The 72089-nt window shown below is 41.6% G+C and overlaps 2 protein-coding genes and 1 pseudogene across 2 annotated transcripts in view; all 3 read right to left on the reverse strand.

The window, feature by feature from the left end:
* Window positions 1-4654, reverse strand: part of LOC138637913 (serine/threonine-protein kinase SBK1-like) — a 5667-nt gene extending 1013 nt beyond the window's left edge. Inside the window, exons 1-2 of the mRNA XM_069726835.1 lie at window positions 4558-4654; window positions 809-1011 (exon numbers count right to left, since the gene is read on the reverse strand). Of these exons, the coding sequence (XP_069582936.1) occupies window positions 809-1011; window positions 4558-4654 (300 nt within the window). The remainder of the gene's footprint in view (window positions 1-808; window positions 1012-4557) is intronic.
* Window positions 4655-19480: 14826 nt separating this feature from the next.
* On the reverse strand, window positions 19481-31499 carry LOC138637914 (serine/threonine-protein kinase SBK1-like; annotated as a pseudogene).
* Window positions 31500-42159: 10660 nt separating this feature from the next.
* Window positions 42160-54072, reverse strand: LOC138637915 (serine/threonine-protein kinase SBK1-like). The gene is made up of 5 exons (XM_069726837.1): window positions 53976-54072; window positions 48531-48733; window positions 46005-46710; window positions 44269-44379; window positions 42160-42191 (listed from the first exon to the last, which is right to left on the reverse strand). The coding sequence occupies exons 1-5, from the start codon at window positions 54070-54072 to the stop codon at window positions 42160-42162; spliced, it is 1149 nt and encodes a 382-aa protein (XP_069582938.1).
* Between the last annotated feature and the right edge of the window lie 18017 nt (window positions 54073-72089).

Below are 72089 nucleotides of genomic sequence, written 5' to 3' on the forward strand. Positions count from 1 at the left end.
GAAATGTTTCTGGCACACAGACCAGGTAAAATCAAAGTTTATTTGAACATGGCATGACGAAATGTACAATTGGTGGAGAAAGGTGGCAGTTGATGGACCTAGGTCTTTATTCAACCTACTTAACTATGGCTAAAATAAAAACAACCTGACGCGTCTCTGGCACGACAGTTCACCCTTTGACATTTAATGCGTCAGGTTGTTGGATTTATTTTAGCCAAGCTCAACTAAAACTTTTGATTTTTACCTGTTCGATGTACCAGAAACTTCTTGACTTCCTTTATTGTATTTAATTGTTGGCCCTGTAATATAGTTTCTGGCACCACTGGTCCCTCACCTTTTCCATCTTGTGACTACAGATCTGTCCAATAGAGTTGGTGATCATTAGTAGAGTTAAGCGAATCTGTTATGGTCCCTGATTATTCAGCAAGCTATAGCGCTTACCCAATAAGCTGCAAAGGGAACCCGGATAGATGGAGCACGCCGGCAGTGCCGCATCTGCATGTCAGGGCTGTCATTGTCGCAACACAAGCATGGAGAGCTGAACAAACGGGTGATATAAAGAAAAACCTTAATGGGTACTTAAATCTAGGATACCAATTTCTAATCTGACTTTCTAGTCAACATAAAACCACTAAAACGAATGTGGGGGCGGCATTCATACCAGAGATGTAAATCATTCAGCTACTGCAATAAAAACTAAATCTCCGAGCACTAAAAAATACTGAGGACCCCCCGAGCGTGCTCGGGAAATCTCGAGTAGAGTAGATTCGCTCATAATATTAAACATTAGTGATTCTGAAATACTTACACCGGGTTCTATCAGTGAGTGAAGTGTTCCTGCAGGGGCCAAATCCTGGGTCAGGACGTAGAAGTTATCAGAGTCCACAAAGATGGGGTGGGTGGAGATGATTCCTTCGTGACTTGATAGCTGGATGGACACACACAGCTCATGGAGGAAATATTCATACTTTGTCTGTGCCTTCTTCATCAGCTTAAGGGCCACATTGTTTCCTTAATTAAAAGAGCAAAATTAATTAATATATCAAAGCAATTACTTTGTGGAAAATGAATATTACTCTAACGTTTAGTCTTTAACCCCTCAAGAGATCAGGTAATGTATTGCTCCATGATGGATGGATCGGATGTGAAAGATTGCAACTTATTTCTTTCCCTTTTGGCTCATTGTTACCCCTGCAGTATGATCACTTACTGATGGGTTGCTATTATAGATAATGAAATATGCAATCTAGAAAAGTGTAACCATTTTATTCCACACCACAAATGCTGCCAAAAATAATGCAAAAATTAAATGAAGTCCTCTTACGGCTCTATGGACTAATTGGATCTGGTTCTGAGAGCCAGAACAACAATATTTTTCTAAAAGGGATTATGTAGTCAATAATAAGTCTACTGTTGCCGTGTGACTGTAGACTGTGTGCTGCAAGAAATTGACTGTCCCCACTAAGAATGGCTGCCAAGTATGTGGTAATCATACTCCATGGCAGAATCAATGTAGTGGGCATGGCCTTGTGCGACACCACATCTACTGGACTGGTTCTGGCCAGGAATATGAAAATTTGACTGGAGACACTGGCAAATCTCGCAGCCTATAGTGTGTGCGTGTGTACTGGAAGCTGGCTCAGACTGGCCCATAGGAGAGCAGGGGAATCCCCCGGTGGGCCCCTGTGCAGATCTGGGCCCCCCAATCCCACTGTATGGGCAGTATGTACCATAATTCACATGATTCACTCTGCATAGAAAAAAAACTGCATCTCATCATTCATTAATCACACTGCCCTGTTTATTATATAGAGATGGAGTTGAATTTGTGGACAGTAATATTTGTATAGAGGTGAAAAGTGGGTCCCCTCAAAGTCAATATTACTGGTGGGCCCTTGGCACCATAGTCCTAGACTGACTGGAAGGTTTCATATGTCGCTGTCTGTGACTGGATACTTACCATTCTAGACCGGACAACCACTTTTAACCCCTTCATGACATTGACTGTACATGTGGGCACAGTGCAAGACATGAGACAGGGAGAGACACAACATGTGCAGTACAACTTAACTTGCACCATGTCAGCTGTTTTGGCGCTCAAAAAATAAGCCCTCACCCGGCCCCAAAACACGAAAAATGGAGACACTACGGCTATCGGAAAATGGCACAATGTAGGTTTTTAGATAAGCAAATAGACATGTTTGCTATCGAAGTGGAGAAAATAAAAAAAACCTCCAATTTTTTTTTTTTTTTTTTTAAATAAACATATTGTGCTATTTTCCGATCCCCCATAGCGCATCTATTTTAAGGGATTCCGGGATGGGTGAGGACCAATATTTTGCGTGCCAAGCTGATGCTTTTAATGGTACCATTTTGGTGCAGATTCCATCATTTGATGACCCGTTATTGTATATTAATGCAATGTTGTGGTGACCAAAATACAAACTCTCCGCCGTTTACCGATTGGATTAATTTTTATATATTAATAGACCAGGAGATTCTGAATGTGGCAATGACAATTGTACATTTTTTCATTGTATTAATTTGAATGTGGCAGGTGATTTGAACATTTATTTATTTTTTTTTTTTACTTTCAATTGCTTTAACCTCTAAATCCCCAGGGGTATTTTTTTACTCCCCTTGTTCCAAGAGCCATTACTTTTAGTTTTTGGTCAACATGGCCACGTCAAGGCTTGTTCAAAAGTACAACTTGTCAAGCTAAAAACACCATTGGTTTTAACATATTGTGTACTGAAGGAAATAATAAAAAAAAAATTCAAGTACAGTAGAGTTGCAAAAAAAGTGCAATCCCAGAGTTTGGTTTTTGTGTTTTTTTACCATGTTCACAAAATGCTAAAACAGACCTGCCATTGAATCTCCAGGTCATCACTAGTTCGTTGACACCAAACATGTCTAGTTTTTTTGTTTATGAACTCGTAATGACCTGGAGAATCATAACGGCAGGTCAGTTTGGGCTTTTTGCAAACATAAAAAAAAATGCTATTTATTTATTTTTTTTAAGTTACCAATTTCACCGCACATGGATTTTTTTTTTCCTGTTTTGAATGACACCGTTGGTTTTAACATATTGTGTACTGGAAAAAGTGCAACTCGTCACACAAACAAGCCCTCTCATGGTCATATTGACCAAAAAATAAAATTTATGGCTCTAGAAAGAAGGGGAGCATTCAAAATCGCGCAAAAATGAAAATGACTCCAGTGGTTAAGAGGTTAAAGCAAGTGAAAAGTGAGAATATTTTAAAAATAAAAGTTCAAATCACCCCCTACTCGCCCCATTCAAAATAAAACCATTTAAAAAAAATACACAATTGGTAATGTTGCATTCAGAATCACCCGACCTACATATTAAAAAATTAATACAATCAATAAACGGCGTAGCAAAAGAAGTTAGTTAGAATTTGTTTTTTTTTCGTCATCACAACATTGCATTAATATGCTTCAACAGATGATCAAAAGATCGTATCCACACCAAAATGGCATCATTACAAAAAATCAACTCGGCCCTCAAGCCCTCAACCAGCCTCAGATCATGGAAAAATAGATGCTAAAGGTCTCTGAAACTAAAGGCTGCGGTGTGAATGTGATAAGTGGCTTTCTTTTTCGTTGTGCTAAAGTAGTAAAATGTGAGAATTTATGTAATTTATAAAATGTTAAAAAATGGATCTTTTGTATCACTGGTTACATGATCCATACTATAAAAAACAAACCCATGCACTGTATGCAATGAAGGAAAACAAAATAATTAGATTTTGAATGGCAAAAGTAGAAACTAAGCTTTTGTCCTATAAATGGATTCCCCCACAAGCCACCCAAGGAAAGATGCTACAGGTGGATTCAGAATTGTCCTATATATAGTTTGTCTTGCTACTCGCAAAAATAAAGTTGAAGATGAAATGTACAAAAGAAACTAGTTAACCAAAAGATACACAACGTAATACTAAATCTACCCCATAGCAGTACAGCAATAATTATTTGTGCAATACATGAATAGCAGAAAATGTCAGTCTAGACAGTTTTTTTAAGAATTGGATGCTTTGCTGTGGAGGCTTGTGCACCTGCTATGTTAATTTACTTTTTCGCAAAACAAACTTTGGTAGTTATTATATGAACCCCGAAATGCAGCCAAGACCGATACAACTCATCCAGAAATAACCCAGCTTTCATACAGCTATATTGCCCAAATTTAACAATGACTCCTGAAATTACCATGAACGAAGAAACAAAAATAGCTTTGTCCTAAAGCCACCATTCTTAAGGGGTTGGAAGAGTCACAGGAGTTACGGTGCTACTGCATAGAATTATTTTTTTAACACTTTATCATGTTTTTTGTTTTTTACATAGGCAAACCTTTTTAAATGATCTGGTGATGTGAGGACATGAATTGGTGACGTCTGACACATCTAAGAGCACTAATTACAACTGATAACCGACCTTTAGACTACATGGCTCAGGGAAGACTTATGGTTTTCATGTTAACTAGTTTCAGAAATTAAAAATCCCATATGACTAATTCCCCCTTGTAATGTTAGGCCTTACCTGTCTTCTTCTCGGTAGCCATGACCACTTTGCCATAGGTTCCGCTGCCCAGTGTCTTCAAATACTGGTAGTCCTCCTCTTTGGTGTGGGTGACCATCGTAGATTATAACAAAATGACAATTCAGTTGATTTTCCTCAAGTAGATTTTGATCTGACGTAGGACGAGCTGCAATCTCACAATTTGAAGTTGCTTCTCTAGGAGTTGAGTGCAAAGACCTTGTAGTAAAGATCCACATCACAAATGACTGCAATGACCCATCAGTCTTATATGGACACCATGGCCATGAGATTGAGGTTCCTCCTCCTTCCATAGACAATGGGGTAAGTGACCGTCTAGTCATATGGAAATGAAGATCTCTCCTTAAACACAAGTCTATTGAGTGGAAAGATCAGCCCAGGTACAAAAGACTTCTGGGTGGAGGCCATGCTTGGTTTATCCAGTATCTGCCAATTGTTGACATAATCTAACAGGTTGCTTTCTTATGTCAAGTTACTGAAGTAAATGTGTGAAAATGGCCTAAATCCTCCAATACTCTATAGATGAAAAATCTTCATGCTGTACATAACAATGTACTTTTATGCCACCTATTCATTCCAAAAATCTGCATCCTGCATTTACAAACCATGATCAAAAAGTTTTGTTAACCCCAAAATGGCACCATTGAAAATATATTGATGACGCCATGGCTTTCTTTTCCCCCCAGAATTCAAAAGGACACATTATTGTTGGCACCCTTAGTATTAATGACCCATAAAAAGTAAAGTAATATTTAGAGGCACTTGGACACAAGAACTTGTAAAGTAATAATGAGGGGCACTTGGTGCAAAATCCTTGCTTTCATTTTACAAACTTTTTTTAAAGAGCAAATGTTTTCCTATTTTGTCTATTTTTACTGCTTTTAAAATGTTGCTCAACAACCCGTTCACCCGATCACAGCCAAAGATGTTAAAGTGAGAATTAATGATGGCGACTTTGTCTAGAGCAGTTGCTATACAACTCTACAGACTAATAAATTTAATTGCATATTACATATCTCACATTCTGGATTTATGACTGAACAAGACCATGGGTGCTGATCATTCGTTCCCCTGAACCCAGGGCTTTCTCATATACACAGGAGGACTTGCTTGGCCAGTGTGCTCTGTCAGATGAGATGACTACTGGCAGAGAGTCAGCTAATGTGTGTGGCCAGTCTTTGCCTTTTTATTTCCCAACAAATATGTTGATCAATCCAATTATGCCACCATAGTTTGCAAATATTTAGCGGTACCCAAATTGGTCCGATCTTAATGACCACATTGAACAATTAGTAAAAGCCCTAGTTTAGTTGTGAAAAGGCCCCAAATTTAAAGACCTTCTGGTGTGAAGCGATATTTTTCAGGGAAAATTTTATTACTCAGGTTGGCACAATTCCCTACTGTCCAACAGGGATGTACAAATGTATTCTCGTGTTCATGTTAAAATCAGGGAGTTCTTAAAGCCAAGAATCTCTCCCTTTTGGCATTTGTAGTTCTAAATTGTCCCTGTGATGTGATATATGTAGTAAAGAAAAGGCAAATCTTGGTCTCCAATTTTATAAAAGATTTGGATTCCACATAATTGCTTGGGTCAGCCAGCCATAAATACTTACCTGTCCCTGCTCCACCACCGTGACGTATTCCGCGTTTCCTGGGCCCATGAAAATCTTGAGCCAGCCCTACCCTCCCACAACTTTAGCCAAATGACCCCCTGCTTTCAATGCCTAACTATTATAAAGTAAATTAAGATTGACAAGCTTAGGAAATAAGAATTGATGTTTTTGGCATTAAAATGAGCACTGTAGGTCTTTTCTTGTCTGCCACTCACTGCCGACTTTGATTCCCCATTGACTTGCATTGGGTTTTGTGTTTCGGTCGGCCCCCGACTTGTCGCAATCGTCAGATTTCACCCGACCCGACTTTTGACTGTCGGGTTTCGCGAAACCCGACTCGGTCCTAAAAAGTATAAGTTGCTCAACTCTAATCATAACGACACCATGTGCCTCACAGAATTTTATACCATTGAGTGGTGAAAGTAAAACTAAAAACTTGTGGCTACATATTTTATTTTTACCACTAAAGCTTTGTTTTTCTAAGGGCAAATAGGAAATAATAAACCTCCATTTGTTGTAAAAAAGTTCCTGAGTGCGCCAATACCCTACATGTAATAAAGGAAATATTTTTCAGGCACAGTGCAAAGCTCAGAGGGCAAGGAGCATTAGATTTTACTGTTATGGTTTGCAGGTGCCATGACCCACTGCGAGAGCCCATAAAGTATTAGAACAGCAGAACCCCCCCCATAAGTGACCCTATTTTACAAACTACTCCTGAATTCATCTAGGAATGCAGTGATCATATTTACACCACGGGTGTCACAGGATTTTACACCATTGGGCAGTGAGGAAAACTGAACCTTTACCATAAATTTATTTTTAGCCCCAGGTTTTACATTTGTACATAAGTGGTAACGATTCTGCATTTCAGTGTAATTATGGCAATAACAGACTTGTAGAGTGGTGTGGGTTTTTTTTTTGTGGGGTGGGGGAGGGAGATAACGCCTACAAATCCTGTAAGAAAGTCTCCAGTTTGAGACCCATTTTTCCATGGTTGCTGAATGAGGGCTTGTTTACTGCATGCTGAGCTGACTCCCTTTCTACAATGAGTCCTCTCAGGAGCCATGAGGACTGCTGTAGACTCCTGGAATTTGCCTTGGGCCTATACTGTCTGCCCATCCTCACTTTCCATAATAGCATGCGCACAGTGTTTTGTATAAAAGATGTAAGAAAAGAATAATCTGACAGCAACAAATCATTAATGTTATGCAAGTGTCCACAAAACCCAGGTAATGAGCTGTATTTGCCCCATGGACGCTCGTTTGTATCAGGACATGATACTAAGGAGATGTTCTCAGCTAAGCACAAGGCTCCATCCTGGGGACTAAGGGGGTAGATAATACCTTCCTCATGAAAAGGGTTTCACTACTTTCCTTAGGGTACCGTCACACAGTGGCATTTTGATCGCTACGACTGCACGATTTGTGACGTTCCAGCGATATATCCGTGACGTTCCAGCGATCTCGCTGTGTCTGACACGCTCCTGCGATCAGGGACCCTGCTGAGAATCGTACGCTGTAGCAGATCGTTTGAAACTTTCTTTTGTCGTCTAATGTCCTGTGGTGGCATGATCGCATCGTGTAACAAAGGTGTGCACGATATTGTATACGATGTGCGCATAGTAACCAACAGCTTCTACATCGCACATACGTCATGAAATTATCGCTCCAGCCAGATTTTACTCAAGAAGTAATGTAAAAAAAACCTTCGTTTGTGCAATGTTGAGTTGTTTAAATAGCTAGCAACTTTTAGCATTTTCACACCAATTATTCCCAGCTCTGCCAATGTCTGGAGCTGGAGCAGGATGAGCCTCGTACCATAGCTCCTCCGATTCATGACAAGCTGTTGGGTTCCTTATCCCAGAAATATTACTCTTGTCCCCAACTCTGCACCTCGCCCCTAATCTCTCACTCTCTAGAGGCGCTGATCACTTGTCAGACATTGCTTGCGCCTCATATTGAATCAGGAGCGTTTGACTCAAATACGTCCCTTCATCAAGACTACATGCATTACGGCCTAAGTGCTCAAAAAGGAAAGACATTCAGTCCATTTTGGAACAGGGACATGGATCACACTGCCAGTTCAAATCAATGGATCTGTAAATAAAATGGACAACCCGCCATGCTATGTGGTGATTGCATGCTGGTGTCAGCTGTGCCCACAATTGCCGTCTTTTAACCCCTCTGATACCACTTTCAGTAATGACAGCAGAATAGAGAAGCATCGCGCAGGGAGGAGGCTCCCTGCGCACTTCCAGCAAGTCTACGTGATGCGATTGTGTTGGCCTGATAGTCTCCATGGAGACCTCTAGCACAAAGATTGCCGTGGGGTCCTTCTGGATGCTTCCTTCCCTGCCTGTCAGGTCCTCCTCTGATACTCTGCAGTGCAGAGTATCAGATCCTCGATATGACATTACATAGTGAGACATCATACTGTACTGGGACAATGTTAAAAGTGTATTTAGGGATTTTTTGTAAAAAATGTTTATAGCGAAAAAAAATAAAAATTTTCCCATAAACAAATTTGTGAATAAAAAAAGTACACATTTGGTATCATCGCGTCCATAACAACCCACTCTATAAATTCGTTCCACTAATTAACCCCTTCAATAAACACAAAATAAAACTAAAAAACAAGGCAAACCATGCTGTATCATACCGACGAACAAAGTGCGATAAAATAGACGGAAGTAAATAAAAATTGTACCGCTGAAAGTTCTTATCCTGCAAAAATCAAGCCACCATACAGCTCCATCAGCAGAAAAATAAGTTGTAGCTCTCAGAATAAAGCGATGCAAAAATTAGTTTTCTATAAGTTTGTGTAAAAGCGCCAAAACATAAGGTTTCACTATAATCGTACTGACCCAAAGAATAAAGCTGCCTTACCAATTTTACCACATGTGAAACGGTATAAAAAAAGGCAATTCCTGAATTGCTGGTTTGTTAATTTGGTCTCCCAAAAATCAAAATAGAAAGCGATAGTCATGTGCCTGAAAATGATACCAATAAAAACATCAGCTCGTCTCTCAAAAAACAAGCCATAACATGACTGTCGGCCGAAATATAAAAATATTAGAGCTCTCAATATGGTGGTGCAAAAACTAGTTTTTGCATTAAAAACCATCTTCGTGTGCCAGCAGCTTTACCTAAAAAACCGATAAATCTGGTATCTCTGTAATCGCACCGACCCGAAGAATAAAGTCGCCTAAACTTATACCGCACGATGAATGGCATAAAAAAATAATATTAACAGCAGTTAAAGAATTTGTTTTAATTTCATTGTGCCTCCCAAAGATCACAGTAAAGGTACCTTCACACATAACGATATTGTTAATGATATCGTTGCTATTTGTGACGTAGCAACGATATCGTTAATGAAATCGTTATGTGTGACAGCGACCAACGATCAGGCCCCTGCTGGGAGATCGTTGGTCGCTGAATAAAGTCCAGAACTTTATTTCGTCGCTGGACTCCCTGGAGACATCGCTGGATCGGCGTGTGTGACACCGATCCAGCGATGTCTTCAGTGGTAACCAGGGTAAACATCGGGTAACTAAGCGCAGGGCCGCGCTTAGTAACCCGATGTTTAACCTGGTTACCATGCTAAAAGTAAAAAAAACAAACACTAGATACTTACCTAACGCTGTCTGTCCTCCAGCGCTGTGCTCTGCACTCCTCCTGTACTGGCTGTGAGCCAGAAAGCAGAGCGGTGACGTCACCACTCTGCTTTCCGGCTCCTAGCCAGTACAGGAGGAGAGCAGAGAAGCAGAGCGCAGCGCTGGAGGACAGACAGCGGTAGGTAAGTATCTAGTGTTTGTTTTTTTTACTTTTAGGATGGTAACCAGGGTAAACATCGGGTTACTAAGCGCGGCCCTGCGCTTAGTTACCCGATGTTTACCCTGGTTACCGGCATCGTTGGTCGCTGGAGAGCGGTCTGTGTGACAGCTCTCCAGCGACCAAACAGCGACGCTGCAGCGATCCGGATCATTGTCGGTATCGCTGCAGCGTCGCTTAATGTGAAGGGGCCTTAAGGCTTGGCACACATTTATCCTGCCCTCTGCGCTGAGCACTTACACCAGGGTTTCATTGTAAATCTTTGAAATACGTGATACAGACAGAAACCCCGATGGAAAATTCCCTATAATAAGGCAGTCACTGTGGACACCATAGGACCCATGATCCGGCGGTGTCTGTCTTTTCAGGATTGCAGAGTTTTATACATTTGTGAAATGGACACGGCTGAACAGAGGCCAGATGGAGTCCAGAGTAAATCTGCTGCCTCATTATACTAAATGGATATCTTCGGGGTTTCATCTGTCACATCACTCGCAGATTTAGATGGAAACACCAAAGTAAGTGGTCGGCGTTGAGCGCTGGATAAATGTGATCCCAAACGTTATATAACATGTTCTGAATAAAAGCTTCAACTCAATCCACTGAAAAAGCAAGTCCTCACTCAGATCTGTCATCTGTTAACGGAAATATAGGCGACATCCACGTTACTGGTAACACAAAGGCTCTGGAAAAGCAAAATAGCTCCTCACCTGCCAAAAGAAATTGAGCAAATTCTCTGCTTCCAAATCCAAAAGCCCCCTCCCTTCTGAGCCCCAGTGTGCCTAAACAACTTTTAGCGCCGATATGTTTGGCATTATTGTAGTGATGAGAGCCTGCATAATTTACAGGTGCGTGTCTCCAGAAGCATGAGCTGGGCATAATGAACTGGTCGCTACAACGGTAGTTTGCTATTTTCACTCTTCCAGAAACAGCAGCAGTGGATGTTGCAAACATCCATGAAGTCAAAATAGTCACTACACCTGTAGATAAATTCCCAAAGGGGTATAATTTCCCAAATGTTGTCACTTATGTGCTTTTACCAGAGGAAACCCCACACAAGGGGGCTCTCCAAACGCGACATGGCATCCGCTAAATATTCCAGTAAATTTTACATTCAAAAAGTCAAATGGCGCTCCTTCCCTTCCAAGTGCCACCGTGTGCCGAAACGGTAGTATCCCCCACACAATGGATATCTGTGTACTTAGGTGAAATTGCTCCATCCAATTTGTTGTGCAATTTCTCCTGTTACCCTTATTAAAGTGCAAAACATGGAGCTAAAAATTTTTTTTACATTTTCAAAAATAAATCTAACTTCCATGGCTCTACTTTATAACTTTCTATGAAGCACCTGTGGGTTTAAGGTGCTGAATACACATCTAGATAAGTTCCCTAAGGGGTTTCCAAAATGGTTTCACTTGTGGGGGGGTGTTCCTTTGTTAAGGCACATCAGGGGCTTTCCAAACACGACATGGCAACTGCTAATTATTCCAACCTATCTTGCATTCAAAATATGAAATGGCGCTTCTTCCCTTCCAAGCCCTGCGCCTAAACAGTGGATTTTTTTTCAACATATGGGGTATCTGCATTCACAGGAGAAATTGTACTACAAAATGTATGATCCATTTTCTCCTGTTACCTTTGCAAAAGTAAAAAATACTGTAGGTCTATAGGAGAAAATTTTGTGAAAAAGTAAACGCTTTTTTTTTTTTTTTCATCTACACAGGAATTTTTGTATTGTGGAGGTGAAGTATCTGAAGGGTGTCTAACAAACAATGAAAAAGGGTGAACTTGCCAAATAAAAGTACATTTTTAAAAGGGTTTTTTTTCTCAGTTAGCTTTTGTAAGTATAAAATGTATACCCCACTGGTGTTGAAGGTGCACTTGTGCATAATAGCTATCTAAAATCCATATAACCCAAGGAGTAGATACGAATAACGAGAGATCATTCCAGGGGTAAATAGTGAGGATAGGGCATCATATTGATCAATACATATAGATAACAATAACAATAACTTCCTAATGGACTTAAATAAGGTCCTATCTATACTACTGCTCTGATATCTGCAGTTCCTCATAAGGCCATTTAGACCAGGTAAAATAACCTTAAAGATTATGTCTAAATGTATACACATCTATCGTGATACCTATAGTTGTTCAAATTTCTTTACTCCCAAAAACAGCGTTTAATAAGGGACAGCGCACTTAGCACATCTATCTGATGGTCTACCTACTAGCAGAGGTTGGCACCCTAAGATGACGTACAATTGCTTTCCCTAAGCTCCTATTCACACCCCGACAGACCACAATAGAAGAAAGAGCCAGATTGGCGTGTGTCCAAGTTTTCTGTTGGGATCTATGGGCAGCTTGGCAAATTAAGTTTACAGCTGAAATACACAGGGAATCGATCGCATTTCTAGATCTCACAATAGGCAAAGATGGGGATGGTTACATCACCAAAACATTCTGGAAACCAACATCAACAAACCGTCTTACACTGGGATAGCCATCACCCAGTCCTCAAACGGGTTATACCTAAAGGACAGTTTTTACGTATTAAAAGAAACTTTTAAGAAAATCGTGATTTTTGTGTGGCACAGGCACATGATCTCAGCCATAGGTTCTCAAAAAGGGGTTACCCAAGACAAGTAATTGATGAAGCATGAGATCATGCTGCTTGTCAGAACCGACGTCAATTACTACACCCAAGACAGTGATGACCTAATGGATATACCCAGAATAATTGGTACATTTGATAGCCAGTCCGGGGCTGTCTTTAATATCTTAAAGAAATACTGAGGAATCTTGGGAGCTGAACCAGAATTAAAAGAATACTTACCAGCCACCCCAAAATTAACCTATAGGAAGGGGAGATCCCTTAAGGACTGTTTGGTCCATAGCTTTTATCAAAGGCCTCTACAACAGGGGACATGGCTGGATCAAAAGCCCTGTGGCACATTCAAATGTGGAGATTGAACATGTGTATGCATGGGCAAAATTTACAAAGTTTGGATTGGCACTTTATTTATGGACGCACTATAAATTGGGGGTCTGTCACACTAAAGGAATCCACCCTCTCCATTCTATTACCACCCAGTATTTTTTTTTGTTAAAATGATATTAAATTATTTTATAGGACTATTTAATATAGATGTAAATGGGGTGTAATGTTAAATTATGGTATTGGCATCTACCCTTACCCTGGGGTACCGTACAGCAGGCACAAGCAGAAATCATGCAACCCTCTCGGACTAACATCCCTCACTATTGGTGTCCATAAACATAAAATGGGCACAAATACCTATCCATCACAATATATCCTGACAATATAGCTAGCCAACACAATAAGGGTGGTATGAATCTCCAAATTTTTTATTTATTGGCTTTTGGCTGACAATCTATGGCATGACAATAAACAATGGGAAAAATCATCAAACATTTTTAAAGATAAATTTTCAGTTTTCGGTCCTCCCGTGTAGCATTGTATTCTTCTGACGATGTATCTGAAAAAATAAACACAAAAATCATAATTAAAACTTATAAAATATCCTTAGGGATATCAAACCCCCATTTATACTAATACTCAGAATATGAGGAAAGAAAGATATACATACATTGACTTGTATAGCAGACTGCATTTTAAAACCTAAATTCAAACCCTTAGGTCTAAGGGTATTCAACTCCTAAATCCATTGTAATTCCCTACGTTTCAGTAGGTGGGTCCTGTCGCCTCCTCTCCTCTACTGTGGGGTCACATCAAACATACTGAGAAACAGCTCTGGTTTAGAATTATTGAATTCAGTGAAGTGTTTAGATCCCGGAATATCTAATCCTTTTTTCTAATGGTGTATCGGTGGCGATGTATCAAAGTTGTGAAGCCGAACGTCGTCTCACCAACATACCACAAATTGCATGGGTATTGAAGAAGATAGATGACATGATCAGGATTACGTGTCAGAAAATGCTTTTTCATATGATAAAAGGATCATCATTTTGCCATCCTCATACCCACAAAACATGAGACCAATTTCTACACTTTAGGCATGGAAAGCAAACTCTCCTCTCTGCCCCCGTCAGGGAGATTTGATGGGATTTTTAAAAATATCTGACTATTAGTCTCTAATATTTTTACTTTTTGTAAGAAAAAGTGGATGCCTTTCAAAAGTGGAGGAATTTAAAACCTCACCAGTTGGCATTCCCCAATGTTAATTCATTATATCCGCCACATTCCTACTCTCTTACAAGTCCCGTTAGTATCAACATATACAGAAGTATTTTTACTTTTTAGATTTGGTTCTTAAAAAGGTGGTTCTCTCATGCTTCAATATTTCTTTCTTTTGTTGATCTAATAGTGCATCATGATACCCTCTATGCTTAAACTTTTTTATCCATAGTATATTTATTTGAGACCATGGAAAAGTGTGCAAAAATTTTTTCCAGCAAACAAATTTTGACGTATATTTGACCGCAGCCCCCTTTGAATTTTTCATTCTGTAGAATATTGGCCCAATGTAGTAAGGTGCAATTGTAATGTTCTAATCCGTTTCAGTTCATTCTCATACTTGTGTATCAGATCTAGTACAGACGGTGTTTTCAAAAATGTTGCACCTCCTCTCTAGAATCAGTTTCTCGTCCTCAGTCTTAAAATGAAATGTCAGGTTCCATAATATTTTCATTCATGGTCTTTGGAAAATATTCCTATAGTTATTAAAAAAAAAAAAAAAAATTGTACAAAAAAATTCCTGATGTACATATAATAGAAAAAAGTAGAACATCACAAAATTCACATAAGCAGGTGCACAAGCCTTCCCAACAGTTCATCCAGTACTTGTCGAAGTCCATGAAAAAGAAAGGCAGCACACCATATAGTTCAGGTGAAAAGGTGGATTTTATTCAGACCCACATGGCGTGGTGACGTTTCGGCTCTCACTGAGCCTTTTTAAAGCAGTGACTTCACCTTTATAGGTGCATATATACAAATATAAATTATTATTATTATTATTATTATTATTATTATTATTATTATTATTATTATTATTATTTGTTATAGCGCCATTTATTCCATGACACTTTACATGTGAGGAGGGGTATACATACTAAAAACAAGTACAATAATCTTGAACAATACAAGTCACAACTGGTACAGGAGGAGAGAGGACCCTGCCCGCGAGGACTCACAATCTACAAGGGATGGGTGAGAATACAGTAAGGATAGAATCACTATCAATATCAATGATAAACATAAATAGTATAAAAGTGAAAAATAATCCATTCAATATTTTATCATTAATACATTCCGTATTCTCCTAGAAAGTGATAGTGCTTTGTGTACACATTAAGTAAAGCCTAATACACATCATTCACTCCCAATTCCATTATCGGTGCAGCTGCTTAAAAATTCATACAGGGTGAGTGAATTAAAGAATGTGCACATGGAGAACTCCAAAAAAAAACTTTAGTCAGCGTTCACTGTGCATCTCAGACTACCAGCCAATAGTAACGCCCGTGTGGCATATTGCGTGCGCCTGTGCACTTCCACACATCGGATCTGTAGATGCCATATTGGATGAGGCAGGCTGTCAAAACAAAACATCTACTGCACATATCTTGATGCTTATTAGATTAATATCTCTATCTGTTATGGCAGGATGGAGATGGTGTTGAGGAACGTTAGAGATGGATATTGTATAAATAGAAATGTCAGTGTGATATATAATCAGTATTTTGCGTGCTTATTTTTCTTTACTTGAAGTGATTGACTAAATTGGCGTGGGATACCAATTTTATTAACCAGCTGAGGTAAAGCAGACAGCTGGCAGCTGGTGTTCTGGTTAGGGGCTGATGTCCATAAAGGTTCCCAGCTTAATATCAGCTTGCATCTGTCTGCATAGCCTTTACTGTTCATTTTTTGGTAGTACACCCTATTTAATGAAGTGGTCACCCCTATTTTTTAATAACCAGCAAAGGCTAAATGGATAGCTGTGGAATGATCTTAATCGGTTGGGAAGGGGCCTATGGCCCCCCTTCCAGACTAACACCAGCCCTCAGCTGCCCCCAAAATGGTGCATTCATTAGATGCATGAATTCTGGCGCTTGGTCTCTACTTGCCACCGCACTAGGGCAAGCGAGAAAAGCAAAGTAATGGTTTATGGGGTTGATGTCTGCTGTGTAATGTCAGACTACGGTGTTACTGATGGAGAGGTATCAACAAAAAGCATGTGCACAGCTCTATGTAATGGTGCCCAGGTAGGTTCCAAAACCGTAGTGATCAATATAAGAAAACCTGGCACTCACCTTTATAAAGGTATTAATTTTATTCCAAGCGGAAGTGCAGTAACAGCAAAACGTTTCGGTCATAGACGCATGACCTTCAACAGTTACTGTAAATTACAAATTATGAAAATAATATATAAATTGGTGAAAAATAAAGTATATACAAAAATTAGTGGCACTACAATGATAAAACATGGTTCGGAGTAAAAATAGGTACATCATGAGTCACAAGGAGAGTCAGAAGAAATCAACGGGAATACATACCGTATGGTGATTATCAGAGCAAACACTTACTACCAAACTGTAATGCTTATTGCTGAAAAGATGAACAGGGCTGAATGTGTTCGAGAGTAGAAAATGGGGAACGTGACTGATGCAAAGTACCGGTGTGGAAAAAGAGGCTGCACACCCCTTTAAAGGAAGGCACTGATCAGTATACTGAAGTATGTGCGCAGCCTGTAGTGAGGGAAGGTTATCCGACTGTTTGCTCAACTGGAAATGGTCAGGGAGGTGAAAGGAAGATAAATGCAATGTCTTACCCTGCTGTGACGCTGCAGACACTGAGTCTACCGCATGTCTGGAGTGTGCCGACCGAGTGCTGCATGATATGTGCATAAAGGGGGAGTGGAGATGCCGTAGACCGGAAGTGGGTGGGAGTAAGTGAGCGCCGTTGTGTACTGGGAGCGGTTGTGACCTCACTAAGATGGAGGTGCGCTCCAGTGACATGCTGTATGCGTTCCACCGACGTTGTAAAGGTCCCAGTCTGAGGGTATAACATTACCAGCGGGCGCTGCTGGGTGTGAATGGCGTAACCAGAATGGGGATGTGCTCCAATGACGTGCTTTAAGCGTACCACCGGTATAATAAAGCCAAATCGCAGTCTGACTAATGTGTGAGTGTCACGTAGCCTAGATTTATTACAAGGGGGGGAGGAAAAGGAGAGCGTTGTTTAGTATTGCACGGAAATGGAGGCCACTATGTAGTGTGAAAGTAAACATAATGGAGGGATCGTATGGCATAGGAGAGCAAGAGAGCTGCTATATAATGTGAAATAAACAGTCATAGACTGTACGTATAGGAGTCATATACAAAAAACCAAACTATTCTTGATAAATAGAAGCGCTCCATTGTACTTGTGTACTCCTTCTACCTCTTCTGAGACACAATCTTACACATGGTGCGACAGGCAGTGAAGTGCTCGTGAGCCAAGGTGTCAGTAGATCAATAAAGGCGACTCTAGAGAGATAGGTTTATGCCATTATTAACTGCATTTTTTCTATCACAAAGCGTAATCTATATACCGGTAAATGCTAACAAGTCATAATCTCTATTTAACCCCTTAAAGGTGAGTGTCTCAAGCGTGTGTATCCAATACGCTTCATGATTTTTTTTTTTTTTTTAGGAGAGATATTCTATCACCTCCCTGTCGTGGTGGGGGGACAGAATCAAAAACCTGATGCTTCAATTGGGAGATGGAATGGCCCTGAGAGTGGAAGTGGTGTAGGATAGGTAGGAGTAAGTTTTTACAGCGAATTGTTGATTTATGTTTTGAGATGGTCTCGAACAGGTTGTGTGGTCTCACCAACATACAGTAGGCCAAAAGGGCACTTAATTAGATACACCACGTAGGATGTCTTGCATGTGTAGTATTGTCAATCTGAAAACTTCTACCATCCACAGTCCGGTAAAAGACACTGCCTTTCTGTACGTTACTGCACTGTGCACAGTGCAGGCTGGGGAATGTTCCCATTTTAGGTGAAGACAAGAATAGTGATTTCTTGGTTTGTGTGGGGCCTATGTCCGCCTTGACTAGGCTGTCCCTGAGATTGGGGGGTCATTTAAAGCATGGTAAAAAGGGACTCTATACTCCAGAATATTAGGATAGGCCGTAGACAACAGGGGCCAATGCTTCCTAATATTTTTAAGGAGAATGAATGAGAACAGATGTATCCATGTACAAATGGTATCCTTTTGTGTGGTCTGTATTACGAATCCGGGATGGAGGGTTTAATTGTTCATTTAGTACTGATGTGGGGTATCCTCTGTTACGGAACTTGGATGTCATGTAAACGTTGGCTGCGTGTTGCTTCGTCAGAGACAATGCGATTCACGCGCTGAAATTGTGACCTTGGTAAAGAGCGTTTGACTGAGGGTGGATGGAAGCTCTGATAATGTAGAATGCTGTTCCTATCCATGGGCTTTATGTGGAGATCTGTGATGAGGTGACCATCAGAGTCTTTAATGACAATTGTGTCCAGAAAACTGACTGAACGCCCATTGTGATCAGTTTGAGATCTGCAGACTATCATAGTTACAAACATTTCTCCTTATAAAACTGCTAATTTAATAAAGGGTAGAGACCACTCACATTACTTGGTTCAGGTTCATGTTCATCTAAAGACTTTTCCCTACAATTCAGTTTCTGTGCTGAGCTGTAAGATACTAAAACCTGCTCACATCTCCTCCATGGGCTTTTAAAACCAGGCAGTGCATATATACCCTTGGTAAAAAAAAAAAAAAAAAAACACCTGATATTTGCACTTTGGACAAGCTGTAATCTTTCAATTCAGAAGACAACACAAATTGATAGTAAGCAACATAAAAGATTGTGAGCTCTACACTTGGTGTTCTATAATACTGTATCCGAGTCACCGTGCTTGTAGGTCTGTTGCTATTTGACAGCCACAACACAAGCAGGTTAGTATTAGAGGATACCGAGGATACTTTGTCAGCACACAACTGCATTCTGTTAACGTTATCTGAGCACGCTCGCTCATCACTATTTGCCACATTATTACCTTGCAAGAGCTAAACTGTCTCCACTTCAGATTCCAAGTCGAGGTTGGTGTTTTCTGACCAAATCAGTAGTGTCTCACTGGACGTAGAAATTGCTTCCACTGATGCATCACCTATGATGATGCACTCGATGTCCCCTCGGTTCCCCACCACAATGTAGTGATCTTCTCCTTCAATGACTATTAATTCAGTCTCAAAATTATCCATTTCATCATTGTCCACAACAATCTCTTGAGAATGTTCAGGCATGTAGTCTTCTCCCCATGGAAAATGAAGGTAGTTGAGGACTACGTTTACTGGACTCCTGGTGGTGGGGTCTTCAGTGAACAGGACGTGAAATAATTGAGCACTGGCATAAAATTTGGTCCAGCATCCTGGGGGTGAAATGTAGCTTTAAAACCGTTGCCAGTGGATAAAGTCTTGGAAGAGAGGATCATCTTCTCTTGCTCTTTCCCATGGATAACATCCAGTAAAAGACGAAAAGCAGTACGCCAAAAGCCCAGGTGTCAATGGTGGGGCTTAGGACTAGAGCTTCATGGCATTGCAACTGACAAAGCTCTGGGGACATGAAGGGAATCAAGGGTGACATTGATGGTACGAGGGTACCGATGGCTCGTGTTAACCCAAAATCACTTAGCTTGACATGGAAGCAGTCTTTGTCCATGAGTAGCACATTGTCTGGTTTAATGTCTCTATGCACCAGTGCTTGATCGTGCATGTATTCCAATGCTTTGGTCAACTGTAGCGCATAACGCTTCACCATCGCTTCTGGAATTCCAACCTGGAAAAGTAAAGGAAACCATTCAATATCTGTTCACTTAAAATATGTCTGATCTTTAAAATTACCACTTATTTTATCTCCCATGTTTTCTTTTAATTTCACCACCATAAATGTTCACTGGGTGTAGTAAAATGCTTATAGGGGCAGTGAAGAGGAACAGGTAGTCTCAACACGAGCCTTTGATAACTTGTATAGAGCTGGTGGGTGCCGATCCTGCTGGAGCACACAGCAAATGGAGGAAGGAAATGTTTCTGGCACACAGACCAGGTCAAATCAAAGTTTATTTGAACATGGCATGATGAAATGTACAATTGGTGGAGAAAGGTGGCAGTTGATGGACCTAGGTCTTTATTCAACCTACTTAACTATGGCTAAAATAAAAACAACCTGATGCATCTCTGGCACGGCAGTTCACCCTTTGACATCAGGTTATGTTAGTTTTATTTTAGCAATGTTCAAATAAACCTTTTGATTTTTACCTGTTCGATGTACCAGAAACTTCTTGACTTCCTTTATTGTATTTAATTGTTGGCCCTGTAATAGTTTCTGGCACCACTGGTCCCTCACCTTTTCCATCTTGTGACTACTAATGATCACCAACTCTATTGGACAGATCTTTAGAGTGAAGCAAATTTATTTTCCCTGCTTATTCAGCAAGCTATAGCGCTTATCCAATAAGCTGCAGAGGGAACCTGGATACATGGAGCACGCCGGCAGTGCCGCATCTGCATGTCAGGGCTGTCATTGTCGCAACACAAGCATGGAGAGCTCAACAAACAGGTGATATCAAGAAAAACCTTAATGAGTACTTAAATCTAGGACACCAATTTCTAATCTGACTTTCTAGTCTACATAAAACCACTAAACCTAATGTGCCAAAAGGGGGCAAGTAAGGAGTTTTTACAGACCAGTGAGCCACAGGTTGGTAAACACTTTACTAGTGTACATCAGTTTTCAAAAATTTTAAATGTGGTCATTAAATATCCAGTGTTGTATCTACTGTATTTTTTCAGGCTATAAGAGGCACCTTTTTTTTCCCCAAAATATGTTGAAAATGGGGAGTGATGTCTTAGTCTGAATGAGGGATCGGTGGGTCACAGGAGGCAGGAGCTGGCTGCTGCACCAACTCCTGTACCCGCTGCTAGAGAGAAATTAATATTTACTGCTTTCCACACAGATGGGAGTGGAGAGCAGTAAATATTAAATTCTTTACTATCCACATCCACTGGCTTCCTGCAGCTGCTGGAGGACCATGTGTGCCCGCTGTGATAGAGAATTTATGTTCACTGCTCTTCTTGCCCATGGGACTGTAGACCAGTGAATATTCCCTTTGGTAGGGGGCACATGTGATCACCTGGCAGCTGAGGTGACTGTGCCTGCTATTAAAGATTAATATTCACTGCTCTACACGCCTATAGTCCTGTTGTGGGGAGTAGTGAATATTCTGGCAGCTGTCCTCTTCTTCTAGGCAGCACATGACATCACTGCCTTGAGCTGCTTAAAAGCATAAATTAGCTTCTGGTATCAAACAGGACTCTGCTATGAAGCGCAGGGACAATAAGTATTTTTTTTTTTAAATGTTTTTCTGATGGGGGGGCATTCATACCAGGATTGGGATGAGGGGACAATGGATTAAGGAGATGAATATACGAGGGTAGGGGATATGAGAAAACATTGAAGCAAAATATGGTAAATTCTGTACTAATTTCCTCCTCTAAAACCTATGTGCGTTTTTATAGTCTAAATACGATGGTTAAATATTAAATAGTGATGAGTGAATATACTCATTGCTCAAGACTTCTCGAGCATGCTCGGGGGTCCTCCGAGTATTTTTTAGTGCTCGGATTTAGTTTTTCTTGCCGCAACTGAATGATGTACTTATGCTGGCTAAGAGTTGTAAATGTGGGGGTTGCCTGGTTGCTACAGAATCCCCACATGTAATTAAGCAGGCTGAGATGTAAATCATTCAGCTGCTGCAAGAAAAACTAAATCTCCGAGCACTAAACACTGAGGACCCCCGAGCATGCTGGAGAAATCTCGAGTAGAGAGTAGATTCGCTCATTAATATTAAACATTTAGTGATTCTGAAATACTTACACCGGGTTCTATCAGTGAGTGAAGTGTTCCTGCAGGGGCCAAATCCTGGGTCAGGACGTAGAAGTTATCCGAGTCCACGTAGATGGGGTGGGTGGAGATGATTCCTTCGTGACTTGATAGCTGGATGGACACACAGCTCATGGAGGAAATATTCATACTTTGTCTGTGCCTTCTTCATCAGCTTAAGGGCCACATTGTTTCCTTAATTAAAAGAGCAAAATTAATTAATATATCAAAGCAATTGCTTTAGAGTAATATTCATTTTCCACAAAGTTTAGTCTTTAACCCCTCAAGAGATCAAATAATTTATTTCTCCATGATGGATGGATCGGATGTGAAAGATTGCAACTTATTTCTTTCCCTTTTGGCTCATTGTTACCCCTGCAGTATGATCACTTACTGATGGGTTGCTATTATAGATGATCAAATATGCAATCTAGAAAAGTGTAACCATTTTATTCCACACCACAAATGCTGCCACAAGTAATGCAAAAATTAAATGAAGTCCTCTTACCGCTCTATGGACTACTTGGATCTGGTTCTGAGAGCCAGAGCAACAATATTTTTCTAAGAGGGATTATGTAGTCAATAATAAGTCTACAGTTGCCGTGTGACTGTAGACTGTGCGCTGCAAGAAATTGACTGTCCCCACCAGGAATGGCTGCCAAGTATGTGGTAATCATACTCCATGGCAGAATCAATGTAGTGGACATGGCCTTGTGCGACACCCCATCTACTAGACTGGTTCTGGCCAGGAATCTGTATATTTGACTGGAGAAACTGGCAAATCCTCGCAGCCTATAGTGTGTGCGTGTGTACTGGAAGCTGGCTCGGACTGGCCCATAGGATAGCAGGGGAATCCCACCGGTGGGCCCTTATGCAGATCTGGGACCCCCAATCCCACTGTATGGGCAGTATGTGCCATAATTCACTTGATTCACTCTGGATAGAAAAAAAACAGCATCTCATAATTCATTAACCACACTGCCCTGTTTATTATTTAGAGGTAAATTTGTGGACAGTAATATTTGTATACAGGTGAAAAGTGGGTCCCCTCAAAGTCAATATTACTGGTGGGCCCTTAGCACCCTAGTCCGAGACTGTGACATATGAAACCTTCCAGTCAGTCTGAGACTGTAGACTTGCCATTCTAGACCGGACAACCACTTTTAACCCCTTCATGACGTTGACTGTACATGTACTGCACACGTCGTGTCTCTCCCTGTCTCGTGTCTCGCACTGGGCCCAAAACTTAACTTGCACCATGTCAGCTGTTTTGGCGCTCAAAAAATAAGCCCTCACCCGGCCCGAAAAATGGAGACCCTACGGGTATTAACAAAAACCTACATTGTGCTGTTTTTTTAAGCAAATAGACATGTTTGGTATCAAAGTGGAGGAAAAAAACCTCCAAATTTTAAAAAAATATAAACATTTTGCTATTTTCCGATACCCGTAGTGTCTCTATTATAAGGGATTCTGGGCTGGGTGAGGACTAATATTTTGCGTGCCAAGCTGATGCTTTTAATGATACCATTTTGGTGCAGATTCGATCATTTGATGACCCGTTATTGCATATTAATGCAATGTTGTGGTGACCAAAATACTAACTCTAGAAATTAATCCAATCGGTAAATGGCGTATATATTGATAGACCATGAAATTCTGAATGTGGCAATGACAAATGTACATTATTTCATTGTATTGATTTGCATGTGGCAGGTGATTTAAACATTTTTTTTTTTTTTTTTTTTTTTTTACTTTCAATTGCTTTAACCTCTAAATTTTTTGCATTTTCGTTTTTTTACTCCCCTTGTTCCAAGAGCCATTACTTTTATTTTTTGGTCAACACAGCCATGTGAGGGCTTGTTTTTAGCTGGACAAGTTGTACTTTTGAACAACACCATTGGTTTTAACATATTGTGTACTAAAAGAAAAAAAAATTCAAGTACAATAGAATTGCAATCCCACAGTTCTGGTTTTAGTGTTTTTTTTTTTACCATGTTCACTAAATGCTAAACAAACCTGCCATTGATTCTCCAGGTCATCACTAGTTCGTTGACACCAAACATGTCTAGTTATTTTGTTTATGAACTCTTAATGATCTGGAGAATCATAACGACAGGTCAGTTTGGGCTTTTCGCGAACATAAAAAAATGCTATTTTTTTTTTTTTTAAAATTACCAATTTCACCGCACTTAAAACCAACGGTGTCATTCAAAACAGGAAAATTTTTTTTTAACATATTGTGTACTGGAAAAAGTGCAACTCGTCACACAAACAAGCCTTCTCACGGCCATATTGACCAAAAAATCAAAAAGTTATGGCTCTAGAAAGAAGCGGAGCATTAACCCCTTCCTGACCTTTGACGCACTGTATGCGTCATGAAAACCCGTGCCAATCCGACCTATGACGCAGCATATGTGTCATGGCAGGATTGGGCTCCTGCAGGCCGGGTGAAAGGGTTAACTGTAATTTCACCCGGCCTGCAGGGACAGGAGGAGTTGTACTTTAGCCCAGGTTTACAGTACCATGTAAACATATGGAAAACCAAATCCGCTGTGCCCATGGTGCGGAAATTACCATGCGGAAATGCTGCGTTGTATTTTCCGCAGCATGTCAATTCTTTGTGCGGATTCCGCAGCGTTTTACACCTGTTCCTCAATAGGAATCCACAGGTGAAATCCGCACAAAAAACACTGGAAATCCGCGGTAAATCCGCAGGTAAAACGCAGTGCCTTTTACCCGCAGATTTTTAAAAAATGATGCTGAAAAATCTCACACGAATCCGCAACGTGGGCACATAGCCTTAGGGTTAGGGTTGGAATTAGGGTTGTGGTTAGGGGTGTGTTGGGGCTAGGTTTGTGATTAGGGTTATGGCTACAGTTGGGATTAGGGTTAGGGGTGTGTTGGGGTTAGTGTTGGAGGTAGAATTGAGGGGTTTCCACTGTTTAGGCACATCAGGGGTCTCCAAACGCAACATGGCGCCACCATTGATTCCAGCCAATCTTGTATTCAAAAAGTCAAATGGTGCTCCCTCTCTTCCGAGCCCCGACGTGTGCCCAAACAGTGGTTTACCCCCACATATGGGTACCAGCATACTCAGGACAAACTGTGCAACAATTATTGGGGTCCAATTTCTCCTGTTACCCTTGAGAAAAAAAAAATTCTTCAAAAAGGATGTTTTGGCAAGTAAGAAAAATGATTTTTTTATTTTCACGGCTCTGCGTTATAAACTTCTGTGAAGCACCTGGGGGTTTAAAGTGCTCAGTATGCATCTAGATATGTTCCTTGGGGGTCTTGTTTCCAAAATGGGGTCTGTTGTGGCTGGCAATCAGGCAACACAGCGTGCAGTAATCAGCGCACATACAGAGATCTGGCAATAACCAAAAACAATAGGACGAGCTCTGAGACGTGGAATCTCTGTAGACTGCAGTACCTGATCTATCCTCACACAACTATAAAGCAGCAGTGGATTGCGCCTAACAACTACCTATGCAACTCGGCACTGCCTGAGGAGCTGACTAGCCTGAAGATAGAAATACAAGCCTGACTTACCTCAGAGAAATACCCCAAAGGAATAGGCAGCCCCCCACATATAATGACTGTTAGCAAGATGAAAAGACAAACGTAGGAATGAAATAGATTCAGCAAAGTGAGGCCCGATATTCTAGACAGAGCGAGGATAGCAAAGAGAACTATGCAGTCTACAAAAAACCCTAAAACGAAAACCACGCAAAGGGGCAAAAAGACCCACCGTGCCGAACTAACAGCACGGCGGTGCACCCCTTTGCTTCTCAGAGCTTCCAGCAAAAGTTAATAGCAAGCTGGACAGAAAAAACAGAAAACAAACTAGAAGCACTTATCTAGCAGAGCAGCAGGCCCAAGGAAAGATGCAGTAGCTCAGATCCAACACTGGAACATTGACAAGGAGCAAGGAAGACAGACTCAGGTGGAGCTAAATAGCAAGGCAGCCAACGAGCTCACCAAAACACCTGAGGGAAGAAGCCCAGAGACTGCAATACCACTTATGACCACAGAAGTGAACTCAGCCACAGAATTCACAACAGGGGTCACTTGTGGGGGAGCTCCAATTTTTAGGCACACGGGGGCTCTCCAAACGCGACATGGTGTCCGCTAAAGAGTGCAGCCAATTTTTCATTCAAAAAGTCAAATGGCGCTCCTTCCCTTCCAAGCCCTGCCGTGCGCCCAAACAGTGATTTACCCCCAATTGAGGGATCAGCATACTCAGGACAAATTGGACAACAACTTCCGTGGTTCAGTTTCTCCTTTTACCATTGGGAAAATAAATTGTTGCTAAAAGATCATTTTTGTGACTAAAAAGTTAAATGTTCATTTTTTCCTTCCATGTTGCTTCTGCTGCTGTGAAGCACCTGAAGGGTTAATAAACTTCTTGAATGTTTTGTGCACCTTGAGGGGTGCAGTTTTTAGAATGGTGTCACTTTTGGGTATTTTGAGCCATATAGACCCCTCAAACTGACTTCAAATGTGAGGTGCTCCCTAAAAAAAATGATTTTGTAAATTTAGTTGTAAAAATGAGAAATCGCTGGTCAAATTTTAACCCTTATAACTTCCGCACAATTTTGGAAACAAAATTTTTTTTTTTGCAAGGATGTTAAGTAGACGTGTGGGAAATGTTATTTATTAACTATTTTGTGTCACATAACTCTCTGGTTTAACAGAATAAAAATTCAAAATGTGAAAATTGCGAAATTTTCGCCAAATTTCCGTTTTTATCACAAATAAACGCAGAATTTATTGACCTAAATTTACCACTAACATGAAGCCCAATATGTCACGAAAAAACAATCTCAGAACCGCTAGGATCCGTTGAAGCGTTCCTGAGTTATTACCTCATAAAGGGACACTGGTCAGAATTGCAAAAAACGGCCAGGTCATTAAGGTCAAAATAGGCTGGGTCATGAAGGGGTTAAAAAACACGCAAAAATGAAAATGACTCCAGGGGTTATTAAGAGGTTAAAGCAAGTGCAAATTGAGAAACTTGTTAATAATAAAAATTAAAATCATCCCCTACTCGCCCCATTCAAAATAAAACCATTAAAAAAATACACAATAGGTAATGTTGCATTCAGAATCACCCGACCTATATATTAAAAAATTAATACAATCAATAAACGGCGTGGCAAAAGAAAAGTTAGTTTTTTTTTTTTTTTTTTTGTCACCACAACATTGCATTAATATGCTTTTACAGATGATCAAAAGATCGTATCCACACCAAAATGGCATCACTAAAAGCATCAACTCTGCACTCAAGCCCTCAACCAGCTACATATCATGGAAAAATAGATGCTGCAGGTCTCTGAAACTAAAGGCTGCGGTGTGAACGTGAAAAGTGGCTTTCTTTTTCGTTGTGCTAAAGTAGTAAAATGTGAGAATTTATGGAATTTATAAAATGTTAAAAAATGGATCTTTTGTATCACTGGTTACTAGGGTTGAGCGAAACGGGTCGAAATTGTTCAAAAGTCGCCGACTTTTGGCAAGGTCGGGTTTCATGAAACCCGACCCGACCCCAGTGGGGGGTCGGCCATGAAGTCGGCGATCTTTTGAATCTGGAATCGGAATTCCGATCCCGATTCCCGATATGTTTAATCTGAATTCCGATACCAATTCCCGATATCTTAAAGTGTAAAATATAGAATTAAAATAAAAAATATTGCAATACTTACCCTCTGACGCGCCCTGGTACTAACCGGCAGCCTTCCTCCTTCGAATTCGCGCTTCTAGGACCTTGCCGTGACGTCGCGGGTGACGTCGCGGCTTGTGATTGGCCGCGCGGCTGCCCATGTGACCGCTCGCGCGGCCAATCACAAGCCGCGACGTCACCCGCGACGTCACCGAAGGTCCTGGAAGGGCTGATTCTTAGGAAGGAAGGCTGTCGGAAGGAAGCAGGGCGCTTCCGAGGGTGAGTATATACCTAATAGGAATATACTCACCCTCGGAAGCGCCCTGCTAACTTCCGACAGCCTTCCTTCCTAAGAATCAGCCCTTCCAGGACCTTCGGTGACGTCGCGGCTTGTGATTGGCCGCGCGAGCAGTCACATGGGCGGCCGCGCGGCCAATCACAAGCCGCGACGTCACCCGCGACGTCACCGAAGGTCCTGGAAGGCTGATTCTAAGGAAGGAAGGTTCCCGGTTAGTACCAGGGCGCGTCAGAGGGTAAGTATAAGGATATTTTTTATTTTAATTCTATATTTTACACTTAAATATGGATCCCAGGGCCTGAAGGAGAGTTTCCGCTCCTTCAGACCCTGGGAACCATGGAAACCCAGTGCACTGCATTGGGTTTCGAGTTTCGGCCGACCCCGACTTTTTTATAGGATCGGCCGATTTCACTCGACCCGACTTTTCCAAAAGTCGGGTTTCGTGAAACCCGACCCGATCCTATAAAAGTGAAGGTCGCTCAACCCTACTGGTTACATGATCCATACTATAAAACGCCTAAACCCATGCACTGTATGCGATGAAGGAAAACAAAATAATTAGATTTTGGATGGCAAAAGTAGAAGCTAAGCTTTTGTCCTGTAAATTGATTCCCCCACAATCCACCCAAGGAAAGATGCTACAGGTGGATTCAGAATTGTCCTATATATACCGTATTTTCTGGCGTATAAGACGACCCCCAACTTTTCCATATAAAATATGGAATTTGGGATATGCCCGCCGTATAAGACGGGGGTCATCTTATACGCCCAGTCATCTTATACGGCGTGTGGTTCCCAGGGTCTGGAGGAGAGGAGACTACCCTTCAGGCCCTGGGATCCATATTCATGATAAAAATAAAGAATAAAAATAAAAAACATGGATATACTCACCCTCGGACGGGCCCTGGATCACAGCGGTCAAATCACCTGACCGCTCATGTGACCGCGACTTCACTGAAGGTCCTTCACTCACCGCATTCTAAGGAACAGAGGGAGACGCTAGCAGCGCTGTGATCCAGGGCCCGTCCGAGGGTGAGTATATCCATGTTTTTTGTTTATATTCTTTATTTTTAACATGAATATGGATCCCAGGGCCTGAAGAAGAGTCTCCTCTCCTCCAGACCCTGGGAACCACATGCTGAAATGCAGGATCGCTCCCTGCACACGCTGTACCCGGCGTATAAGACGACCCCCGACTTTTGGGACAATTTTTAGGGGTCAAAAAGTCGTCTTATAGTAACATAACATAGTTAGAAAGGCCGAAAAAAGACATTTGTCCATCCAGTTCAGCCTATATTCCATCATAATAAATCCCCAGATCTACGTCCTTCTACAGAACCTAATAATTGTATGATACAATATTGCTCTGCTCCAGGAAGACATCCAGGCCTCTCTTGAACCCCTCGACTGAGTTCGCCATCACCACCTCCTCAGGCAAGCAATTCCAGATTCTCACTGCCCTAACAGTGAAGAATCCTCTTCTATGTTGGTGGAAAAACCTTCTCTCCTCCAGACGCAAAGAATGCCTCCTTGTGCCCGTCACCTTCCTTGGTATAAACAGATCCTCAGCGAGATATTTGTATTGTCCCCTTATATACTTATACATGGTTATTAGATCGCCCCTCAGTCGTCTTTTTTCTAGACTAAATAATCCTAATTTCTCTAATCTATCTGGGTATTGTAGTTCTCCCATCCCCTTTATTAATTTTGTTGCCCTCCTTTGTACTCTCTCTAGTTCCATTATATCCTTCCTGAGCACCGGTGCCCAAAACTGGACACAGTACTCCATGTGCGGTCTAACTAGGGATTTGTACAGAGGCAGTATAATGCTCTCATCATGTGTATCCAGAACTCTTTTAATGCACCCCATGATCCTGTTTGCCTTGGCAGCTGCTGCCTGGCACTGGCTGCTCCAGGTAAGTTTATCATTAACTAGGATCCCCAAGTCCTTCTCCCTGTCAGATTTACCCAGTGGTTTCCCGTTCAGTGTGTAATGGTGACATTGATTCCTTCTTCCCATGTGTATAACCTTACATTTATCATTGTTAAACCTCATCTGCCACCTTTCAGCCCAAGTTTCCAACTTATCCAGATCCATCTGTAGCAGAATACCATCTTCTCTTGTATTAACTGCTTTACATAGTTTTGTATCATCTGCAAATATCGATATTTTACTGTGTAAACCTTCTACAAGATCATTAATGAATATGTTGAAGAGAATAGGTCCCAATACCGACCCCTGCGGTACCCCACTGGTCACAGCGACCCAGTTAGAGACTATACCATTTATAACCACCCTCTGCTTTCTATCACTAAGCCAGTTACTAACCCATTTACACACATTTTCCCCCAGACCAAGCATTCTCATTTTGTGTACCAACCTCTTGTGCGGCACGGTATCAAACGCTTTGGAAAAATCGAGATATACCACGTCCAATGACTCACCGTGGTCCAGCCTATAGCTTACCTCTTCATAAAAACTGATTAGATTGGTTTGACAGGAGCAATTTCTCATAAACCCAATGCCGGGAAATACGGTAGTTTGTCTTGCTACTCGCAAAAATAAAGTTGAAGATGAAACATACATTAGAAACAAGTTAACCAAAAAACAGCAGAAAATGTCAGTCTAGACAGTTTTTTAAGTATTGGATGCTTTGCTGTAGAGGCTTGTGCACCCGCTATGTTTATTAATTAATTTACTTTTCGCAAAACAAACTTTGGTAGTTATATGAATCCCGAAATGCAGCCAAGACCGATACAACTCATCCAGAAATAACCCAGCTTTCATACAGCTATATTGCCAAAATTTAACAATGACTCCTGAAATTACCATGAACGAAGAAAAAAAATAGCTTTGTCCTAAAGCCGCCATTCTTAAGGGGTTGGAAGAGTCACAGGAGTTAGGGTGCTACTGCATAGAATTAAGGTACCGTCACACTAAGCGATGTCGATCGCTGCAGCGTCGCTGTTTGGTCGCTGGAGAGCTGTCACAGACAGCTCTCCAGCGACGCCGGTTCCCTGGCAACCAGGGTAAACATCGGGTTACTAAGCGCAGGGCTGCTCTTAGTAACCCGATGTTTACCCTGGTTACCAGTGAAGACATCGCTGAATCGGCGTCACACACGCCGATTCAGCGATGTCTGCAGGGAGTCCAGCGACGAAATAAAGTTCTGGACTTTCTGCAGCGACCAACGATGTCACAGCAGGATCCTGATCGCTTCTGCCTGTCAAACTGAACGATATCGCTATCCAGGACGCTGCAACATCACGGATCGCTAGCGATATCGTTCAGTGTGACGGTACCTTTAGTTTTTAACACTTTATCATGTTTTTGTTTTTTACATAGGCAAACCTTTTTAAATGATCTGGTGGTGAGGACATGAATTGGTGACATCTGACACATCTAAGAGCTAATTGCAACTGATAACCGACCTTTAGACTACATGGCTCAGGGAAGACTTATGGTTTTCATGTTGCCTGTCTTCTTCTCGGTAGCCATGACCACTTTGCCATAGGTTCTGCTGCCCAGTGTCTTCAAATACTGGTAGTCCTCCTCTTTGGTGTGGGTGACCATCATAGATTATGACAAAATGAAAATTCAGTTGGTTTTCCTCAAGTAGACTTTGATCCGACGTAGTATGAGCTGCAATCTCACAATTGGTGAAGTCGCCTCTGAGTTGAGTGCAAAGACCTTGTAGTAAAGATCCACATCACAAATGACTGCAATGACCCTTCAGTCTAAAGGTACCGTCACACTAAGCGACGCTGCAGCGATACCGACAATGATGTCGATCGCTGCAGCGTCGCTGTTTGGTCACTGGAGAGCTGTCACACAGACAGCTCTCCAGCGACCAACGATGCCGAGGTCCCCAGTAACCAGGGTAAACATCGGGCTACTAAGCGCAGGGCCGCGCTTAGTAACCCGATGTTTACCCTGGTTACCAGTGACGACATCGATGAATCGGCATCACACACGCCGATTCAGCGATGTCAGCGGGGGTCCAGCGACGAAATAAAGTTCTGGACTTTCCTCAGCGACCAACGATCTCCCAGCAGGGGCCTGATCGTTGGTCGCTGTCACACAGAACGATTTTGTTGCTACGTCACAAAAGGCAACGATATCGTTAATGATATCGTTCAGTGTGACGGTACCTTTATATGGACACCATGGCCATGAGATTGAGGTTCCTCCTCCTTCCATAGACAATGGGGTAAGTGACCGTCTAGTCATATGGAAATGAAGATCTCTCCTTAAGGCCCCTTCACATTAAGCGACGCTGCAGCGATACCGACAACGATCCGGATCGCTGCAGCGTCGCTGTTTGGTCGCTGGAGAGCTGTCACACAGACCGCTCTCCAGCGACCAACGATGCCGGTAACCAGGGTAAACATCGGGTAACTAAGCGCAGGGCCGCGCTTAGTAACCTGATGTTTACCCTGGTTACCATCCTAAAAGTAAAAAAAACAAACACTACATACTTACCTACAGCCGTCTGTCCTCCAGCGCTGTGCTCTGCTCTCTTCCTGTACTGTCTGTGAGCACAGCGGCCGGAAAGCAGAGCGGTGACGTCACCGCTCTGCTTTCCGGCTGACCGACGCTCACAGCCAGTGCAGGAGGAGTGCAGAGCACAGCGCTGGAGGACAGACGGCTGTAGGTAAGTATGTAGTGTTTGTTTTTTATTACTTTAAGGATGGTAACCAGGGTAAACATCGGGTTACTAAGCGTGGCCCTGCGCTTAGTTACCCGATGTTTACCCTGGTTACCAGTGAAGACATCGCTGGATCGGTGTCACACAACGATTTTATTAACGATATCGTTGCTACGTCACAAAGCAACGATATCGTTAACAATATCGTTGTGTGAAGGTACCTTTAAACACAAGTCTATTGTGAGTGGAAAGATCAGCCCAGGTACAAAAGACATCTGGGTGGAGGCCATGCTTGGTTTATCCAGTATCTGCCAATTGTTGACATAATCTAACAGGTTGCTTTCTTATGTCAAGTTACTGAAGTAAATGTGTGAAAATGGCCTAAATCCTCCAATACTCTATAGATAAAAGAACATTGTTATCTACAGCATGAAGATTTTTCATGTCGCCTATTCATTCCAAAAATCTGCATCCTGTATTTACAAACCATGATCAAAAAGTTTTGATTACCCCAAAATGGCACCATTGAAAATATATTGATGACGCCATGGCTTTTTTTTTCCCACCAGAATTCAATGGGACACATTATTGTTGGCATCCTTAGTATTAATGACCCATAAAAAGTAAAGTAATATTTAGAGGCACTTGGACACAAGAAGTTATAAAGTAATAATGAGGGGCACTTGATGCAAAATCCTTGCTCTCATTTTACAAACGTTTTTTAAAGAGCAAATGTTTTCCTATTTTGTCTATTTTTACTGCTTATAAAATATTGCACAACAACCCATTCCCCCGATCACAGCCAAAGATGTTAAAGTGAGAATTAATGATGGCGACTTTGTCTAGAGCAGTTGCTATACAACTTTACAGAATAATAAATTTAATTGCATATTACATATCACACATTCTGGATTTATGACTGAACAAGACCATGTCGCCAAGTTTAGCTGCCTGTGTGAGGGTGCTGATCATTTGTTCCCCTGAACCCAGGGCTTTCTCATATACACAGGAGGACTTGCTTGGCCAGTGTGCTCTGTCAGATGAGATGGCTACTGGCAGAGAGTCGGCTAATGTGTGTGGCCAGCCATTGCCTTTTTGTTTATTTCCCAACAAATATGTTGATCGATCCAATTATGCCACCATAGATTGCAAATATTTAGAGGTAATATACTTGGAAATAAACTTCAGATGAAAACTCTTTATTTTGATAAGGGTAATCAGGATAAATTGCACAACAAATTTTGGGGTCCTTTTTATTCCGTGTACACTGATACCTCATATGTGGAGGAAAACGACTGTTTGGCAGAGCTCAAAAGGGAAGGAGCGCCATTTTACTTTATGAATGTAAAATATCCTGTAATCGTTAGTGGACGTCATGTGACTACACATTGGAACCCCCCACAATTTACCTCATTTTCCCTTGGGGAACTCATCTAATGTGTATTGAGCACCTTGTACCCACAGGTGCTAAACAGAACTTTACAACATAAAGCCATGAAAATAAAACACTCATTATTCCCAAATCTTTTTTAGCTCCAAATTTAGCATTTTCTCAAGGTTAACGGGAGAAATAGCGCAGTAAAATTTGTTGTGCAATTTCTCCGGAGTACACAGATCCCCCATAAGTGGGGAATACTACATTTGAGGCACAGAGCAAAGCTCAGGAGGGAAGAGGCGCCGTTTTGCTGGAATGGTTTGTGGATGCCATGTCACATTGGCAGAGCCCCTGAGGTGCCAGAAAAACAAACCCCTTATATGTGAACTCATTTTACAAACTACACTCCCCAATGAATTCATCTAGGGGTGAAGTGATAATATTAACATCACATGTCTCAGAATTTTATAACATTGACTGGTGAAAGAAAAAATAATAACTTGGGGCTATAAATTACATTTTTACCAATAAAATGTTCTTCTAAAGGCAAATAGGAAAAAAATGGACCTCAGTTTGTTGTAAAAAAAAAAAAAGTCATGACTATGTCAATACCCCACATGTAATTGGGGAAATATTTTTCAGGCACAGTGCAAAGCTGAGGGCAAGGAGCGCCAGATTTTACTATTATGGTTTGCAGGTCCCTTGCTCCACTGGGAGAGCCCATTAGATGCCCATGAGGTGCAGGAACAGCAGAGTGACCATATTTTATGAGCTACACCTCTAAATGAATTCATCTAGGGGTGCAGTGATCATATTGACACCACGGGTGTGTAACAGAATTTTATACCATTGGGCAGTGAAGAAGAAAAATTAAACTCTTACCACAGATTTAGTTATAGCCCCAGATTTTACATTTTCACACATTTTTCATTGATGCTTGCTGACTTAGGGCTTGTTTTCTGCATGCTGAGCTGACTCCTTCTCTACAATGGGTCCTTAAAAGAGCCTTGGACTCCACCATCTGTAGACCCCTGGAATTTGCCCTAGGCCTATACGGTCTACCCATCCTCACTTTCCATAATGGCATGCGCACAGGTGTAAAAGATGTAAGAAAAGACTGACCACAACAAATTGTTATCCAAATGTCCACAACACCGAGGTAATGGGCTGAAATGACCTCATGGACGCTCTATTGTATTCCTGTTCTGATACTAAGGAGATGTTTTCTGCTGATGAGCTCCAGGCTCCATGCTGGGGATGAAGGGGTGGATAATACCTTCCTCATGAAAAGGGTTTCACTACATCTCTTCTTAAACATAAGCTGCCTACAAGATGTCCGTGTCCCAGCGCAGGTGGATCAATGATGTCACAACATTGCACTGCTCACATTATGGGTGCAGTAAGAATTATAATTTTTCAGGGGGTGTCGTCCTCTTAGAAAGTATTAACTTCTTTTGTGCCATTTGGGGGCAAAATAACTGGTTTAGGGTCTGCAATATTTGCCTTGCTCATGGGGCTGGCTACACTGTTAAAACAATATTGATGGTACAGTAGATAAGCCTTAAATGGGTGTTCTCATCTCCAAAATCCTATTCCAATATGTAGTAACATAGTTATTAAGGTTGAAGGAAGACTACAAGTCCATCTAGTTCAACCCATAGCCTAACCTAACATGCCCTAACATGTTATCCAGAGGAAGGCAAAAAACCCATGTGACAAATAGTAAGCTCCACTTTGGGGAAAAAAAATTATTTCCCGACTCCACATACGGCAATCAGACTAGTTCCCTGGATCAATTCCCTATCAAGGAATCTAGTATATATTCCCTGTAACATTATACTTTTCCAGTAATGTATCCAGTCCCCTCTTAAATTTAAGTAATGAATTACTCATTACAACATCATACGGCAGAGAGTTCCATAGTCTCACTGCTCTTACAGTAAAGAATCCGCGTCTGTTATTATGCTTAAACCTTTTTTCCTCCAAACGCAGAGGATGCCCCATTGTCCCTGTTTCAGGTCTGATTAAAAAGATCATCAGAAAGGTCTTTGTACTGTTCCCTCATATATTTATACATTAACATAAGATCACCCCTTAGCCTTCGTTTAACCAAACTAAATAGCCCCAAGTGTAATAACCTATCTTGGTATTGCAGACCCCCCAGTCCTCTAATAACCTTGGTCGCTCTTCTCTGCACCCGCTTCAGTTCAGCTCTGTCTTTCTTATACACCGGAGACCAGAACTGTGCACAGTATTCTAAGTGTGGTCGAACAAGTGACTTGTATAGAGGTAAAATTATGTTCTCCTCATGAGCATCTATGCCTCTTTTAATGCATCCCATTATTTTATTTGTCTTTGTAGCAGCTGCCTGACACTGGCCACTAAATGGGAGTTTGTCATCCACCCATATACCCAGGTCTTTTTCATTGACGGTTTTGCCCAGAGTTTTAGAATTAAGCACATAATTATACATCTTATTACTTCTACCCAAGTGAATGACCTTACATTTATCCCCATTAAAGCTCATTTGCCATTTATCAGCCCAAGCTTCTAGTTTACATAAATCATCATATAATATAAAATTGTCCTCCTCTGTATTAATTACCCTGCAGAGTTTAGTTTCATCTGCAAATATTGAAATTCTACTTTGAATGCCCCCTACAAGGTCATTAATAAATATGTTAAAAAGAGGGCCCAATACTGATCCCTGTGGTACCCCACTGCTAACCGTGACCCAGTCCGAGTGTGCTCCATTAATAACCACCCTTTGGTTTGAGAGCTGGCTCAGGGATAGGAAACGCTTACATAAAATGAGAATAATGGGGATAGGGGAAAATATGTGTATCAACCTTTTGTGTGGCACCGTATCAAAAGCTTTTGAAAAGTCCATATACACTACATCCACTGGGTTCCCTTGGTCCAGTCCGGAACTTACCTCCTTATAGAAACTGATCAAATTAGTCTGACATGAACGGTCCCTAGTAAACCCGTGCTGATACTGGGTCATGAGGTTATTCCTCTTCAGATACTCCAGTATATCATCCCTTAGAATGCCTTCCAGGATTTTACCCACAGTAGAGGTTAAGCTTACTGGCCTATAATTTCCGAGTTCAGTTTTTGTCCCCTTTTTGAATATTGGCACCACATTTGCTACACGCCAGTCCTGTGGTACAGACCCTGTTATTATGGAGTCTTTAAAAATTAAAAATAATGGTCTATCAATGACTGTACTTAATTCCTGCAGTACTCGGGGTGTATCCCATCCGGGCCCGGAGATTTGTCAATTTTAGTGATTTTTAGACGCCGCCGCACTTCCTTCTGGGTTAAGCAGGTGACATTTAATTGGGAATTTTTGTGATCACTGATCATTTTGTCTGCCATGGGATTTTCTTTTGTAAATACTGATGAAAAAAAGTCATTTAGCATATTGGCTTTTTCCTCATCCTCATCCTCCATTTCACCCAGATTATTTTTAAGGGGGCCAACACTATAATTTTTTTAGTTTCTCTGTCGCCCATGACGGCACCACGGAATGTACGGGTGCCGTCATGGGCTCAGAAAAATATAGTTCTTACCGATAACGGTATTTCTCTAACCATTTACGTAGTAAAAGAATATTTTGGGATTATTTTTACTCTCTGGCAATGAGTCTCTCAATCTTTGCTGCCTTGATCTGCTTTTTACAGAATTTATTTAATTTATTGTATTTATTTAATGCCTCCTCACTACCTACTGCCTCTAATTCTCTAAATGCTTTCTTTGTCACTTATTGCGCCCCTTACAGCTCTATTTAGCCATATTCGTTTCCTCCTATTTCTAGTATGTTTATTCCCATACGGTATATACTGTGCACAGGTCCTATCCAGGATGCTAATAAATGTCTCCCATTGTCTTTGTGTATTTTTGTCAGGATATCGTCCCAGTTAATTGCACTAAGATCATCTCTCATCCGTTGGAAATTTGCCCTCCTGAAAATTAGTGTCCTTGTAACCCCTCTATTACACATCTTATTAAAGGATACATGAAAATGCGGTCTGGCCTGTTGGTTAATATTAGGTCTAGCAGTGCCCCCCTTCTTGTTGGGTCCTGAACCAGTTGTGAAAGGTAATTGTCTCTCATAGTTGTCAAAAACCGATTACCTTTGCTGGAACTGCAGGTTTCTGTTCCCCAATCTATTTCAGGGTAGTTGAAGTCCCCCATAATAATGACTTCTCCTTGAGTCGCAGCTTCATCTATTTGCTTTATGAGGATATTCTCCATTGCTTCCATTATTTTTGGAGATTTATAACAAACCCCTATCAGTAATTTATTATTTTTTCCCCCTCCCCTTATCTCCACCCACAAGGATTCTACATTTTCATTAAATTCACCTATATTATCACGCAGGATGGGTTTTAAGGACGATTTTACATATAGACACACCTCTCCCCCTCGCTTATATGTACGGTCATTTCTGAACAGGCTATAACCCTGCAAGTTAACAGCCCAGTCATGGCTCTCATCCAGCCATGTTTCAGATATCCCCACCATGTCATAATTATGCTCCAACAACATTAATTCTGATTCGTCCATTTTGTTGGCGAGGCTTCTGGCATTAGTATAAATGCACTTGATGTTCCTCTCTGTGCCTCTATTCTTTCTTAAATTAACTGTTCTAACCCCACCCCCCATGCCACCACCACCCCAACTTCCTTATTTGTGCCCAGGTCTCTGTCTGCACCATCTTCCCCTCCTATGAATTGAATACCCTCCCCCCCAATCCCTAGTTTAAACACTCCTCCAACCTTCTAGCCATTTTCTCCCCCAGCACAGCTGCACACTCCCCATTGAGGTGCAGCCCATCCCTAGCGTAGAGCCTGTAGCCAACTGAGAAGTTGGCCCAGTTCTGCAGGAACCCAAACCCCTCCTTCCTACACCAATTCTTGAGCCACTTATTAACCTCCCTAATCTCCCGTTGCCTCTCTGGCGTGGTACAGGCAGTATTTTGGAAAATACCACGTTGGAGGTCCTTTCTTTCAGCTTGCAGCCTAATTCCCTGAAATCATCTTTAAGTACCTTCCACCTACCTCTAACTTTATCATTTGTGCCAATGTGCACCGTGACCGCTGGGTCCTCACCAGCCCCTCCCAGTAATCTGTCCACCCGATCAGCGATGTCTGACTCGAGCGCCAGGTAGGCAGCACACCGTTCGACGATCCCTGTCTTTGTGACAGATTGCCCTATCCGTTCCCCTAATAATTTAATAGAGTCGCCCACTACCAGCACCTGTCTAGCCTGCCCTGCTCTCCTATTTCCCTCCTTACTGGAGCAGTCCCTCCTCCGGCTTTCAGAGGACATGCCTGGCTGCAGCAGTGCTACCCCTGTACTGGCACCCCCCTCATCTGCCAACTTAGCAAACTTATTGGGGTGTTCCAGATCAGGACTAGCCTCCCTGGCACTCTTCCCTCTACCCCGCTTCCTAACTGTCACCCAGCTTGCTACTTCATCGTCCTGCAGCTCCATCCTACCATCCCCCGCCTCATCTATCCCATTGAGCGTCTTCTCCGTGAGCAGAAGACTCCTCTCCATATTGTCTATGGATCTGTGTTGCCAGCTGCACATTTAGATTCAGAATCTGGGTTTCCAAATGCACAACGTGCTCACATCTCACAGCAGTATGCACCCTCGATCGGCTGCTCAAGGACTGCATACATGTGGCAAGATGTGCACTGGATGGCATTAGCAATAGTGGAGCACATTTCCTAATGGGGATTGCACCAGACAGAAAAGTTAAATAAAAAAAATACAAAGTATTAATAAAAGACACAGCAATTTCTCCCTTGGAAACTTCCTGAATCCAAAGTCACTGAATCACAAGTCACACTTACCGCCGTTCACACTTACGCTCTGGTCACACTCAGCTCGTTCACACTCGCTATGCTGAAGATTTATAGATTTTTGTTTTTTCTCTAGTTCACCTCAACAGAAATCCACCTTGCTGTTCAAATGCACTTGTGTAAAAGCGCCAAAACATAAAAAAATATAAATGAGGTATCGCTGTAATTGTACTGACCCAAAGAATAAAGCAGTCTTACCAATTTTACCACATGCAGAACAGTATAAAAAAATTATCAAACCAGCAATTCAGGAATTGTTGATTCTGAAAAATCAGAATAGAAAGTGATCAAGTGTCATGTGCCTGAAAATGGTGCCAATAAAATCGTCAGCTCGTCCTGCAAGAAAACGAGCCATAACATGACTGTCGGCCGAAATATAAAAAAAATTATAGCTCTCAAAACATGGTGGTGCAGAAACTAGTTATTGCAATAGGAGGCGTCTATTAGTGTGTGACAGCCAAACGTAAAAACCCGTATCTGGAATGAGCAAAGCGAGAATATGGTCTTGATTTAAGCTTCCAAAATTAACTAATCCTGAAAAACAAAAGCTTATTTCCTTCTCAATATAGCACCAATGAAAATGTTGTCCAACAAGGAAAAGGAGCTTTTCATGGACTTGAAAAAATACTTATAAACTAATGTTTCTCTGTTATGGGGGCACTCGGGGTGGGAGAGGGATATTAGATCATAAAGGGACACTCGTATTACTACTTTATCGGGGCTTTATCACTTTATAAATGCTTAATGCCCCAATTATTTCTTACAAAGAGGAACCTGCAGTGTTACTGTGGAGACACACATGATACTTTACATGGGGGATCTGAGAACAGCAGTATTTCACGGATTTCCCCCAAAGACTTGTATTCAGCCCTGAGGGATGGTCATAAGATGCACAGTAGACCCAAGGTAAAAAGGTTGGGGATCCTTTACTCATTTAATCTGCTATTCGCTAAAATGGGAAAATATTGAGGTGTAGGGATCCATCCATGATCCTATCCAAGTGTTGGGTACGTCCACTGGATTATTGGTTCTATCCAGCACATTAATAGACCCTGTACCTCAATATTTCACATGTTTTTGGGTTTTATCCAACTGATCAGTTGGGTACTAGTTTTGTGTCCTGTTTCATTGTCTATAGCGGTGGTCTAGTCACCCGTGTGCAACGTAGTCTCCCACATGCCCAAGATGAGAAATATGTGAAAGCTGAAACATTACGTCACTTGTGATTAAACCTCTCCTGCATTTTACCTCCTTATTTGAGTGCAGTCATTATCTGATGACACGTCTGAGATGGATGGATATATTGACAGGTCGTCTTTTCGTGTTGTGTATGTATTTGAATATAAATAAATGTATGAGTTAACCTTTTAACTTCTGCCAATAAATAAGACAAAAAGGTTACTGTATATAAGAAGCAATTTATTGTGATTTCATGGCACTGGGCTGACGTGGGATCTAGTCCTTAGTTCTGCCCACGTAAAATGATCAAATCCACTAGAACTGACGTTGAAGGATGATGGCTTCCTCTGCCCCTTCCAATTTACTGGTACATGGTTATTACTGACATGTACCAAGCAAGCTGGACTGGGCAGGGGGAAGTCTTCCTGTGCAGTCCGAAGGTTCCCAAACCTGCCCCCCACGTCTCACATCCGTGGGGATTTACAAAATATAGTGAGGAGGTAAATCTGCTCTTCACTTAAATGCACTTAAAACCAGACATTAAATTTTCAAATTTGAGGTCAATGTAAAATTTCACAATCCTTTGTCGGCTCTAAAATTGATGACGAGGTGATATGAAAATGTTCTTCTCTCCAAACCTAAGGTTTGTGCCATCTGGAAATCTGCACAGATGCGTTAACAGAGTTGGAAATTGTAGAAAAAGGAACTTGACAAATGATGCATCCAGTTTCTGATACGTGCTGCCCATGAATATCATCTGACAGGTGTAGGTCTTTTTAAAACGCTGCAGCATTTTTTTCAGACCTGCTTTAAAAGCCACCGTTGACCAGGACGAGCTGTCTACCAAGGTGTTGGCAGTAAATCCTGGGAATCCACCATTCACACTAGTCCTACTTTACAGCCCAGCTTGTTCCCGAGGCTTTTAGCATAGTCAGACAGGCAGGTCCCTGATGGCTTCCAGTCACCTGGATTGACAGGTCTTTCCTTTTATGCATACATAGGCAGTCACTAGCAGTGCGTAGGAAGAAGCCACCAGGGACCTGCCTTTCTGAGTTAAAAATGCAGCTTGGTCCAAGGCAGCTTTAAAACTCTGAATAGCGTATGTATGGCTGGGATCATACATCCACGGGCAGCATGTGTCAGGCATTGGCTGTATCAGCCATCTGGATCACTTCTGGAATTGCCACCTGGAAAAGTAGAAGAAAATGTTAGATACATTTTATGACAAAGATGAAAATTCACTGTAAACCAAGTTTTCGGGAGATCAGTATCGTAGATCAGCTCCACAAACTACAGCTATATTGTCTTAACCAAACCACAAATCCCGTCACATGAAAATGGCATGCAAGGAGGTTCATAACCACTATGCCAGGAGAAGGAAATATCTGTGTAAATAACCCCAATCCTGACCAGACTTCTCTTACAAATTAGATAGCAACATATTCCAAAACATTTAAAAATTCTGAAATACTTACACCAGGTTTTGAGGAAATAAAATGAACATACAAGAGCCACATCCTAGGTCAGAGCTTAGTGGTCATTGGCCTAAATATGGATGAGGGGTGTAATGATGACTTTGTAGCTTCACAGGAAGATGGACACTCATGGTTCAGAGGAAATAATCAAGATTTGTCATTCATTAATTTTAGGGTGATGTTTTAACCGGATTCAAATGAAAAATACTAATTAATGCAAATGGAAACACAAGGCAGAAAATGAGCCTGATCCTACATAATGGTCTGTAAAGTGTAACCGTCATCTTCATGTGGGCTTTTGCTTTATAATACAAATAATTAAGCTACTATATCTTGCCAGAGAAATCTGCTTCTTTCTCTACAGATTAAACCCCGAATAGAGCATTTTGACTATCAAATCTGGTACCGTGAAGACACTCTCCCATTACAGTCACTCCACAGCCCTGGTTGCTATGGATACAATTCGGAGTCCATTTTGGTGGAGTTGGTATAAAATTATGTGACTTAAAACATTAAATTGGGTTCAGTATTTTAATGCAGGATGTGCTGAACATCTTTTAAGATCCATGGATCTGTGCTTATAATTGAGATGAATCTGTACAGGAGGAGCTTTATTGAGCAAATACAGAGAAAAGCACGGATAAGGAATGCCTGCAACCCTGCACTGGTCTCAAGAACTGCTAATGAGAACAGGATTAAGGCAAGAACTATTGTAAATCTACAGAACTAAGATCAGATTTCAGGTCATCTATGAAGGAGGATCTGATGGAGGTGATACAATTTCTCAGGAATTTATAGACTCTACAAATGTTGTCCAGTACATTTTTGTTAAACTGTTATTTTCTCCCCACTTAGCGCCATGTATGAGGGAGCCGGAGGTTTCTTACCAACTCCACAGCCCTGATCGCAAATGTCAGACTTTCCCCATTACTGAGATAAGAGCAGGAAGTTGCAATCAAATAATCGGTAAGACGAAACCTCTGACTCCATCATATGTGGCTCATATTTAAGGAAGGTTTACTGTAGAAAAATAACATCTGGCTTTTAAATGGCATTGATACAGGGATCAAGCTATTTAGATAGAACATGGTTATTAAAATACAACATTACAGCAAAATAATTGTGAATATTCAATACATTATGTAGTGTGGGAGGACAGTGTGCATAAATATTAGTAAATTTTTCTTCAATTAATTTCTGAGATCCATCAGTTGAGATGTCAGGTCATTTATGAAAGATCTAATTAGTTTAAGCAGTTCTTGAGATGAGTGCAGGTCTGCTGGCATTCCTCATCTTTTCCTTTTTCCTCAACATGCACTTGCTCGCTAATAAAGCTCGTCCTTTCAAGAGCCGCGCAAGTTCATCTCCACTAAGAACAGAGATCATTAGATCAGGAATAGACATTTATTGGACATTGCAGAACTTTACCAAATCCATATGCAGATATTCGGCATATTCTACATTGAACTACTGTACCCAATGTATTACATATTTTAGCAGTCGGACTTTATTTTGGTGGAGTCTGTATAAAAAAGGTCAAACTCCACAGCCCTGGCTGCTATGAATAACATACTATCGAAGTAATGGATTACTGTTTTTCTTGTAGGATGTAGTGAGGCAATAATGGTGTCCTCAGATGAGATGGCAGCAAGACGGTGGTTTAACTTATGCTATTTTAAAAGGAATCTTGTAGCAAACTCCTTAATATTCATTTTATACAGGATAAGAAAGCCATAGATATTTAAGGAAATGCCTGTCATAAAGGCTTTATCTGACTGGGCTCACCTACCTCTTGATTTGATGACGCAAAACTTGATCAGACGTCCCTTGGCCCATGTTCTCATGACTTGGATAATGTCCTCGATCTCCTGGCCTCCTTTGCCGCCTGGTGAGTCTGGTGCTTGGATCAGAGAAATTAATAATCTTTAAAAACCAGGAATGCAGCCTAAGTTTTCCTCTGGAGTAAAATCAAGAAAAGAATAAATTCAAGACTAAAACAAATCTGCCTAATATAGTAGATCATTGTATGGCAAGAAGTCCCTAAAACCAATATAAATAAAACAAAAGGACATGTAATTGAGGCATAGTTTAACCAATTTCACCAAAAAACACAACCCCTGATTTGTTGGATTCTTATTCTAGAAACTAAGCGGCACTTGCTTATGTCAAACTTTTGGTTCAGTTTGGGATCTGCAGACTGTCATAGTTACAAATATTTCTCCTTATAAAACTGCTAATTTAATGAAGGGTAGAGGCCATTCACATTACTTGGTTCATGTCCATCTAAAGACTTCTCTCTCTCTCTGAAATTCAGTTTCTGTGCTGGGCTGTAAGATACTAAAATCTGCTCACATCTCCTCCATGGGCTTTTAAAACGAGGCAAAGTGCATATATACCCTTGGTAAAATACCCTGATATTTGCACTTTGGACAAGCTGTAATCTTTCAATTCAGAAGACAACACAAATTGATATTGGGCAACATGCAAGATTGTGAGCTCTACACTTGGTGTTCTATAATACTGTATTCGAGTCACCGTGCTTGTAGGTCTGTTGCTATTCGACAGCCACAACACATGCAGGTTAGTATTAGAGGATACCGAGGATACTTTGTCAGCACACAAGTGCACTCTGTTAACACATTATCGGAGCATGCTCGCTCATCACTACTCGCCACTAGTGTTGAGCGATACCGTCCGATACTTGAAAGTATCGGTATCGGATAGTATCGGCCGATACCCGAAAAATATCGGATATCGCCAATACCGATATCCGATACCAATACAAGTCAATGGGACATCAAGTATCGGAAGGTATTCTCATGGTTCCCAGGGTCTGAAGGAGAGGAAACTCTCCTTCAGGCCCTGGGATCCATAGGGATGTGTAAAATAAAGAATTAAAATAAAAAATATTGATATATTTACCTCTCCGGCGGCCCCTGAACTCAGCGCGGGTAACTGGCAGGCTTCTTTGTTCAAAATCAGCGCTTTTAGGACCTGAGAATCACGTCCCGGCTTCTGATTGGTCGCGGGCCGCCCATGTGACCGCCACGCGACCAATTACAAGCCGCGACGTCACCGCAAGCTAATAACGCGCTCATTTTTAAAAATGAGCGCGTTAATGACTTTCAAAGACATAGCGGCTTGTGATTGGTCGCGTGGCGGTCACATGGGCGGCCCGCGACCAATCAGAACCCGGGACGTGATTCTCAGGTCCTAAAAGCGCTGATTTTGAACAACGAAGCCTGCCGGTTACCCGCGCTGAGTCCAGGGGCCGCCGGAGAGGTAAATATATCAATATTTTTTATTTTAATTCTTTATTTTACACATCTCTATGTATCCGATACAGATACCCGATACCACAAAAGTATCGGAATTCCGATACCGCAAGTATCGGCCGATACCCGATACTTGCGGTATCGGAATGCTCAACACTACTCGCCACATTACCTTGCAAGAGTTAAACGATCTCCACTTCAGATTCCAAGTCGAGGTTGGCGTTTTCTGACCAAATCAGCAGTGTCTCACTGGACGTAGAAATGGCTTCCACTGATGCATCGCCTATGATGATGCACTCGATGTCCCCTCGGTTCTCCACCACAATGTAGTGATCTTCACCTTCAATGACTATTAATTCAGTCTCAAAATTATCCATTTCATCGTTGTCCACAACAATCTCTTGAGAATGTTCAGGCACGTAGTCTTCTCCCCATGGAAAATGAAGGTAGTTGAGGACTACGTTTACTGGACTCCTGGTGGTGGGGTCTTCAGTGAACAGGGCGTGAAATAATTGTTGAGCACTGGCAGAAAATTTGGTCCAGCGTCCTGGGGGTGAAATGTAGCTTTGAAACCGTTGCCAGTGGATAAAGTCTTGGAAGAGAGGATCATCTTCTCTTGCTCTTTCCCATGGATAACATCCAGTAAAAGAGACAAAAAGCAGTACGCCAAAGGCCCAGGTGTCAATGGTGGGGCTTAGGTCTAGAGTTTCATGGCGTTGCAACTGACAAAGCTCTGGGGACATGAAGGGAATCAAGGGTGACATCGATGGTACGAGGGTACCGATGGCTCGTGTTAAACCAAAATCACTTAGCTTGACATGGAAGCAGTCTTTGTCCATGATTAGCACATTGTCTGGTTTAATGTCTCTATGCACCAGTGCTTGATCGTGCATGTATTCCAATGCTTTGGTCAACTGTAGCGCACAACGCTTCACCATCGCTTCTGGAATTCCAACCTGGAAAAGTAAAGGAAGCCATTCAATATCTGTTCACTTAAAATAAGTGGTAATTTTAAGATCATACATATTTCATCCCTCATGTTTTCTTTTAATTTCACCACCATAAATGTTCCCTGTGTAGTAAAATGCTTATAGGGGCAGTGAAGAGGAACAGGTAGTCTCAAAACGAGCATTTGATAACTGGCATAGAGCTGGTGGGTGCAGATCCTGCTGGAGCACACAGCAAATGGAGGAAGGAAACGTTTCTGGCACACAGACCAGGAAAAATCAAAGCTTATTTGAACATGGCATGACGAAATGTACAATTGGTGGAGAAAGGTGGCAGTTGATGGACCTAGGTCTTTATTCAACCTACTTAACTATGGCTAAAATAAAAACAACCTGATGCATCTCTGGCACGACAGTTCACCCTTTGACATTTAATGCATCAGGTTATGTTAGATTTATTTTAGCCAAGCTCAACTAAACCTTTTGATTTTTACCTGTTCGATGTACCAGAAACTTCTTTACTTCCTTTATTGTATTTAATTGTTGGCCCTGTAATAGTTTCTGGCACCACTGGTCCCTCACCTTTTCCATCTTGTGACTACAGATCTGTCCAATAGTTGGTGATCATTTAGTATAGTTAAGCGAATTTGTTATGGTCCCTGCTTATTCAGCAAGCTATAGAGCTTACCCAATAAGCTGCAGAGGGAACCTGGATACATGGAGCACGCCGGCAGTGCCGCATCTGCATGTCAGGGCTGTCATTGTCGCAACACATGCATGGAGAGCTGAACAAACGGGTGATATAAAGAAAAACCTTAATGGGTACTTAAATCTAGGATACCAATTTCTAATCTGACTTTCTAGTCAACATAAAACCACTAAAACGAATGTGCCAAAAGGGGGCAAGTAAGGAGTTTTTGCAGAGACCAGTGAGCCACAAGTTGGTTAACACTTTACTAGTATACATCAGTTTTAAAAAATTTAAATGTAATAAAAAAACATCCAGAGTTGTATCTACTGTATTTTTTTGGACTATAAGAGGCCCCTTTTTTTCCCCAAAAATATGTTGAGGAAAATGGGGAGCAATGTCTTATTTTGAATGAGGGATCGGTGGGTCACAGGAGGCAGGAGCTGGCTGCTGCACTAACTCCTGTACCCGCTGCTAAAGAGAAATGAATATTCACTGCTCTTCTTGCCCATGGGACTGTAGAGTAGTGAATATTCTGGCAGCTGTCCTCTGCTTCTAGTCAGCACATGCCATGAGCTGCTTAAAAGCATAAATTAGTTGCTGGTATCGAACATCACTCTATAATAAGTGTTTTTTTTTTCTGATGGGGTGGGGGGGGGCATTCATACCAGGATTGGGATGAGGGGACAATGGATTGGGGAAACATACGAGGGTAGGGGATATGAGAAAACATTGAAGCAAAATATGGTAAATTCTGTACTAATATCCTTCTCTAAAACCCATGTGTGTTTTTATAGTCTGAAACATACAATAGTTAAATATTAAATAGTGATGAGTGAATATTTTCATTGCTTGAGACTTCTTGAGCACGCTCGAGTGTCCTGATTATTTTTCTTGCCGCAGCTGAATGATTTACAGCTGTTAGCCAGCATAAGTACATGTGGGGGTTGCCTGGTTGCTAGGGAATCCCCACATGTAATCAAGCTGGCTAAGATGTAAATCATTCAGCTGCTGCAAGAAAAACTAAATCTCCGAGCACTAAAAAATACTGAGGACCCCCGAGCGCGCTCGAGAAGTCTCAAGTAACGAGTATATTCGCTCATAATTAATATGAAACATTTAGTGATTCTGAAATACTTACACCGGGTTCTATCAGTGAGTGAAGTGTTCCTGCAGGGGCCAAGTCCTGGGTCAGGACGTAGAAGTTATCAGAGTCCACAAAGATCGGGTGGGTGGAGATGATTCCTTCATGACTTGATAGCTGGATGGACACACACAGCTCATGGAGGAAATATTCATACTTTGTCTGTGTCTTCTTCATTAGCTTAAGGGCCACATTGTTTCCTTAATTAAAAGAGCAAAATTAATTAATATATCAAAGCAATTACTTTGGATAATGAATATTACTCTAAAGTTTAGTCTTTAACCCCTCAAGAGATCAGGTAATGTATTGCTCCATGATGGATGGATCGGATGTGAAAGATTGCAACTTATTTCTTTCCCTTTTGGCTCATTGGTATCCCTGCAGTATGATCACTTACTGATGGGTTGCTATTATAGATAATCAAATATGCAATCTAGAAAAGTGTAACCATTTTATTCCACACCACAAATGCTGCCAAAAATAATGCAAAAATTATGGATTATGCCGCTCTATGGACTATTTGGATCTGGTTCTGAGAGCCAGAACAACAATATTTTTCTAAAAGGGATTATGTAGTCAATATTAAGTCTACAGTTGCTGTGTGAGTGTAGACTGTGCGCTGCCAAAAATTGACAGTCCCAACTGGGAATGGCTGCCAAGTATGTGGTAATCATACTCCATGGCAGAATCAATGTAGTGGACATGGCCTTGTGCGACACCGCATCTACTGGACTGGTTCTGGCCAGGAATCTGCATATTTGACTGGAGACACTGGCAAATCTCGCAGCCTTTAGTGTGTGTACTGGAAGCCGGCTCGGACTGGCCCATAGGAGAGCAGGGGAATCCCCCAGCAGGCCCCTGTGCAGATATGGGCCCCCCAATCCCACTGTATGGGTAGTATGTGCCATAATTCACTTGAGATGCTGTTTTTTTTATCCAGAATGAATCATCATTCATTAACCACACTGCCCAGTTTATTATATAGAGGTAAATTTGTGGCCATGACACCACATCAGGACACATTGTATCGGTGAATCTTGCCTCCTGAGGAGCCCGCATGGGGCGAAACGCGTAGAGGCGCTGGGGTCTGAGGCAAACCGTGCGTTAATGGAGATAACTGCTTGGACTATGATATCTAGACATTATATATATATATATATATATATATATATATATATATATATATATATATATATATATACCGTATATACTCGAGTATAAGCCGACCCGAGTATAAGCCGACCCCCCTAATTTTGCCACAAAAAACTGGGAAAACTTATTGACTCGAGTATAAGCCTAGGGTGGAAATGCAGCATTTACCGGTGAATTTCAAAAATAAAAATAGATCATTATTTCCCCATAGCTGTGCCATATAGTGCTCTGCACCGTTCATATTTCCCCATAGGTGTGAACCATATAGTGCTCTGCACCGTTCATTGTGCCCCCTAGCTGTGCCATATACGGTGCTCTGCACCGTTCACTGTGCCCCATAGCTGTGCTGTGCCATATACGGTGCTCTGCACCGTTCACTGTGCCCCATAGCTGTGCTGTGCCATATACGGTGCCCTGCACCGTTCACTGTGCCCCATAGCTGTGCTGTGCCATATACGGTGCTCTGCACCGTTCACTGTGCCCCATAGCTGTGCTGTGCCATATACGGTGCCCTGCACCGTTCACTGTGCCCCATAGCTGTGCTGTGCCATATACGGTGCTCTGCACCGTTCACTGTACCCCATAGCTGTGCCATATACGGTGCTCTGCACCGTTCACTGTGCCCCATAGCTGTGCTGTGCCATATACGGTGCTCTGCACCGTTCACTGTACCCCATAGCTGTGCCATATACGGTGCTCTGCACCGTTCACTGTGCCCCATAGATGTGCTGTGCCATATACGGTGCTCTGCACCGTTCACTGTGCCCCATAGCTGTGCTGTGCCATATACAGTGCTCTGCACCGTTCACTGTGCCCCATAGCTGTGCTGTGCCATATACGGTGCTCTGCACCGTTCACTGTGCCCCATAGATGCTCCACATAAATTTGTGCCGCCGCTGCCGCAATAAAGAAAAAAAAACACACATACTCACCTCCCTTGATTGCAGCTCCCGGCGTCTCGTTCCGGCGCCTCCATCTTCCCGGCGTCTCTGCTCTCTGACTGATCAGGCAGAGGGCGCCGCGCACACTATATGCGTCATCGCGCCCTCTGCCTGAACAGTCAGAGAGCAGAGACGCCGGGAAGATGGAGGCGCCGGCCGGGAAGATGGATCGGCGCCCGGCGGCTGGAACGTGGACAGGTGAATATAACATACTCACCTAGTCCTGGCGATCCTCGCGCTGTCCCCTCCTGTCTTCGGTGCCGCAGCTTCTTTCTCTATCAGCGGTCACCGGCACCGCTGATTAGAGAAATGAATAAGCGGCTCCGCCCCTATGGGAGGTGGAGCCGCTTATTCATTTCTGTAATGAGCGGTCCCACGTGACCGCTGAAGAGAGGAAGAAGCTGCAGCGCCGAAGACCGTGGGATGGCAGGGACAGCGCGAGGATCGCTGGGACTAGGTAAGTATACCCCAGCGCCCTCACCCCCTCACCCGCCGACCCCACCGCTACCGTGACTCGAGTATAAGCCGAGGGGGGCACTTTCAGCCCAAAAATTTGGGCTGAAAATCTCGGCTTATACTCGAGTATATACGGTATATATATATATATATATGTCACACTCATATGTTTCTGGGTGACAGTCTAGAGTTGGTTCAGTTATCAACGTTATAACCTGATGAATCTATGAGTAAATTTGTGGACAGCAATATTTGCATACAGGTGAAAATTGGGTCTCCTCAAAATCAATATTACTGGTGGGCCCTTGGCACCATAGTCCGAGACTGACTGGAAGGTTTCAGATGTCAGTCTGTGACTGTAGACTTACCATTCTAGACCGGACAACCACTTTTAACCCCTTCATGACATTGACTGTACATGTGGGCACAGTGCAAGACACGAGACAGGGAGAGACACATCATGTGCAGTACAACTTAACTTGCACCATGTCAGCTGTTTTGGCGCTCAAAAAATAAGCCCTCACCCGGCCCGAAAACATGAAAAATGGAGACACTACGGGTATCGGGAAAACGGCACAATGTAGGTTTTTAGATAAGCAAATAGACATGTTTGCTATCGAAGTGGAGAAAATAAAAAAAACCTCCAATATTTTATTTTTTTTTTTTAAATACATATTGTGCTATTTTCCGATACCCATAGCGCATCTATTTTAAGGGATTCTGGGCTGGGTGAGGACTAATATTTTGCGTGCCAAGCTGATGCTTTTAATGATACCATTTTGGTACAGATTCCATCATTTGATCGCCCGTTATTGTATATTAATGCAATGTTGTGGTGACCAAAATACGAACTCTACGCCGTTTACCGATTGGATTAATTTCTATATATTGATAGACCGGGAGATTCTGAATGTGGCAATGACAAATGTTCAAATCACCTGCCACATTCAAATTAATACAATGAAAAAAATGTACATTTATTTATTTTATTTTACTTTCAATTGCTTTAACCTCTAAATCCCCAGGGGTATTTTCTTTCTTTTTTTGCATTTTTCTTTTTTTACTCCCCTTGTTCCAAGAGCCATTACTTTTAGTTTTTGGTCAACATGGCCACGTCAAGGCTTGTTTTTAGCTTGACCAGTTGTACTTTTGAACACCATTGGTTTTAACATATTGTGTATTGAAGGAAATAATAAAAAAAAAAAAATTCAAGTACATTAGAGTTGCAAAAAAGTGCAATCCCAGAGTTTGGGTTTTGTGTATTTTTTACCATGTTCACTAAATGCTAAAACAGACCTGCCATTGAATCTCCAGGTCATCACTAGTTCGTTGAAACCAAACATGTCTAGTTTTTTTGTTTATGAACTCGTAATGACCTGGAGAATCATAACGGCAGGTCAGTTTGGGCTTTTTGCGAGCATAAAAAAAATATGCTTTTTTTTTTTAATTACCAATTTCACCGCACTTGGAATTTTTTTTTCCTGTTTTTGAATGACACCGTTGGTTTTAACATATTGTGTACTGGAAAAAGTGCAACTTGTCACACAAACAAGCCCTCTCATGGCCATATTGACCAAAAAATAAAAAAGTTAAGGCTCTAGAAAAAAGGGGAGCATTAAAAATCACGCAAAATAAAAATAACTCCAGGGGTTAAGAGGTTAAAGCAAGTGAAAAGTGAGAATTTTAAAAATAAAAGTTCAAATCACCCCCATACTCGCCCCATTCAAAATAAAACAATTTAAAAAAATACACAATTGGTAATGTTGGATTCAGAATCACCCGACCTATATATTAAAATATTAATCCAATCAAACGGCGTAGCAAAAGAAAAGTTAGTTAGTTTAAAAAATCAACTCGGCACTCAAGCCCTCAACCAGCTACAGATCATGGAAAAATAGATGCTAAGGGTCTCTGAAACTAAAGGCTGCGGTGTGAACGTGTTAAGTGGCTCTTTTTTGTTGTGCTAAAGTAGTAAAATGTGAGAATTTATGTAATTTATAAAATGTTAAAAAATGGATCTTTTGTATCACTGGTTACATGATCAATACTATAAAAAACAAACCCATGCACTGTATGGGATGAAGGAAAACAAAATAATTAGATTTTCAATGGCAAAAGTAGAAACTAAGCTTTTGTCCTATAAATTGATTCCCCCACAATCCACCCAAGGAAAGATGCTACAGGTGGATTCAGAATTGTCCTATATATAGTTAGTCTTGCTACTCGCAAAAATAAAGTTGAAGATGAAATATAAAATAAAAACAAGTTAACCAAAAAATACACAACGTAATACTAAATCTACCCCATAGCAGTGCACAAATATTTATTTGTGCAATACATGAATAACAGAAAATGTCAGTCTTGACAGTTTTTTTAAGTATTGGATGCTTTGCTGTGGAAGCTTGTGCACCTGCTATGTTTATTAATTAATTTACTTTTTCGCAAATCAAACTTTGGTAGATATATGAACCCCGAAATGCAGCCAAGACCGATGCAACTCATCCAGAAATAACCCAGCTTTCATACAGCTATATTGCCCAAAAATAATATGGCTCCTGAAATTACCATGAACGAAGAAACAAAAATAGCTTTGTCCTAAAGCCACCATTCTTAAGGGGTTGGAAGAGTCACAGGAGTTGGGGTGCTACTGCATAGAATTATTTTTTTAACACTTTATCATGTTTTTTGTTTTTTACATAGGCAAACCTTTTTAAATGATCTGGTGGTGAGGACATGAATTGGTGACATCTGACACATCTAAGAGCACTTATCACAACTAATAACCGACCTTTAGACTACACGGCTCAGGGAAGACTTATGGTTTTCATGTTAAATAGTTTCAGAAATTAAAAATCACATATGACTAATTCACCCTTGTAATGTTAGGCCTTACCTGTCTTCTTCTCAGTAGCCATGACCACTTTGCCATAGGTTCCGCTGCCCAGTGTCTTCAAATACTGGTAGTCCTCCTCTTTGGTGTGGGTGACCATCGTAGATTATGACGAAATGAAAATTCAGTTGGTTTTCCTCAAGTAGGTTTTGATCTGACGTAGGACGAGCTGCAATCTCACAATTTGTGAAGTTGCTTCTCTAGGAGTTGAGTGCAAAGACCTTGTAGTAAAGATCCACATCACAAGTGACTGCAATGACCCTTCAGTCTTATATGGACACCATGGCCATGAGATTGAGATTCCTCCTCCTTCCACAGACAATGGGGTAAGTGACCGTCTAGTCATATGGAAATGAGATCTCTCCTTAAACACAAGTCTATTGTGAGTGGAAAGATCAGCCCAGGTACAAAAGGCATCTGGGTGGAGGCCATGCTTGGTTTATCCAGTATCTGCCAATTGTTGACATAATCTAACAGGTTGCTTTCTTATGTCAAGTGACACTGAAGTAAATGTGTGAAAATGGTCTAAATCCTCCAATACTCTATAGATGAAAAATCTTCATGCTGTACATAACAATGTTCTTTTATGCCACCTATTCATTCCAAAAATCTGCATCCTGCATTTACAAACCATGATCAAAAAGTTTGGTTAACCCCATAATGGCACCATTGAAAATATATTGATGACGCCATGGCTTTCTTTTCCCCCCCAGAATTCAAAAGGACACATTATTGTTGGCACCCTTAGTATTAATGACCCATAAAGTAAAGTAATATTTAGAGGCACTTGGACACAAGAACTTATAAAGTAATAATGAGAGGCACTTAGTGCAAAATCCTTGTGCTCGTTTTACAAACTTTTTTTAAGAGCAAATGTTTTCCGATTTTGTCTTTTAGTGCTTTTAAAATATTGCTCATCAACCCGTTCCCCCGATCACCGCCAAAGACGTTCAAGTGAGAATTAATGATGGCGATTTTGTCTAGAGCAGTTGCTATACAACTCTACAGACTAATAAATTTAATTGCATATTACATATCACACATTCTGGATTTATGACTGAACAAGACCATGGGTGCTGATCATTTGTTCCCCTGAACCCAGGGCTTTCTCATATACACAGGAGGACTTGCTTGGCCAGTGTGCTCTGTCAGATGAGATGGCTACTGGCAGACAGTCAGCTAATGTGTGTGGCCAGTCTTTGCCTTTTTGTTCATTTCCCAACAAATATGTTGATCAATCAAATTATGCCACCATAGTTTGCAAATATTTAGCGGTACCCAAATTGGTCCGATCTTAATGACCACATTGAACAATTAGTAAAAGCCCTAGTTTAGTTGTGAAAAGGCCCCAAATTTAAAGACCTTCTGGTGTGAAGCGATATTATTGAGGGAAAATGTTATTACTCAGGTTGGCACAATTCCCTGCTGTCCAACAGGGATGTACAAATGTATTGTCGTGTTCATGTTAAAATCAGAGAGTTCTTAAAGCCAAGAATCTCTCCCTTTTGGCATTTGTAGTTCTAAATTGTCCCTGTGATGTGATATATGTAATAGGGAAAAGGCAAATCTTGGTCTCCTCCAATTTTATAAAAGATTTGGATTCCACATAATTGCTTGGGTCAGCCAGCCATCAATGTTGTTCTTTAACCCCTTAATCCCATACGACGTACTATCCCGTCAAGGTGACCTGGGACTTAATTCCCAGTGACGGGATAGTATGTCATATGCGATCGGCCGCGCTCATGGGGGGATCGCGGCCGGGTGTCAGCTGCCTATCGCAGCTGACATCCGGCACTATGTGCCAGGAGCGGTCACGGACCGCTCCCGGCACACCGCGATCAAAGATGATCGGTGTGCCGGCGGTGCAGGGAAGCATCGTGCAGGGAGGGGGCTCCCTGCGGGCTTCCCTGAGACGATCGGTACACGGTGATGTACTCACCGTGTACCGAGCGTCTTCTCCCTGCAGGCCCCAGATCCAAAATAGCCGCAGGGCTGCATCCGGGTCTTGCAGGGAGCACTTCCGGGTCAGGAGCAGGCTGTAGCTCTAATCCTGCCCGGCTGTATGTCAGATCACCGATCTGACAGAGTGCTGTGCAAACTGTCAGATCGGTGATCTGTGATGTCCCCCCCTAGGACAAAGTGAAAAAGTAAAAAAAAAAAATTTCCACACGTGTAAAAAAAAAAAAAAAAAAATAAATTCCTAAATAAAGAGAAAAAAAATATTATTCCCATAAATACATTTCTTTATCTAAAAAACAAACAAACAAAAAAAACAAAAGTACATATTTAGTATCGCCACGTCAGTAACGACCCAACCTATAAAACTGGCCCACTAGTTAACCCCTTCAGTGAACACCGTAAGAAAAAAAAAACGAGCCAAAAAACGCTTTATCATAACGCTGAACAAAAAGTGGAATAACACGCGATCAAAAAGACAGATATAAATAACCATGGTACCTCTGAAAACGTCATCTTGTCCCGCAAAAAAACGAGCCGCCATATAGCATCATAACCAAAAAAATAAAAGTTAGTCCTCAGAATAAAGCGATGCCAAAATAATTATTTTTTCTATAATATAGCTTTTATCGTATAAAAGCGCCAAAACATAAAAAAATGATATAAATGAGATATCTCTGTAATCGTACTGACCCGAAGAATAAAACTGCTTCATCAATTTTACCAAACGCGGAACGGTATAAACGCCTCCCCCAAAAGAAATTCATGAATAGCTGGTTTTTGGTCATTCTGCCTCACAAAAAATCGGAATAAAAAGCGATAAACTGTCACGTGTCCAAAAATGTTACCAATAAAAACGTCAACCCGTCCCGCAAAAAAACAAGACCTCACATGACTCTGTGGACCAAAATATGGAAAAATTATAGGTCTCAAAATCTGGAGACGCAAAAACTTTTTTGCTATAAAAAGCGTCTTTTAGTGTGACGGCTGCCAATCATAAAAATCCGATATAAAAAACGCTATAAAAGTAAATCAAACCCCCCTTCATCACCCCCTTAGTTAGGCTAGGTTCACATTGCGTTAATGGGTTAACGCTAACGGACAGCGTTGCACAGCGAAAATGTCACAATTAACGCCGTGCAACGGGACCGTTAGCACACCCATTGACAGCAATGTGATTTTCGGGTGTAGCGCATCGCTAGAGCGTGCCATTTTCGGCTCGCGCTAGCTAGGTGCTGTTCTTTTGTGGCGCGCCTCGGACGCTGCTTGCAGCATCCGCGGCGCGCCCGAGGTCCGATCCCCGATCTTCCAGAGTGGGGACGTTAACGCGACCACTAAACGCGACACCTAAAAAGACATTGCATTAGCGCAATCCGCTAGCGCTAAACGGATTTCCCTAAAGCAATGTGAACCTAGCCTTAGGGAAAAATAATAAAATTAAAAAAAAATGTATTTCCATTTTAGTGTTAGGGCTAGGGTTAGGGCTAGGGTTAAAGCTAGGGTTAAGGTTAGGGTTAGGGTTAGGGCTAGGGTTAGGGCTAGGGTTAGGGTTTGGATTACATTTACGGTTGGGATTAGGGTTGGGATTAGAATTAGGGGTGTGTCAGGGTTAGGTGTGTGGTTAGGGTTACAGTTGGGATTAGGTTAGGGGTGCGTTTGGATTAGGGTTTCAGTTTTAATTGGGGGGTTTCCACTGTTTAGGCACATCAGGGGCTCTTCAAACGCGACATGGCGTCCGATCTCAATTCCAGCCAATTCTGCATTGAAAAAGTAATAGTGCTCCTTCACTTCCGAGCTCTCCCGTGCGCCCAAACAGGGGTTTACCCCAACATATGGGGTATCAGCGTACTCGAGACAAATTGGACAGCAACTTTTTGGGTCCAAGTTCTCTTATCCTTGGGAAAATAAAAATTTGGGGGGCTAAAAATCATTTTTGTGGGAAAAAAAGGATTTTTTATTTTCACGGCTCTGCATTGTAAACTGTAGTGAAACACTTGGGGGTTCAAAGTTTTCACAACACATCTAGATAAGTTCCTTGGGAGGTCTAGTTTCCAATATGAGGTCACTTGTGGGGGGTTTGTACTGTTTGGGTACATCAGGGGCTCTCCAAACCAACATGGCGTCCCATCTTAATTCCAGTCAATTTTGCATTGAAAAGTCAAATGGCGCTCCTTCCCTTCCGAGCTCTGCTATGCGCCCAAAAAGTGGTTTACCCCCACATATGGGGTATCGTCGCACTCAGGACAAATTGCACAACAACTTTTATGGTCTAATTTCTTCTCTTACCTTTCGGAAAATAAAAAATTGGGGGCGAAAAGATCATTTTTGTGAAAAAATATTATTTTTTATTTTTACGGCTCTGCATTATAAACTTCTGTGAAGCACTTGTTGGGTCAAAGTACTCATCACACATCTAGATAAGTTCCTTGAGGGGTCTACTTTCCAAAATGGTGTCACTTGTGGGGATTTCAATGTTTAGGCACATCAGGGGCTCTCCAAACGCAACATGGCATCCCATCTCAATTCCAGTCAATTTTGCATTAAAAAGTAAAATGGCGCTCCTTCCCTTCCGAGCTCTGCCATACGCCCAAACAATGGTTTACACCCATATATGGGGTATCAGCTTACTCAGGACAGATTGTACAACAACGTTTGGCATCCATTTTATCCTGTTACCCTTGGTAAAATAAAACAAATTGGAGCTGAATAAATTGTGTGAAAAAAAGTTAAATATTCATTTTTATTTAAACATTCCAAAAATTCCTGTGAAACCCCTGAAGGGTTAATAAACTTGTTGAATGTGGTTTTGAGCACCTTGAGGGGTGCAGTTTTTAGAATGGTGTCACACTTGGGTATTTTCTATCAATATAGACCCCTCAAAATGACTTCAAATGAGATGTGGTCCCTAAAAAAAAAAAAAAAAAAAAATGGTGTTGTAAAAATGAGAAATTGCTGGTCAACTTTTAACCCTTATAACTCCCTAACAAAAAAATTTTGGTTCCAAAATTGTGCTGATGTAAAGTAGACATGTGGGAAATGTTACTTATTAAGTATTTTGCGTGACATCTCTGTAAATTTTTATGCCCTTAAATCAAAGTTGGAAAATTGCGAAATTATCTAAATTTTCGCCAAATTTCCATTTTTTTCACAAATAAACGCAAGGTTTATCGAATAAATTTTACCACTACCATGAAGTACAATATGTCACGAGAAAACAATGTCAATCACGGGGATCCGTTAAAGCGTTCCAGAGTTATAACCTCATAAAGGGACAGTGGTCAGAATTGTAAAAATTGGCCCGGTCATTAACGTGCAAATCGCCCTCGGGGCTTAAGGGGTTAAGGCTAAGTGCACACGTTGAGTGTTTAATGAGTTTTTGAGGAAAAGTATAATTAAAAACTGCTGAAGTGGTGCATTTTTCTCACTCCTGATTTGGCTTAAATACCCATATTGAAACCTCACCAAATAGGCCATGTGAACACATTGACTACAGGTCGAGGAATGAGTTAAACAAACAAAAATGTTTTTCTTTAATTAAACTATGCCTGTCTTTCACAGTATGTTTTGCCACTATTGATCCTCAAAAGCAATTTTCAATCTTCTTTCCAGCTTGACTTCTATCCATTCAGTCCCCAATACCACAATGTATGGCTGTATTGTGCAGCGTGCCCCATGCGACTGCATGTATTGGAAGCTATGTCTGTGACATACATGGTTCCATAGATATAAGTAGAGTTGAGCGACTTTTTTACTGTTTTAGGATCGAGTCGGGTTTCGCGAAACCTGACTTTGTCAAAAGTCGGGTTGGGTGAAATTGGCCGATTGCGAAAAGTCGGGGGCCGACCGAAACCCAAAACCCAATGCAAGTCAATGGGAAATCAAAGCCGGCTGTGAGTGGAGGACAGGAAAACACCTACAGTGTCCATTTTAATGCCAAAAACATCAATTCTTATTTCTTAAGCTTGTCAATCTTAATTTACTTTATAATAAGTTAGGCATTCAAAACAGTGGGTCATTTGGTTAAAGTTGTGGGGGGGTAGGGCTGGCTCAAGATTTTTGTGGGCCCAGTAAACGCGGAATATGTCACGGCGGTGGAGCAGGGAGAGTTAAGTATTTAAACTTTGCAAGTGCTGTGATCCTGAGCAAGCAGGGGGGCCCTCTTGTTTGCCCTGGCACAGGGCCCTTCATAGTACGGCAGTGTGTTTGACTGGTGGTGCCTCCCACTGCCAGACACTTTTGCGTACAATGAGGGGCCCTGTGCCAGTGACGTCGCCAACGAGTATGCCCCCCTCACCTGATGAAGGAACCTGTACTTTCATCTGCACTTTCTTTGTCCCAGTGTAAGGTGGTATAGTATGCGGGAAGGGGAACCTGACTTTACACAGCCAGAATCTGACCCTGCTGAAAGTCAGGTTCCCCTTCCCGCATACTATACCACCTTACACGGGGGCAAAGAGGAAGGTGCAGATGAAAGCGCAGGTTCCTTCATCAGGTAAGGGGGGCATACTCGTTGGCGACGTCACTGGCACAGGGCCCCTCATAGTACGCAAAAGTGTCCCTGGCAGTGGGAGGCGCCACCCACTGTCAAACACACCGCCATACTATGAGGGGCCCTGTGCCAGTGCCAACGAGTGGGCCCCCCTGCTTGCTCAGGATCACAGCACTTGCAAAGTTGAAATACTTACCTGTCCCTGCTCCACCGCCGTGACATATTTCGCGTTTCCTGGGCCCATCAAAATCATAAGCCAGCCCTACCCCCCCACAACTTTAGCCAAATGACCCCCTGCTTTCAATGCCTAACTATTATAAAGTAAATAAAGATTGACAAGCTTAAGAAATAAGAATTGATGTTTTTGGCATTAAAATGGGCACTGTAGGTCTTTTCTTGTCCGCCACTCACTGTCTACTTTGATTCCCCATTGACTTGCATTGGGTTTTGTGTTTCGGTCGGCCCCCGACTTTTCGCAATCGTCAGATTTCACCCGACCCGACTTTTGACTGTCGGGTTTCGCAAAACCCGACTCGATCCTAAAAAGTATAAGTTGCTCAACTCTAATCATAACGACACCATGTGCCTCACAGAATTTTATACCATTGAGTGGTGGAAGTAAAACTAAAAACTTGTGGCTACAAATTTTATTTTTACCACTAAAACTTTGTTTTTCTAAGGGCAAATAGGAACTTTTTTACAACAAATGGAGGTCCATTATTTCCTGAGTGCGCCAATACCCTACATGTAATAGGGGAAATATTTTTCAGGCACAGTGCAAAGCTCAGAGGGCAAGGAGCATTAGGTTTTACAGTTATGGTTTGCAGGTGCCATGACCCACTGCGAGAGCCCATAAAGTATTAGGGTCACTTATGGGGGGTTCTGCTGTTCTATTTTACAAACTACCCCTGAATTCATCTAGGAATGCAGTGATCATATTGACACCACGGGTGTCACAGGATTTTGTACCTTGGGCAGTGAGGAAAACTAAACCTTAACCATAAATTTATTTTTAGCCCCAGATTTTACATTTTTACATAAGTGGTAACGATTCTGCATTTCAGTGTAATTATGGCAATAACAGACTTGTAGAGTGGTGTGGGTTTTTTTTTTGGGGTGGGAGGGGGAGATGACGCCTAAAAATCCTGTAAGAAAGTGTCTCCAGTTTGAGACCCATTATTCCATGGTTGCTGAATGAGGGCTTGTTTACTGCATGCTGAGCTGACTCCCTTTCTACAATGAGTCCTCTAAGGAGTGGTGGGATCCACCAGCTGTAGACTCCTGGAATTTGCCTTGGGCCTATACTGTCTGCCCATCCTCACTTTCCATAATAGCATGCGCAGTGTTTTGTATAAAAGATGTAAGAAAAGAATAATCTGACAGCAACAAATCATTAATGTTATGCAAGTGTCCACAAAACCCAGGTAATGAGCTGTATTTGCCCCATGGACACTCGTTTGTATCAGGACATGATACTAGGGAGATGTTCTCAGCTAAGCACAAGGCTCCATCCTGGGGGATGAAGGGGGTGGATAATACCTTCCTCATGAAAAGGGTTTCACTACTTTCCTTAGACTTGAGCTGCCTACAAGATGCCAGTGTCCCGGTGCAGGTGGCTCAATGATGTCATGGCATTGCACCACTCATATTATGGGTGCAGTAAGAATTATATTATTTCAGAGGTGTTGGCACAAAAGAAGTTAATACTTTCTAAAGGCCCCTTCACATTAAGCGACACCGACAACTATGTCGATCGCTGCAGCGTCGCTGTTTGGTCACTGGAGAGCTGTCACACAGACCGCTCTCCAGCGACCAACGATCCCGAAGTCCCCGGGTAACCAGGGTAAACATCGGGTTACTAAGCGCAGGGCCGCGCTTAGTAACCCGATGTTTACCCTGGTTACCAGCGTAAAAGTAAAAAAAAAAAACAGTACATACTTACCTACCGCTGTCTGTCCTCGGCGCTCTGCTTCTCTGGTCTGGCTGTGAGCACAGCGGCCGGAAAGCAGAGCGGTGACGTCACCGCTCTGCTTTCCGGCTGACCGCTCACAGCCAGTACAGGAGGAGTGCAGAGAAGGGCAGCGCCGGGGACAGACAGCGGTAGGTAAGTATGTAGTTTTTTTTTTTTTTACTTTTACGCTGGTAACCAGGGTAAACATCGGGTTACTAAGCGCGGCCCTGCGCTTAGTTACCCGATGTTTATCCTGGTTACCAGTGAAGACATCGCTGGATCGGCGTCACACACGCCGATCCAGCGATGTCCATGGGAGATCCAGCGACGAAATAAAGTTCTGGACTTTGTTCAGCGACCAACGATCTCCCAGCAGGGGCCTGATCGTTGGTCGCTGTCACACATAACGATTTCCTTAACGATATCGTTGCTACGTCACAAAAAGCAACGATATCGTTATGTGTGAAGGTACCTTTAGAGGGCATTTGAGGGCAATATAACAGGTTTAGGGTCTGCAATATTTGCCTTTCTCATGGGTCTGGCTACACTGTTAAAACAATATTGATGGTACAGTAGATAAGCGTTAAATGGGTGTGATCTCCAAAATCCTATTCCAGTATGTAGTAGGTGTAATAACATTGGTGAATCATTAGCAAATACCTTCAATTAGAATTGTAGTGTAATAGAACTGTACTACACTACAATTCTACCTACTACATATTGGGATAGGATCTTAAAGATAGGAATATTTTTTTTTTTACCTGTTAGTAAAAGGTCCAGATTTTACTCAAGAAGTAAAGTAAAAAAACCTTTGTTTGTGCAATGTTGAGTTGTTTAAATAGTTAGCAACTTTTAGCATTGTCACACAAATTATTCCCAGGTCTGCCAGTGTCTGGAGCTGGAGCAGGATGAGCCTCGTGCCATAGCTCCTCCGATTCATGACAAGCTGTTGGGTTCCTTAAGCCATAATTATTACTCTTGTCTCCAACTCTGCACCTCGCCCCAAATCTCTCGCTCTCTAGAGGCGCTGATCACTTGTCAGACATTGCTTGCGCCTCTTATTGAATCAGGCTGTAATGTATGTAGTCTTGATAAAGGGACGTATTTGAGTCAAACGCTCCTAAGTGCTCAAAAAGAAAGACATTCAGTCCATTTTGGAACAGGGACATGGATCACACTCCCAGTTCAAATCAATGGATCTGTAAATAAAATGGACGACCCGCTATGCTATGTGGTGATTGCATGCTGGTGTCAGCTGTGCCCACAATTGCCGTCATTTAACCCCTCTGATACCGCTTTCAGTAATGACAGCAGAATAGAGAAGCATCGCGCAGGGAGGAGGCTCCCTGCGCACTTCCAGCAAGTCTACGTGATGCGATTGTGTTGGCCTGATAGTCTCCATGGAGACCTCTGGCACAAAGATTGCCGTGGGGTCCTTCTGGATGCTTCCTTCCCTGCCTGTCAGGTCCTCCTCTGATACTCTGCAGTGCAGAGTATCAGATCCTCGATATGACATTACATAGTGAGACATCATACTGTACTGGGACAATGTTAAAAGTGTATTTAGGGATTTTTTGTAAAAAATGTTTATAGCGAAAAAAAATAAAAATTTTCCCATAAACAAATTTGTGAATAAAAAAAGTACACATTTGGTATCATGGCGTCCATAACAACCCACTCTATAAATTCGTCCCACTAGTTAACCCCTTCAATAAAAACAAAATAAAACTAAAAAACAAAACAAACAATGCTGTATCATACCGACGAACAAAGTGCAATAAAACGCGATAAAATAGACGGAAGTAAATAAAAAATTGTACCGCTGAAAGTTCTTATCCTGCAAAAATCAATCCACCATACAGCTTCATCAGCAGAAAAATATGTGATAACTCTCAGAATAAAGCGATGCAAAAATTGGTTTTCTATAAAAGTTTGTGTAAAAGCGCCAAAACATAAGGTTTCACTGTAATCGTACTGGGCCAAAGAATAAAGCTGCCTTACCAATTTTACCACATGTGAAACGGTATAAAAAAGGCAATTCCTGAATTGCTGGTTTGTTAATTTGGTCTCCCAAAAATCAAAATAGAAAGCGATAGTCATGTGCCTGAAAATGATACCAATAAAAACATCAGCTCGTCCCACAAACAAGCCATAACATGACTGTCGGCCGAAATATAAAAATATTAGAGCTCTCAAAATATGGTGGTACAAAAACTAGTTTTTGCATTAACCCCTTTCTGCCATTAGACGTACTATTCCATCCATGTGGGGTGGGCTCTACTTCCCAAGGACGGAATAGTATGTCATAGGCGATCGGCTGCGCTCACGGGGGGAGCGCGGCCGATCGCGGCCGGGTGTCAGCTGCTTATCGCAGCTGACATCTGTCACTATGTGCCAGGAGCGGTCACGGACCGCCCCCGGCACATTAACCCCCGACACACCGCGATCAAACATGATCGCGATGTGCCGGCGGTGCAGGGAAGCATCGCGCAGGGAGGGGGCTCCCTGCGTGCTTCCCTGAGACCCCCGCAGCAACGCGATGTGATCGCGTTGCTGCGAGGGTCTCCGTACCTCCCTCCTGCAGCAAGTCCCGGATCCAAGGTGGCTGCGGATCCGGGTCCTGCAGGGAGGGAGGTGGCTTACCAAGTGCCTGCTCAGAGCAGGCACTTGGTAACGCTGCAGCGCTGTTTGACAGATCGGTGATCTGTCAGAGTGCTGTGAAAACTGGCAGATCACCGATCTGTATTGTCCCCCCCCCCCTGGGACAAAGTAAAAAAGTAAAAAAAAATTTTTTACAAGTGTGTAAAAAAAAAAAAAAAAAAAAAAAAAAAAAAATCCTAAATAATGAAGAAAATATATATATATTATTCCCATAAATACATTTCTTTATGTAAATAAAAAAAAAACAATAAAAGTACACATATTTAGTATCGCCGCGTCGTAACGACCCGACCTATAAAACTGGCCCACTAGTTAACCCCTTCAGTAAACACCGTAAGAAAAAAGAGGCAAAAAACAACGCTTTATCATACCGCCGAACAAAAAGTGGAATAACACGCGATCAAAAAGACAGATATAAATAACCATGGTACCGCTGAAAGCATCATCTTGTCCCGCAAAAAACGAGCCGCCATGCAGCAACATCAGCAAAAAAATAAAAAAGTTATAGTCCTCAGAATAAAGTGATGCAAAAATAATTATTCTATAAAATAGTTTTTATCGTATAAAAGCGCCAAAACATAAAAAAATTGATATAAATGAGGTGTCGCTGTAATCGTACTGACCCGAAGAATAAAACTGCTTTATCAATTTTACCAAACGCGGAACGGTAAACGCCTCCCCCAAAAGAAATTCATGAATAGCTGGTTTTTGCTAATTCTGCCTCACAAAAATTGGAATAAAAAACGATCAAAAAATGTCACGTGCCCGAAAATGCTACCAATAAAAACGTCAACTCGTCCCGCAAAAAAGACCTCACATGACTCTGTGGACTCAAATATGGAAAAATTATAGCTCTCAAAATGTGGTAACGCAAAAAATATTTTTTGCAATAAAAAGCGTCTTTCAGTGAGTGACGGCTGCCAATCATAAAAATCCGCTAAAAAACCGGCTATAAAAGTAAATCAAACCCCCCTTCATTACCCCCTTAGTTTGGAAATAAATACATTTTAAATTTTTATTTTTCCCTTTTTCCCATTAGGGTTAAGGCTACGGTTAGGGTTAAGGCTACGGTTAGGGTTAAGGCTACGGTTAGGGTTAAGGCTACGGTTAGGGTTAAGGCTACGGTTAGGGTTAAGGCTACGGTTAGGGTTAAGGCTACGGTTAGGGTTAAGGCTACGGTTAGGGTTAAGGCTACGGTTAGGGTTAAGGCTACGGTTAGGGTTAAGGCTACGGTTAGGGTTAAGGCTACGGTTAGGGTTAAGGCTACGGTTAGGGTTAAGGCTACGGTTAGGGTTTGGATTACATTTGCAGTTGGGATTAGGGTTAGGGGTGTGTTTGGATTAGGGTTTCAGTTATAATTGGGGGGTTTCCACTGCTTAGACATATCAGGGGCTCTCCAAACGCGACATGGCGTCCGATCTCAATTCCAGCCAATTCTGCGTTGAAAAAGTAAAACCGTGCTCCTTCCCTTCCGAGCTCTCCCGTGTGCCCAAACAGGAGTTTACCCCAACATATGGGGTATCAGCGTACTCAGGACAAATTGGACAACAACTTTTGGGGTCCAATTTCTCCTGTTACCTTTGGGAAAATACAAAACTGGGGGCTAAAAAATGTTTTGTGGGAAAAAAAGATTTTTTAATTTTCACGGCTCTGCGTTATAAACTGTAGTGAAACACTTGGGGGCTCAAAATTCTCACAATACATCTAAATAAGTTCCTTGGGGGGTCTAGTTTCCAATATGGGGTCACTTGTGGGGGGTTTCTACTGTTTAGGTACATTAGGGGCTCTGCAAACGCAATGTGACGCCTGCAGACCATTCCATCTAAGTCTGCATTCCAAATGGCGCTCCTTCCCTTCCGAGCCCTCCCATGCGCCCAAACGGTGGTTCCCCCCCACATATGGGGCATCAGCGCACTCAGGAGAAATAGGACAAATTGCACAACAAATTTTAGGGTCCAGTTACCCTCGGGAAAATACAAAACTAGGGGCTAAAAAATATTTGTGGGAAAAAATTTGTTTTATTTTACAGCTCTGCGTTATAAACTTCTGTGAAGCTCTTGGTGGGTCAAAGTGCTCACCACACCTCTAGATAAGTTCCTTAGGGGGTCTACTTTCCAAAATGGTCACTTGTGGGGGGTTTCAATATTTAAACACATCAATGGCTCTTCAAACGCAACATGGCGTCTCATCTCAATTCCAGTCAATTTTGCATTAAAGTCAAACGGCGCTCCTTCCCTTCCGAGCTCTCCCATGCGCCCAAACAGTGGTTTACCCCCACATATGGGGTATCGGCGTACTCAGGACAAATTGTACAACAAGGTTTGGGGTCCATTTTCTCCTGTAACTCTTGGCAAAATAAAACAAATTGGAGCTGAAGTAAATTTTTTGTGAAAAAAAGTTAAATGTTAATTTTTATTTAAACATTCCAAAAATTCCTGTGAAACACCTGAAGGGTTAATAAACTTCTTGAATGTGGTTTTGAGAACCTTGAGGGGTGCAGCTTTTAGAATGGTGTCACACTTGGGTATTTTCTATCAATATAGACCCCTCAAAATGACTTCAAATGAGATGTGGTCCCTAAAATAAAATGGTGTTGTAGAAATGAGAAATTGCTGGTCAACTTTTAACCCTTATAACTCCCTAACAAAAAAAAATGTTGGTTCCAAAAGTGTGCTGATGTAAAGTAGACATGTGGGAAATGTTACTTATTAAGTATTTTGTGTGACATATCTGTGATTTAATTGCATAAAAATTCAAAGTTGGAAAATTGCAAAATTTTCAAAATTTTCGCCATGTTTCCATTTTTTCACAAATAAACGCAGGTAATATCAAAGAAATTTTTCCACTATCATGAAGTACAATATGTCACGAGAAAACAATGTCAGAATCACCGGGATCCGTTGAAGCGTTCCAGAGTTATAACCTCATAAAGGGACCGTGGTCAGAATTGTAAAAATTGGCCCGGTCTATAACGTGCAAACCACCCTTGGGGGTAAAGGGGTTAAAAACCATCTTCGTGTGCCAGCAGTTAACATAAAAACCGATATAAATCTGGTATCTCTGTAATCGCACCGACCCGAAGAATAAAGTCGCCTAAACTTTTATACTGCACGATGAACGGCATAAAAAAATATTAACAGCAGTTAAAGAATTTGTTTTAATTTCATTGTGCCTCCCAAAGATCACAGTAAGGCTTGGCACACATTTATCCTGCCCTCTGCGCTTAGCACTTACACCGGGGTTTCATTGTAAATATGTGATACAGACAGAAACCCCGATGGAAAATTCCCTATAATGAGGCAGATGGAGTCACTGTGGACGCCATAGGACCCATGATCCGGCAGTGTGTCTTTTCAGGATTGCAGAGTTTTATGCATTTGTGAAAAGGACACTGCTGAACAGAGGCCAGATGGAGTCCAGAGTAAATCTGCTGCCTCATTATACTGAATGGATATCTTCGGGGTTTCATCTGTCACATCACTTGCAGATTTAGATGGAAACACCAAAGTAAGTGGTCGGCATTGAGCGCTGGATAAATGTGATCCCAAACATTATGTAAAATGTTCCCAATAAAAGCTTCAACTCAATCCACAAAAAAAGCAAGTTCTCACTCAGATTTGTTATCTGTTAACGGAAATATAGGGGACATCCACGTTACTGGTAGCACAAAGGCTCTGGAAAAGCAAAATGGCTCCTCACCCGCCAAAAGAAATTGAGCAAAATCTCTGCTTCCAAATCCAAATGCCCCCCTCCCTTCTGAGCCCCAGTGTGCCTAAACAACTTTTAGCACCCACATGTTTGGCATGTCTATAGTGATAAGAGCCTGCATAATTTACAGGTGCGTGTCTCCAGAAGCATGAGCTGGGCATAATGAACTGGTCGCTACAACGGTAGTTTGCAATTTTCACTCTGCAACATCCACTGCTGCTGTTTCTGGAAAACACCGATGATGTCAAAATAGTCCTTACACCTGTAGATAAATTCCCAAAGGGGTATAATTTCCAAAATATTGTCACTTATGTGCTTTTACCAGAGGAAACCCCACACAAGGGGCTCTCCAAACGCGACAAGGCATTCGCTAAATATTCCAGTAAATTTTACATTCAAAAAGTCAAATGGCGCTCCTTCCCTTCCAAGTGCCACCGTGTGCCGAAACGGTAGTATCCCCCACACAATGGATATCTGTGTACTTAGGAGAACTTGCACAACAAATTGGATGGAGCAATTTCACCTGTTACCCTTATTAAAGTGCAAAACATGGAGCTAAAAATTTTTTTTTTACATTTTTCAAAAATAAATCTAACTTCCATGGCTCTACTTTATAACTTTCTGTGAAGCACCTGTGGGTTTAAAGTGCTGAATACACATCTAGATAAGTTCCCTAAGTGGTTTCCAAAATGGTTTCACTTGTGGGGGGGGGGTGTTCCTCTGTTAAGGCACACCAGGGGCTTTCCAAACACGACATGTCAACTGCTAATTGCATTCAAAATATGAAATGGCGCTTCTTCCCTTCCAAGCCCTGCGCCTAAACAGTGGATTTTTTTTCAACATATGGGGTATCTGCATTCACAGGAGAAATTGTACTACAAAATGTATGGTCCATTTTCTCCTGTTACCTTTGCAAAAGTAAAAAATACTGTAGGTCTATAGGAAAAAAAATTGTGAAGGTAAAGGTTTTTTTTTTTTCATCTACACATGAATTTTTGTATTGTGGAGGTGAAGTATCTGAAGGGTGTCTAACAAACAATGAAAAAGGGTGAACTTGCCAAATGAAAGTTAATTTTTAAAAGGGTTTTTTTCTCAGTTAGCTTTTGTAAGTATAAAATGTATACCCCACTGGTGTTGAAGGTGCACTTGTGCATAATAGCTATCTAAAATCCATATAACCCAAGGAGTAGATACGAATAACGAGAGATCAGTATGATACCCTATCCTCACTATTTACCCCTGGAATGATCAATACATATAGATAACAATAACAATAACTTCCTAATGGACTTAAATAAGGTCCTATCTATACTACTGCTCTGATATCTGCAGTTCCTCATAAGGCCATTTAGACCAGGTAAAATAACCTTAAAGATTATGTCTAAATGTATGCACATCTATCGTGATACCTATAGTTGTTCAAATTTCTTTACTCCCAAAAACAGCGTTTAATAAGGGACAGCGCACTTAGCACATCTATCTGATGGTCTACCTACTAGCAGAGGTTGGCACCCTAAGATGACGTACAATTGCTTTCCCTAAGCTCCTATTCACACCCCGACAGACCACAATAGAAGAAAGAGCCAGATTGGCGTGTGTCCAAGTTTTCTGTTGGGATCTATGGGCAGCTTGGCAAATTAAGTTTACAGCTGAAATACACAGGGAATCGATCGCATTTCTAGATCTCACAATAGGCAAAGATGGGGATGGTTACATCACCAAAACATTCTGGAAACCAACATCAACAAACCGTCTTACACTGGGATAGCCATCACCCAGTCCTCAAACGGGTTATACCTAAAGGACAGTTTTTACATATTAAAAGAAACTTTTAAGAAAATCGTGATTTTTGTGTGGCACAGGCACATGATCTCAGCCATAGGTTCTCAAAAAGGGGTTACCCAAGACAAGTAATTGATGAAGCATGAGATCATGCTGCTTGTCAGAACCGACGTCAATTACTACACCCAAGACAGTGATGACCTAATGGATATACCCAGAATAATTGGTACATTTGATAGCCAGTCCGGGGCTGTCTTTAATATCTTAAAGAAATACTGAGGAATCTTGGGAGCTGAACCAGAATTAAAAAAATACTTACCAGCCACCCCAAAATTAACCTATAGGAAGGGGAGATCCCTTAAGGACTGTTTGGTCCATAGCTTTTATCAAAGGCCTCTACAACAGGGGACATGGCTGGATCAAAAGCCCTGTGGCACATTCAAATAGGGTGATTGAACATGTGTATGCATGGGCAAAATTTACAAAGTTTGGATGCATCTGCACTTTATTTATGGACGCACTATAAATTGGGGGTATGTCACAGTAAAGAAATCCACCCTCTCCATTCTATTACCACCCAATATTTTTCTTGTTAAAATGATATTAAATTATTTTATAGGACTATTTAATATAGGTGTAAATGGGGTGTAATGTTCAATTATGGTATTGGCATCTACCCTTACCCTGGGGTACCGTACAGCAGGCACAAGCAGAAATCATGCAACCCTCTCGGACTAACATCCCTCACTATTGGTGTCCATAAACATAAAATGGGCACAAATACCTATCCATCACAATATATCCTGACAATATAGCTAGCCAACACAATAAGGGTGGTATGAATCTCCAAATTTTTTTATTCATTCGCTTTTGGCTGACAATCTATGGCATGACAATAAACAATGGGAAAAATCATCAAACATTTTTAAAAATAAATTTTCACACAGCTTTCGGTCCTCCCGTATAGCATTGTATCCTTCTGGGTAAGTAGTAAAGTGTAAAATTGATTCTTATGTGGTGACGATGTATCTGAAAAAATAAACACATAAATCATAATTAAAACTTATAAAATATCATTAGGGATATCAAACCCCCATTTATACTAATACTCATAATATGAGGAAAGAAAGATATACATACGTTGACTCATATAGCAGACTGCATTTTAAAACCTAAATTCAAACCCTTAGGTCTAAGGGTATTCAACTCCTAAATCCATTGTAATTCCCTACGTTTCAGTAGGTGGGTCCTGTCGCCTCCTCTCCTCTGCTGAGGGGTCACATCAAACATACTGAGAAACAGATCTGGTTTAGAATTATTGAATTCAGTGAAGTGTTTAGATCCCGGAATATCTAATCCTTTTTTCTAATGGTGTATCGGTGGCGATGTATCAAAGTTGTGAAGCCGAACGTCGTCTCACCAACATACCACAAATTGCATGGGTATTGAAGAAGATAGATGACATGATCAGGATTACATGTCAGAAAATGCTTTTCATATGATAAAAGGATCATCATTTTGCCATCCTCATACCCATGAAACATAAGAGACCAATTTCTACACATTAGGC

This window comes from Ranitomeya imitator, chromosome 5 (genome assembly GCF_032444005.1).
Source record: "Ranitomeya imitator isolate aRanImi1 chromosome 5, aRanImi1.pri, whole genome shotgun sequence".
Classification (NCBI taxonomy): Eukaryota; Metazoa; Chordata; class Amphibia; order Anura; family Dendrobatidae; genus Ranitomeya; species Ranitomeya imitator.

Excerpts from the sequence above, each read along its gene's own strand:
- LOC138637915 (XM_069726837.1), bottom strand. The coding sequence starts at position 54,072 with ATGGTCACCCACACCAAAGAGGAGGACTACCAGTATTTGAAGACACTG. Across the intron at positions 46,711-48,530 it reads ACTCACTGATAGAACCCGGT|GTTGGAATTCCAGAAGCGAT; the intron begins GTAAGTATTTCA and ends TTACTTTTCCAG. Across the intron at positions 44,380-46,004 it reads GGAAGCCATTTCTACGTCCA|CACCAGACTCACCAGGCGGC; the intron begins GTGAGACACTGC and ends CTCTGATCCAAG.